We start from the raw sequence: 71,383 nt of genomic DNA on the forward strand, positions 1-71,383 counted from the left end.
CACGGACTCCCCTGAATAGTGAGTTTAGTCAGTGAAACTACTACAAAATAAACAATCTTGAAAAATAGATATTGTTTTCCCCCTTCAATCAATAATAGCACTCTTACTTGTTACTTGTAACAATAATAGGTCAAAGATTTCCAGAGGGAAGTTTTTAAGTTGACTCTGTCCCTTTAAAATAAAGTGCTACCTATATTTTAATGGCTATAAACTTTGTCTTTTGTAATCTTACAAATAAGTTTTTTTAAAGTCCTAAGTTCACTTTTAAGTTTGGTTTTAGTTAAACAAACAGAACTTCCACTAAAATGTTTACCAAATGTGCAAAATATATATTACCTTAAACTGTTAACAAATCAGGGTTCTCAACTGACTAAAACAGAGATGTTATTTTGTGGGGATTTTTTTTTAAAGGTCACTTTTGCAAAGGAAATAAATGGGCTTGGTTTTGCTTCTTTATTACATATCAAGTTGGCCTGCAAGGATCTGTTTTGTTAAATTATTTTTCTCAGCTTATTTTTCAGTTGAGAAATTCAGGTTCTGTGCATGCTGGAAAACTCTGGTGACTGGCGAACTAGTGAAGTGACTGACTCATAGGAGTCTAAAAGTAAAATCTGAGCAGCTAAGAAGTGCAGGGATTTTTAGTCAGACTGCTTAAAATTCTGGTTTGGTTTTATGGTAATATTTAACTTATGACTAATTAACATTTTTGAGAAAGGATATTTACCCCTTCAGTAAACATCTTGCTCACAAGAAACATACTTTGAGCTACCCAGAAGATCCTTCAGCAAAACCAAGGAAGAGGAGGACTTGACATTCCTGATATTTTTAAGCTAAAAGGTAAAAAACCCCCAGACTTTTATTTTTCAAATACATTACAAAGAAGCAAAAGAGGACACATGGCCAACTTTAAAAGAATCCTTACAGATCACCTTTAAGGTAGGCAGGTATGGGAAGTAGTACCCATGCTTCCCCAGTCCCCATACCCTGGTCTCAGTAAGAGACTGCAAATACTTAATCTATCAAGTGTTAAGCAGCATTTTCAACCAATCAAAACATGTTTTTTAAACAGAATATTCTTAGAAAGGTAATTATTTTTCTAATAATTTATAATTCAATGGAATGTAGCAGCCTAGTTCTAACTGTACAGTAACTATATCTTTATTGTAAGCAGCTTTATTAAACACATTTCTTAACTCTGGTTTCACAGCCCCAATATTTTATAAACGCACTATGAAATCATTTCCCTTTGTGTTCACTGAAAAAATGGCATCCACAAGCATACAGGTGTATCTACGAAACAGGAGGCCAGTGCCTTTGTTCAAAACCATTGAAAAAATTCCTCTACTAAGACTATATAGAGAATTTGACAAGTTCTTTGATGTTATTTTGATCTCCAAATTAGCATATTTATGATGCTTTTGGGATACTTTTAGAATTTAGGGAATCCACATTTGCTTGCTTGCTTTACTTCTAAGGCAAACTGAAAACATTTGGATGATTTCTAAAATAAATAGATGAATGCAATGATGCATCATCCCTCTCTTCTTGCTCCAAAACCTGATTAATGGGGACATTCAGGACAGAAACCCTGCTTCATTTCAGTTTTCAGCTCTTCGCTTTGAAGTTCACCTTTGATTTGTACTATGAAGACTACCTCTTTCAAAAGACCAAGAAAGTTTTGGTTTAGCTATTAGCTTTTTACATCACTAGCCAGCCTGTTCCATGTTACACAACCATATACAATATTGGGCATTTCCAGTGAGACACTTTAGAAAAGGTCCACACACAAGACTTAAGTGCCACTCAAATTAGCAACATTTAATGTGGCTCTAAGGACTAACTATGCTCACAAAGTACACCAGTGTAAATCTAAAGTAAGCCCAATGAAGCGAATAGGCCAGTGACTTCAGTTAAGTAGTTACACTGGTATAACCTGACAGCAGAATTTGCCTCCTCACAATTTGATAAATTATTTAAAAAGAGAAATTCTCTAAAACAATGTACTGCCCTTATTACTAAATAGCCAGCATTCGCAAATGAAAGACAAAATATTTTGCTATGTTGCATTGACAAACAGTCCAATGATGTAGAAATTTCACCTACTACACTCAAAACACTTATTTCTTTCTATAGGCACCCTGTTTCCAGCGGTTTCAAAATGTCCCTTACTTTGTGACAGCATGTGTGGATACATATAACTTACATGTTCAGTCCATGGAATTAAATTATACTTTATTCTATTTAATAGTTAAATGGTATGTTTTCTCATCTATATGAAGTCCATCCAACAAGATTGTGGACTGAAACAACTATCTTGTGACTTCCTCTTGTTCCTGTACTTGATCAAATTTGTGGGGCTCTGATCACAGCAGAATATTACAAACCAGCTAAGCATTTAATAGTTAGTTGTCAGAAGTGTTAAAAGGCACAAGGCTTGACTTGAGCAGTGATTTCCCTGTTCCACTTGTGATGAGTGAAAAGGAATTAGTTTTAGGATACTAGCTTGAAATGAGAAACTGCAAAATCACCCGAGAGGAAACATTGGTATTTTTTTTTTACTCTAATTACTATTGCAGGTTTTCCCTCTACCTTTTCAGTGAAAAATAAGGAACCTGGGGATGCATGTTCAACATGCTTATGGACTTATATACTACTGAAATACCAAAGGACAGAGTTGCTATAAATTACTACAAGTACTAAAAGCAATGTTCATAACTTCTGTACAGCACTTTACAAATATTTACTTTTAAAAGAGATTAGTGAAGCTCTTGGTTTTCTTAGTATTGGTCAGAAATTCTTAAAAACAACAGCTAACTGCTACTCTATGCTAAATCAGTTTATCCCAACATATATTTAAGAATATACACTGCTATATTTTTAAAATATCAAGTTCCTCTAAGCTGGTAAAGCCTGAAGATTGTACATAAGGTTAGAGATAAAGTGTTTAATTTTTTTGTTTAAACTACACACACTTGACATCTGAATAAGGAGTGATGTAGTCATACTATTTATTTCATCAGTGAAACAAAATATTTTATGGAGCTAAATTTCTGAGATTTTAAATAGAAAGTCATTTAACTTGTATATACACAAAAAGTGTTCTTTCCATAGATATTTACATGACAAATATGTTAGAGGAGAACCACTATGACCAAGCCTCTACAAGTGTGGCATCCTTTCTGAGCTACTCTCTGCTGAAAGAATTCACGGAAGCCTTTGAAGTAAAATCTAAACAATTAAAATATGTAAACTGACTTTGTTCTATATTTCATAGTAGGTAAAGAAGCCATTAAATGATATTTCATTATAAGGATTCTGGAAACAGCTACACAGTAGAGTTTTAAATCCACCCTCCTTTCAACTTTCAGGATGAAACTAAATCTCTTCTCACTTGACCGGAGAGATATAATGGCGTACTTAAGGATGCACAGCTAAAATTCTAGTTCATCCTCCTCGGTAGATACTGGTCAGCCTTTCTAGTTCTTTGCAGTTGTCCATTGGCAAGGAGTCTGCTTTCATTCGGAGGCGATCATCTCGGTACACTTTTGCTGCATACAGCAAATCTGTTTCTTAAAAAAGAAAAAGATTTTTAGGGTTAAAGTACTAATTGCACATGTATGTAGGACTCTCTCACTCAGAACTTCCCCAAGCATCTGACATCTAAATCCTCCCCACACCTTGCATCACTCTGTTTGCTGTTCCCAACTAATAATCATAGTGACATCAATGTGTAGTTTTATTGCAGGCTTCCCTCTGCTGGATTTCCATCAGCGTTGCTTGCCAGTTTGAAGTTCAATGCTGGTAACAGACTTTCAGTGTTCTTATATTTTAATCCATACTTACCGATTTCAAAGAGATTCCCTATCCCCCATTACTGGCTTACTTACCGTACACCAATAAAGATGTTGACCACTTCACCCCTATGGTCAATGATCTTATGTGTGATCTTAATGATACACCTCTAGTTATCCTGGCAGTGTTCAAAATCCATTCTGACAGTTAAATGCCTTTTAGACTTAGTTGCCCAGTTCACTAAATATACCAATTTCTCAGGCATAAAATAATTCCTGTGTTCTGTTTTATAGGAGTGCCTACCAGTCCTACATTGTGGAGTATCTGATTTGCACAATGTCTCTTTTTCGGTCTCAGGTTAAAATTCTAACTAATAAATCATTCATTAAAGACAAACAGCTTTGGAAAGAAGTTTTTAAAATAGCAAAGAATGACATCCAAAAACCCACCACTGAACACAGAGCAGATATTTTCATAAATAAAATACAAAGCAGGAATAACTTACTACACACACAGAAACTCTAATTTGTAGGATTTGTTATTTTTTGTTTTTAAAAGCTATTTAGGAAGTTTTAATAGGTTTACATCATCAATGCCATGTAAACAACACAAACAAAATGATTATATTACTGCATAATGAGAACTTATCATCAAATCCCTTCAATTTAACAGGGCATTACCATATTACAGAGTGAGCCTCGTTACACCATCTAGGACACATTGTTTCCGATGTCTTTATTAAATAGAGTCAAACTTCTGACTCTACTCTTGTTCAGCTTCACTTCTGCCATTGCCAGTACATACTCTAGAGTACTGTCTTTTCCTACCCTCCTTTTCCTGGTTTCAGAATCTGCCAATGTTTTTTAATCAGATCATCGTATTTTCTACCTCTGGGGTATCCTCTTGTATGTGTGAAATGTGGATTTCTATCCTAAGAAACTGGAGTGTATATTCCCCTCGTTTAAAGTCTCTAACTATATACTACTGATTTTTGAAGCTGAGAATTTAAGTGGGAATCCCCATCTTTAGCAGAGCTCTGCCATCCTGACAGCTGCTATAATCTCTCCTAGCTCTCGCCTCTTTTTTTAAAGCTTGGGCTAAAGCTGGTTGGAGAATTTTGATGGAATCATATTCCATTGGAACATGTGGTTCTGTCTAAACCGAAACCGTTTGCAAAAAATAGGTTAATTTCACTTTCATTTCCGAAGTAAACCCTGAAAAAAGTTCTAATGTTGAAACATCACATTTCAACTTTTTGGAATGAAACATTTACATTTTTCATTTTGAAATGACTATTTTGATTTTTTTTTTAATTTTTGTATTATGTGTTATACAAAACATTCAGATTGTCATAACAAAACATTTCAACCTGAAATGATTTTCTTCAGGAATTTTCCTTCACAGATCATTGTAAAGTTTTAGGCTTCCATTCTGATTCAGAATGAAGCCAAATTCCAAAACCTTGAAAGTGTTTGCAAAATGTATCTTCTGCACACAGCTCTAGTTAGGACAGAAAGGTTCTGGAAAAATTGCAGCTTATTCCCTTTGAGTACAAGCTGCAGATGCCCTCTTTTTTCCCCCATAATTAAATCTTTCTGCTGATAGTGATGAAATGTCACAATGACAAAGAGGACTGTTAAGAGGTCCAGGTGGAGAGACCAGCACCATATGTGCTCTGTGCCCGCCAGAGCTCTGATGAACTCTGTAACTGAAGTTATTGTGTAGTCCCTTTGTTAACACCATTGTTTCTATTTTACAGTGGTTTTTACATAATGCAAGATGCTGCTGCCCCTCCCCCCTCCCAAAAAAAGATGGGAAGGGATGCTGAGGGTAGGAATTCTGTAGAAGTTCTCTAAATCAAAAATTGATTTTAAAAATATCCCATCAAAGCAGGGGTGGGCTTTGGGGGTTTTATTTTCTTCCAGATTTAAACGTGTCAATTTGAATATTTAGTTCACTATAATGTAAAATCCAGGTAGGGTATCAGCAAGTGGCTGAACTAAATGGCTGCTGTATGTCTGAGTTCTGAGGAGACAGCAAAGTAATCTGCCTCTAAATTGATCCCTCATCCCCCATATCTGCTAATTCCCCCTCCCCCCCCAAGAAAGCAGACCACAGGGTTGCAGAGGAAAGACCATTCAAAAACATTCCCAACTTAAAAAAAAAAAAAAAAAAAATCTCACTAAGAAGTGTTTCAGGCTCGCAGTATGGGGAAGCCTCTCTGACTTCATTTTGAAGACATAGAACCCAAAACAGGGTGGGCTGAAGAAAATAAGTGGGCTGAAGAAAATCAACCACCAACCAGGGTGGACATTAGGGAGTAGATCTTTGAGTTTGACTACAAGACATGATCAGACATCCAAGATTGGAGCAGTAAAGAAGGAAGTTACTGATGTGGAATATTGAGTCACTGTGCTAGAAACTTCTGGCCCAGGAGAAATAAGTGAGTGAGAGAGAGAGAAATATATATAGCATAAATTGGATGGTATGAAAAAACAGATCAAGAAGAAACAGTGAACTTAATGGACTGCCTAAGAATTCTGAAGCAGGAATCCCAATTTGGTGTGTAAAAATATGGTATTACTTCACACAAAGATTGTGTTGCATCTATTGAGATGGTACCTATGCACTCTTATTATCTTAGTACCCGATAGGGTTACCATACGTCCGGATTTTCCCGGACATGTCCGGCTTTTGGGGGCTCAAATCCCCGTCCGGGGGGAAATCCCCCAAAAGCCGGGCATGTCCGGGAAAATCGGGAGGGAGGGCTGGGCCGGGGTCGCGGTGCCGGGCGCGCGGTGCCGGGCCGGGAGCCGGGCCGCCGGGGGGGGGGGGGGTCCACGGGGCCGGGGGGGTCCACGGGGCCGGGAGCCGGGGGGTCGGGCCGGGAGCCGGGCCGCGGGGCCGGGAGCCGGGGGGTCGGGCCGGGAGCCGGGCCGCCGGGGGGGTGCGTTGGGCCGCGGGGCCGGGCCGGGAGCCGGGCCGCCGGGGGGGGGTGCGCTGGGCCGCGGGGCCGGGCCACCGGGGGGGGTGTGTGTGTGTGTGCGTTGGGCCGCGGGGCCGGGAGCCGGGGGGTCGGGCCGGGAGCCCGGCCGCTGGGGGGGTGCGCTGGGCTGCGGGGTCGGGCCGCCGGGGGGGGGTGCGCTGGGCCGCCGGGGCGGGTGCGCTGGGCCGCCGGGGGCCGGCCGGCAGTGCTGGGCGGGCCGGGGGTGGTCGGCCGGGGGCCCGAGCCGACCCAGGCTGGAGTCGCCGGGGGCCAGCCTGGGCCGCACCTCCTCCCCCCACACCCCCCCTTACCTGCCCAGGCTTCCTGCGAATTAAATGTTCGCAGGAAGCAGGGGAGGGGGCGGAGACTTTGGGGAGGGGGCGGAGTTGGGGAGGGGGCGGGGCTGGGGGCGGGGCCAGGGCCCCGTGGAGTGTCCTCCTTTTGGTAACCCTAGTACCCGAGCATGTCTCATTTTTTAGCAATATTTTAAAGAGAAGTCACATCAACATTTAAGCTCAAATCTACAAATAAATCTATATGTTTCCTATTCTAAATAGCAAACATATCCTGTAGAAAAATAGGATTTAGTTGAAGAAAAAAAAAAAAAAAAAAAAAAAAAAAAAAAAGGTTAAGCAGGAAAATGTTATTGACCACATTTTATGACAGGAAATTTCAAAATGAAAGTTTTCATTTCCAACTACTTCTCCTTTCAGTTTAGGTTTCAAAACTGAACTATTTTGATTTTTACTTTTGGAATCTCCACCCACCCTTTTTCACCCTTGTTTACTCCCCCCACCTTTTACGACTGGAAAAAAGAAAGCATAAGGCCAGTAGAGATTAACAAACCTCAGAAAGTAGGAAAACCTATTTTAATATGTTTTTTTTTTGTACTTTCCCCCTCAGGATGATGTTGGATAGAAGTGTGGGGTTTTTTAGTGAGAGAAGGTAGAGGATATGCTCTTTTAAAAAAAATCTGAATTTAAAAAAGTAAAAACTAATTAGAGAAAGTACTGTGTGCGCTTACTTTCCATTTTTCCATGTTTAAGCAAGTGAGGACGTGTACCCCATCCTATTTTCACACACTTAAAAAAAATCTCTATTGCATCAGTGTTTCCAATTGGGGAAAAGGGGGGGGATGTGAAGAGGGGGAGAGAGGAGAAAATATCAGAATTCAAAACTCTATTTTAAATTAAAATGTTTTAATTTCATTTCAAAATTTCTCAAAAAGCGTGAATGAAAAATGTTTGTTCAAAATCTTCCATGGGAAAAAATTATTTTGGCCAACTCTAGTATTAATGTGGATGAGCTCTAAGTTTTACTCTAAAGGATGTTAATTTATGTTGGAGGGACAAAAAATAGGGATCTAATTTTTGTTTATGTCTGTTGATTGGTTCATGACCAGTGAGTAGAAGACTTTATAGTCTTGTAAACTTTGTACTGGTCCAAAGAATATCTAGCCCTGGTAGGTTGAGAGATATTGGATGTTAAAAAATAGGTCATTTTGCTTTCTGACTTCAGTTTTGAGGTGATTTTTCAGCCCTACTTTCAGAATCTGACAATGTTTTATATCACTCACATGTATTAAAGGATTGGATTTGAGCCCTATCCCTTTTAAAAAGTAGCTGGTTAAATTATATCTGAATTAAAGTGGTAAGAAAAAAAAATTCATAGTCTAAACAACCTTATTTTTAAGATCTGGTATTGCACAAGTTGCTAGTTCTTGGGGAGGGAGATAAAATGATAGAATGTGAAACATTTATTTTGGGCCCCAACGATATATATGATATTTAAATTTCAATGTGCCATTTTTAGTCTGGTCCAGGACTTAATAAAGAAAGTTCCAGACCTCAGGTCAGAGTAAGTTTTCCTTCTTGTTTCCTTCATTGGGTGTTTATTACAAAAAATAATAATAATAAAGGCAAAGCATTCTTGCCCCCAGGTATGGAGATACATTTTGGATTGAGGAACAAACGCTAAGCTACATGGCTAATAAGGAAGTGGATGTGTGGGAATAAAAGTGATTCTGCCATAACATGGATGACATAAAACAGATTAAGAACTGCTCTGTGAGCTTTTTCAGGGTAGGGGTAATGAAGAATATTGATTTTCCATTACTAATGTAGTCAAATTAGTAAGTCTGTCATTCAATGCCAAAACAATTACAGTAGTTCACTTTAAGAAATGATCACAGGTAACAGAACAAAGAATCGATCGTTTTGTAGGTGGCAGTTGTTTCCCTCAGTCATCAAGTGAAAACCCTGGGAATTAATACAGACTACTTGGTGTATTTTTAAAATGCAACAAACGTGAAAGACTGGCCTTTGTATTGGTTCTTTCATACAAATCACATGTAAACGCTTTTTAGTAAAAATAATCAGTTCATTCTATTCTAATGCAGAAATAAGCTTTTCATGGTAATACTTGTTTTTGAGAAGTGTCAAACATTACTCATTGGGTAAACTTACTTTGCTGCCTCTCCTTCCAACAGTTATTTCGAATGTTAGACACGTAGTCCTCTTCCACACTCTTTTCCACCTTCTGTAATGACACTCCTTTGTATTCATTTCTGAAATCCTTGTTGACATAATAAATGACACCCAGGTTTTCTGTTTTCATTTTGATGGTCTGCCCTGTACCACTGTAAGAGACGTGCTTGTTATTCTTTTTATATACACAATGTGTATGTTTCAAATGTTGCCATTAGTGAAGAGCAGCAATAAGGTTTCACTGAGTACAGATAAGTCAGAGTTGTAATGAAAAGCAGTGTGAACGTCATGTTTAACAGAAGAAAATGTTTACATTCATATGAAAATAGAACTTCTGCCTTTTACCTCTCTCCATCTTCAAAAGTCATTTTAGTAACTCATCTTTGTTTTAAAACTTTATAAATAAATAAGGTGTATATAACAGCACTGGAACCTGGCAAAATAAAAAATTAGGTCCCCACCCTGCAGCCATCAAAACCAGCAGCATCTCACTCTAAAATATTTTACTGCAGCCCTTGACAAATCCACCTGCATGATGGCATACTGTGCATTAAAAACCTCATGGTTTGTGCATGCTCTGGAGGAGTGGTGCTTGTATCACAGGAGCTTAGTCTCAAAAGGGAAGAACATCTCTCTCCTGTGGAGCTCAAACTCTGCAGGAGAAGGAGCTTTCCTTCTGTGAAGTTCAGCAGTTCTGCAAGAGAGTGAGAACCCTTCAAGCAGTGATCGCAAGTACGCTAAATCTATTCACTATTTACCTCGTGGGTGGTTTGTCAAGGGAGTTATTTCTTTCAATAAAATTTTTTTTTGAAAAAAATTACTCTGAAAGAAAAAAAAATGGCATTTTAGATATCCCTCCATCTTAAATAGATATGAGTTTCAATACCTGTACTTCCTTCCGGACAGGCAGGGTTAAAATATTGTAACAAAGTCTACTCTGGGGGAAAGGGGAGAATAGAGAATTTCTCCAGTTTCATTATAATTCAGACCTTAACAACACAGGTCAGGAGGTTGTTTTTGTCAGCTTCCTCACTTGGTGTAAGTAGAAGATGACTCCACAGTGGAGATGTTAAAAAGACATGCAAAGAAATAAAAAAGGCATTTTAAAAATGGAGTAGTATTTTTTTTTTTAACAAATTTAATCAGTGTTACTTACGATCTTGGGTATAAGGCATAAGGAGGATTAGAAACCATCAACTGGCTCAACAAAGAGACAAGGATCAATACAATAATAGGCATCAGCTGGATGAACATTGAGAAGCCTCCCTATGGAACAGAAGAGATAAGATTTGGGCATTTCATAAAATCAGGATCAAGATAGTACACAAATTTGGCAGGGTTTAATAATCTAAAAATCCAAAAGACCAACTACTTTGTAGACAACTACAAAATTTAGGCACTGTCAGATATCCCTACCCCAAAGCCACTAATAATTATTATTTGTACTGTAATAGTGCCCAGAGACCCCAAACAAAAATTAGAACCCCATTGTGCTAGACACTGCACACACACAAGGAAAAATGTTTCCCTGTCCCAAACAGCTTACAATTGAAGTATAAATGGCATTAATTAGTTAACAGGAATGCAATACATATTGCATCATACAACACTGAAGAGATTCATTTAAAACTCCAGAGATGTAATTCAACACCCATCGAAGTCAATGAGTCTTTTCATTGACAATAGACTGGACCAGGTTTATGTAGATGTCAAATAAGTAGCTAAATGCAGGTACACAGCAGGCCACATTTAGGGCTTGTCTGAAGTTAGTGCAGAACAGCTGTTCTGCACTAACTGCATGTGTGAATGCTCTTAATCTACTTTAAAAGTGGATTAAATGAAGATAAATGGGAATAAGCCACACTTACTCCAGAACAAGAGTGTCCACATATGAAGTTATTCTCAGGAGTAGCTATTGTGTTTTAAATTAACTTCCTACCTTAATATCAAGGTGGGGAAAAAAACGGACTTCTTAAATTGGATTTTTTTTTATTTTGTTATTTAAATTATAAGAAGTTTCTTTTTAAAAATAAACCTGTTTAAAAATGAAATCTCAATTTAATACAAACTATGTTAAGGCCTAAATTTACCATAATTTAGTTGTAAATGTGCAACGTTTTGATAAAAGACGTTTATATATCCAAAACATTTAGTGTTGTTTTAATAAAAATAAATACTGTAGTTGTTTTGTGGTGTTTAATTAAATTCCAGTTACCATCCTAATTCAGCTTGACACAAATCATGAGCAAAATTTACGTAGTATATAAGCGATATATCAGTCACTATTTTTAAAATACTAAAATGTAAAATTAATAACCTGAAAATGTTATGATATATAATTGCTTAAATAAATGCATATAGTTAGAGTGTATCCTCCTAGGTAGCAAAAAGATGTACCACATCTAGTGTAAAGACTATTTAGTTTTAAATCAACATATGTTAATAGTTATATCAACCAATGAGAATGCAAACTTTCTTTGGAAAATAACTGAACTACGGATAGAAAAGTTCATTAAAATTGATTATTTAAATCAAGGGTTTCCACTTGGTGATTTAAATCAATCTGCCCTGCTTAATCCAAATTAATTTTCAAGTACAGACAAGCTCTTAGTGACCAGAAACTAATTTAAGTAATTTAGGATGTTAGTTTGGGACCTTTTGTTCTGTTTACTGCACCTTATGCAAATCTTCATGTCTGTTTACCAAAAGGAGCTAGGCTGTCCCACACTAGGCCTGTAAAATATTTCACTTGCAAATTTAGGTGTTCCTAAGGAGCAAAAGATTCCCCTGCAATCATGCCAGGTATATGACTACAATAGGGTTACCATATTTCAGCAAGCAAAAAAGAGGACGGGAGGAGCCCCGCCCTAGCCCCGCCCCTGCCCCTCCCACTTCCCGCCCCCCCAGAACCCCCAACCCTCCCCCCGTTCCTTGTCCCCTGACTGCCCCCTCCTGGGACCCCTGCCCCTAACTGCCCCCCAGGACTCCACTCCCTATCTAAGCCTCCCTGCCTCTTGTCCCCTGACTGCCCCAACCCTTATCCACACCCCCACCCCCAGACAGACCCCTGGGACTCCCACGCCCCATCCAACCACTCCCCACCCCCTGACAGCCCCCCCCCAGAACTCCCAACCCATCTAAACCCCTCTGCTCCCTGTCCCCTGACTGCTCCGATCCCTCTCCGCACTCCTGCCCCCTGACAGCCCCCCCGTGAACTCCCAACCCATCTAAACCCCTCTGCTCCCTGTCCCCTGACTGCTCCGATCCCTCTCCCCACTCCTGCCCCCTGACAGCCCCCCCCCAGAACTCCCAGCTCCCCACCCCCCCGCTCCTTGTCCCCTGACTGCCCCCTCCTGGGACCCCTGCTCCTAACTGCCCTCCAGAACCCCACCCCCTACCTAAGACTCCCTGTTCCTTGTCCCCTAACTGCCCCCTCCTAAGACCCCCCCCAACTGCCCCCCAGGACCCTACCCCCTACCTGTACCCTGACTGCCCAAAACTTTCTCCACTCCCCCCAAAAAGCCCCCCCCCCGTTTCTTGACTGCCCCCTCCAGAACCTCCCTGGCCCCCTTACCCTGCTGCTCAGAACAGGGTGTTGGGCTCTGTGCGAGCGGAGCCGGACACATGGCTGCGCTCCCCAGCACAACAAAACCCGGTCCCTGGCCCTGCACAGTGCTGCTGGACCGGGCTGCAGGGGAGAGCTGCCGGCTCAGAATGCAGGGCGGATCCGGCTCCTCTACAGCTGCTCCAGAGTCCAGCCCGGGACTTTCCTGCAGCCCTCCCAGCTGCTCGCTCTGCTCTGCCAGGGGAGGGGGGGAATCCCGGACATTTTGAGTGTTTTACAAATTCCCCCCGGACGCTATTTTTAGGACAAAAAGGAGGACATGTCCGGGTAAATCCGGACGAATGGTAACCCTAACTACAATCTTCTTTCTCTAGCAGTAGATTCAGGTCAAAACCACTCAAACATACATCACCCCTCTCCTCTTCTCTCTCATGTCCACTATGACGGTGTTGATTAGGATGACTGTAGCCAGCTCGACCATTAGAAAATGAATGTACACTACCTACAAAAAGAAACATCAGTCAAGAAAACAGCAGTTATAATCACGCAAGATGAGCGAGAAACTAAAATGCCTTGACTACAGACTGGGGAATTAATATACAGAGTGTGACATTTAAAATAGCTCATATTTAAACTTCTTATATTTTGAAAGTTGCATTAAATAAAATAGGTCTTATTTTTGAAAACCTACAATATTTATGATTTCATGTGCTCCTGAGGTCACCATAGCAATCAGAAAAGGAAATTAACAACTTTAATATGTAGCAATACACAGAGGAAAACAACTTGCTTACGGTAGATTAGGAAAATAATATTTTGGATTAAATATTCTAAAAATCATATTAACTCTGTAGTACAGCTCTGATAAATACCCATGAAATATTAATGAGTAAGTACCTGATGGAAACGCTCCTCCGAAGAACATATTGAATAAATCCTCTGGAGTAATATCAGCCTCACAACCTCTGTGGAAATTAAATCTACCATTGCCAGGGTGATTGCATGCTTGCTCTTCACTGCCTGTAAGGTCATATTGCTTTCGTTTTTCTGGATTGCTCAGCACAGCATATGCGTTTCCAATCTCTGAAACAGGGAACAAAGAGTGCTCACACAAATGAACAGTAAGAGCTGTTCTGTAATTACAGTTGTAATTTCAGTCAAGAACTTGCTGAAGATTAGCATCATTCATAGGTGATACTGTACGTTACAAAATCAACTGCAGTGGAACAGGTGTCCAGAAACATCTTAGGTTTCCTACTCCTTCCAAGGCCCTGTATCATGGTAAAGTAGCTATAGAAGGCTGGACAGTTATGTCTTCATCTGCTGAAATATTTCCCCCTCGTTGCAATTTAAAAAACATAGCTTTAATGTGAACTCAAAAGTCAGGTAATTGGAAAAGTTTGGCTTGATCCAACAACAATCATAGCTCTACCATGAAGCATCTCCTGTATATTTTGTGGGTTATATTAATAGGAATAATACATTAAGATTTACATTCAATAAGACAAATAGAAAATACTACACATGCAATATGAGAGTTAATATTAGTGAATCAACCTTAACTTTTGGAATTACCTGACTTGTGTGTGCTTGATCTTGGTTACTGAGGTGCAGTTAGGGCCATATTTTTTAAACTGTCATGTGACACTGCTAGCAGTGCTGCTTTTAAATGACAGACCAAGCTACAGAGATTACACGGAGACCCTGCTATAGGAGACACACTTCAAATACAGTTATCAACGTTGCTCTGCCTCAGTGTAAAGACGGTGGTGAGAGTTTGACATCCTCAGTAGTGGAGAGAAATTAGAGAGAAGTCAGTCAGCTCGTAACATACACAGGAAGAAAACCTATTGCAAAAAATGTTTTACGCAAGATTTTTTAAAGTAACTTTTTTTTGCTTATGTTGTGCCATGAAAGATCACAAAGTACTAACTGATCATAGCAATTCAAAAAGGTTTTTTTGTTTTGTTTTTAAAAACAGAATTTAGAGGAAATAAAAAGACAGACTGATCAATGTTCTTAAAATAAAAAGAATAGACTCTTGGACAACTTAGTAAAATATGTTCCAAGAGATTTGAAAAGTGAGTTTAATCTTCATCTGGTTTTTGTATTGAGAAAATAGACTTACATTCTTATTTCATACCATGTGATCTACTAGTCTCAGGCACTACACTAAGTAGGTTTTCTTAAACAAAAAAACCAACAACCCTCTTGATTAGTAAATTATAAATACATGTTGTCTGGCGGTACTCTAGAGACTGATCAAATGATACTTCTGAAATGTTAAGAAAAATACACACTCCTATTAAAACAATTGGGACTCCAACATTCCCCTGCATCATTTTCAACCCATACACTGAAGTAATGTGCATTTGCTGAAGAACCAGAAAACGAGTAATTTAGTTTAAAATGTCCAACCTGAATGAAGAGTGAAATAGTGAAAGTTTGATTCTGGAAATCTCAAAGTTAATATTTGAAAGTATTAGTCACAAGGTGAAAAAATTTACAACTTTTTTAAATTTGGCAGTGACCTTTTAAAACAAATTATATAATATATAAAGTAAAGTTTAGCTATCAAGAACATGTTTAACTATATTAAGACAATTATTAGCATTAACTTGATTGCTATGAGTAATCTATTTCCCATCTTAAACCCTTAATGTGTCATAATTAGTACTTTTGGCAAGGTCTCCACAGAAAGTTTTATTCAAGGTTTAAACTAGAAATAAGAGACTCGATAGTATTTTGATTTGTTCCATCACCAAACAAAAGACCGTGTAAAATGAAAGAATGAAAAGATACCATAATTAGATTGCACTTGAGAAAAACAATTATTTCTGAATAATTCACATTTTCCTTCAAGTATGCATGCAATATTAAAGGATGTTTTTTCACCAAAAGCTTTCCCATCAGCAATTTAGCCTGCTCCAGGAGAAATCTTGGCAGTCCTAGCTGTCTGGATATTAAAATCGAGCTAGGGATTGGTCAAAAGGCAGTTGGAATTTGGTTCCTTTTGAACAAACCTGTTTTTGTCTGAAAAAAGTTACACACGCAAAACTAAGAAAAAGGTAACATAGCATATCATGTGACTGAGTGAAAACTGCACTTTGATGCAAACTGCTTGTTTTTTTTTTTTTAAAACCTCCAATAGCAAAAGCACAATCAAATTTATCTCTCATGCAACTGCACTGGTATTAAACCAAGCATGAATTTTCTTGATGTGATTTTGCATAGTCAGTCTAGATGCTTAGAATGGCAAATGTCAATGTTTACATTGGAAAACAAATTACTTGTCTTCATTAATTAATATAATTAATTTATCTTATACGTTAACATTATAAAACTTTTGTTGCCAGTATAGATATACTAAGTAATGCAAATCAGTTTCTCATTTTGCGTTCTTTTAGCTAGGATGCTACAAGATAGAAATATCTGAAAACATGGTTTTGTAACAGCTACCACCAGTAAGTACTGTTCTTCAGCTATGAAGCCCTTCTTATTACAAATGCCTCACAGACCAAAAGCAATGGTAAATATGTAAATGTTGTGATGGCATAGTATGCATAATCATATAAAATGTCTTCATATTAAATTAACCATTTTGCCTTATTTACATGCATACATTGAGATGTCCCTTAATTTATACATACAACCAATCATTTTTTGAAAAAGTAATTATTTAAGGGCCCTTTTTGACCTACACAACAAACTGTTGCTTGATCCATTCTATGCAGATAGGATTAATCAGTACTAAACCACTATGTTTTAACACAGCTAGTTCTGTTCAGTAGATGGGCCCCTTATATTCTAAAAGGCTTTCTCCATGTACAAAGTTTAATTGTAGATTTTTTTTACTTTTAAAAGCATCTGTTGCTCCAGGTGCATGGTTTTTGTCTGGATGAAATTTCAAAGCAAGCTTTCGGTAAGCCTTCTTCAAGTCTTCTTCACCAGCATCTTTTGACACTCCAAGTACTTCATAATAATTTTTACTTGTCTTTATGCTGCAGAAAAGAATAAGCAAAAAGATTTCAAGCAAAGATCTAAATATAATACAGTTGAATGTAACTACAAACAGAGAAGTCACTGCAGATATCAAAATTAGCATATTTATATAACTATAGATATTCTGGAAATTAATTTATAAAAATTGCACCTTCTCGCAAAGATTATTTTACTGTGTACACTTTAAAAAGTGTAATCTCCAAGTACACAAAATAATTCTTTTTATGCCAGAAAGCTAATACAACTGTAAGGGAGGGAACTGGATTCTGTTCTGCCTTGTACAACTTCCACAGAGTCAGAGAATCTTTTTTGCTAATGCTGCCATGAATCAGAAATAACCCAATTTGATTTGGCAGGATGGGTAGTCAGAAAAATATGTTTTTATATATAAATCGAAGATTTGATTTGCATTTCCATTGATAGAAAATAATAAATGCCACCTCACAATGCCATTCCGAAAATCACTTTTCAGAGAAGAAATGCACTTAAGCAACAAAATGAGAGATGTTTATAGACAGGAATACACGTGGATCCCAGAAACCTATTTTACTTCTATAAACTGCTTGCATAAATTCAAAGAAATAATAAATAAAATAGCACTAATCCTATATTCTGATGACCTAGAATGCTTAACATAGCATTAACTCTAACAAAGCCTTAACAACTTTGATACTTAAAACTCTGTTTTATCCCGACCAGAACAGTAATATCAGGACAATGATGTAATAATTTGCTGCATTTTAAAAACACCCAGAAATGAGGTGGAGACAGAACCCACAGGGGACAGAGAACACCCTAAATTCATGGGAACAGGAAGGTTTGATCAAAAGCAGGACATTAATTTTAAATCCAAACTGAATTATGGGGTAGTGGGTTCAAAAACATAAGTAAAGCATTTAGGAACTGCAGGATTCTCCTGTATAACTAAACTAGCAGGGTTTGCCAATGTTACAGTACGCTGACATTTGTTGAAAACTGGAAGAAAATATTTGGTGCAAGCAAAAAATAGAAAAGTTAATGCCCAGAAATTAAATAATAAAGCACCCAAGTAGGGGGCCTCCTGACTAGTAGGCAGCAAGATGGCTAACACTACCATTACAGACTAAAGGCTCGCCTTTAGGGGTTTCATACTACTACAAATGTACAGGAGTAAGAGAAGCACCTTCACACTGGTCTGTATGAAGTTTGTATTGCTTTAAATATGACAGTTTCTAAAGTGATACTGCCATAGTGCTCCAAAAACTGTGTGAAGACCAGCCCTAATAATCACCAAAGCTGAATAGGTAAAAAGGTAAGCAGGTCTTTGGCTCGCTCATGAAATGAAGAAATTTTATACAGGAATGGGAATTCTACAATTAAAAGTATGCTAGCCTAAGAAGTCAGGCCAGACCATTTTACAAGGTATTGTTGAGATCACTGATTGATCAAGTGGTGTCTCATTCGAGGGATCACTTTTCCTGTGTTTAAGTAACTAAGTCCGTGCTTAGGCATGATGACCACAAGAGCATTTGTCTTAATTTCTGAATTCATTGTTTCCTTTAAAGTCTTCAGTATCTGGACTACTTTTATTATGAACACAACTTGAAAAAACATGTATTGCTACACTACAAGGTAATGAATGACCACTAATTAACAGTGTTTGTTAGTGTTAAAGTTATTAAAAACATTTGAACACTCCAATGCCATCCAACTAATATCACTCACCCCCAAAAATCTTTACAGCCTGCAAAAAATTCTCATAGAATTAAGACAAAAAACACAGGTTAAATTGTTTAATAATATTTAGCTTCAATTCACACCAGTTGTCTATGTGGTGAACAGAGAAATGAAAAACTGTACATTACCAACTGCAAAACACTTGTCCAAAACCAAAGATGTCTGTACTAGCACATCAATTGTTTCACAAGTTAACTCTAAGTAACTTACTATTAACCTTAACAAGAAAGACTATCTAAATAACACTTCACATCAGTAAAAAAACAACAGCTGTACAATTCATGTTCCTCAGAAGTCTGGCTATCATGCCCAGAAAGAGGGTGGTGAGGTGAAAGGTGGGATTGCTTTTCTGAGAGATTTCATGGAGTTCTTCGATGGAGTTTGAGGATATCACAGCTGACACTTCCTCACAGGACAGTTTTAAATCAGGTGGACTTTGATCCAATTTATAATTGCTGCAGGAACTTTTCCATAAAGCCTAGGAGGGTTTTCCTCTGTCACTTTTATCTTGAAAGCCAAATATTGCAGCTTTTAGGCTTGCACTGTTCAGAATAGTAGTTCTCAATTAGGGGTATGCGTACCCCTGAGAGTATACAGTGGTCTTCCAGGGGGAACATCAACTCATCTAGATATTTGCCTAGTTTTACAACAGGTTACATAAAAAGCATTAGCCAAGGCAGTACAAACCTAAAATTTCATACAGACTGTTTATACTGCTCTATATACTATACACTGAAATTTAAGTACAATATTTATATTCCAGTTGATTTATTTTATAATTATATGGTAAAAATAAAAAAGTAAGCAATCTTTCAGTAACAGCGTGCTGTTACTTTTATATCTTATTTTGTAAACAAATAGTTTTTAAACGAGGTGCAACTTGGGGGTATGCAAGACAAATCAGACTCCTGAAGGAGTACAGCAGTCTGGAAAGGTTGAGAGCCACTGGTTTAGAAGTCAACATGATTGCTGAAAACTTCACATTTCTAACAACCTAATTAAATAAATGTTCCAATTTCTTTGCTTGTTTTTTGGTTTTAATCCATGATGAACGCTCATACTTCCATTTTCAGTTTGTTTTTTGACGTAAGCAGTGACACTAGTTTGTGACATTATCTGTTTAAACCCTTTCATCCATGTTCTGGATCATCCTCTACACTAAGACTGCAAAATTATCTCTCTCCTTTTGCTGAGTTTGCAGAAGCAGACGAAGAAAGATTGGACTGGACTTCAATAAGGCCACATGACTTGCAGTCTTTGTGGTATAGCTTTGGATCAATAGAAAGTAAGCCAAAAAATTGCCTGAACACATTTCTAAATTCAAGTAAACTGCAATTACAGTAAATTTTAATCTTGTTTGGTAAAATTCTTGTTGCTATTATCTCATCACTCTCAGAGACTGGCACAGTTCCAATTCAGATTAAGGACTCTTCCTCCAAGCCTTCCTCTTGTATGAATAAAAGAACACAAGACACGGCAAGAGATGCAATACTTCAACTAATTCTTCACAAGAATGCATCTCAACCGTAGCAACATTTCTAATCACAGCAGGAAATTGTAGGTATTAAGCAACCTATTTGTGCTAAGGCTTTTTATATTATTTTTTAAGAATATAAAACCTGGAAAACTTTACGCATTTTAAATTGCTTTATTAAAAAAAGATGTAAAATATAATATTTCTGTGTTTCTTAGACTCCTCTTCTGGGGCTGCCAGAGACAGTTACATATCCACACTTGACAGCACTGAAAGGAACAGGAAGGATTCGCACGTTTCACAACTAATTCCTCGTTAAAGGGGTTTTTAAAAAAAAAAAAATCTATAAAAACAGTTTAGAATAAATGTGTTCTGTGGATCTCTGGTAGTCCACAGATCCATTCCAGGTGTTCTGCAGTGCTGCTTATAGCGCAGAAGTGGGCAAACTATGGCCCACGGGACCGCCCTGCCCGGCTCAGGAGGGTAGCCCCCGGCCCCTCCTGGGGGGGGCCTGTCAGGGGGTTGGGATGTGGATAGGGGTCAGGGGACGGGGAGGGTTGGATAGGCATGGGATGCCGGGGGGCCTGTCAAGGGGCGGGGGGTGTGGATAGGGGTCAGAGCAGTCAGGGGACTGGGAGCAGGAGGGTTGGATAGGGAGTGTGGTCCCAGGAGCGATTAGGGGCAGGGGGTCCCGGGAGGGGGCAGTTATGGAACAAGGAGCAAGGGGGTTGGATGGGTTGGAGATTCTGAGGGGGGCAGGAAGTGGGATGGGTAAGACTGTTTGGGGAGGCACAGCCTTCCCTACCCGGCCCTCCATATAATTTTGCAACCCCAATGTAGCCCTCGGGCCAAAAAGTTTGCCCACCCCTGTTCTAGTAGAATGGCAAAGAATGTACCCACCTGTGATACTGGCAAACCAGCTAACTTGTGTATAACCCATAACAACTTAAGAGGCATTACAATTGGATCAGGACAATTCACTTGCATGTGAATATCAAACAGATGTACTAGCCCAGCAATCACTAACCCATTCATTTGTAGTAACAGAAATCAAGGGTAGATGCTAAATGTGTTTGCCTGTATATCTTTATCCTGTTAGAAGTTTACCAATGTAATCAAATTAGCTTTTAGATACTAAATATTTTCATGTCTTAATTGCCTTACATTCTGTATACTAATGTGTTCAGTTAACCTTAAGATCAAAGATGTGAGATACTGCAGAAACTAATATCATCTACATTGTCTTCATCTTATCTATCCCTGTTATGATGAATGACCAGATGCTGTCTTCTAGTGTAACGGTGTATACACAGGGAACTGAATGTTAACTTCAAAGTGGTGAATCAGTGCATGCTCAACAAAGACGACTCCTCAGTCATATGCTGTGCTCAAAGCACTTGACAGCCTTCTTCATCTATAAAAGTGAAACCTCAGGTCTGATCCTGCATCTCTTGTCTGCTGAACTTGAAACAGGGAAAGTTTAAGCCATGGGACTGAGATCTTCCAAGTAGTTACTTGGAATACCCTGGAAAATGCAAGGAATGACTAACAGACTCTACATAAGATGCATTTGGATTATAACCTTTTGGAATGATTCCAGAGAGACTTTTGCAAGCCAGCAGACTCATCCATCACTGCTACAAATCTAATATAAGGACCCTGCAAGCATTTGTAATGTATATAATCTTTTATCAATTCAATAACTTTCTTCTCGTCTTTTATTAATAAATCTTTAGTTAGTTTACTAAGGATTGGCTGACATGACATTTGGGTAAGATTTGACACTCATATTGACCTGAGGGTAAATGTCTGATCATTTGGGATTAGTAGAACCTCTTATATGGTGAATTGGTTTTTCGGTAACTTCTCACTATATTATACCAGTTTGCCTAGATGGGAGCCAAAGGCTTCATTGCCTAAAGGGGACTGTGTCTGGCTTCTTGTTAACCAGTGTGGTGCTGCAGAAGCTCTTTGATACTGGTTTGGTGACTCTAATTGCAGAACAAACCACCAGTTTGGGGGTATTGTATGCCCTGTTTCTTGCAGTCTGCCCTGAGCGTAGCATTCTCAGTGTGGCCCTTCCCAGGCACTCGGTCACACCACCTTCAAGCAATTCTCGTTCCTATAAGTCGTAACCCTGTCCAGTACCCTATTATAGTTTTTGTGGGATTGGGAGGATGGTGTGTGTGTCTGTATTAAATGAACTAAAACAAGGGTGGTGGTGGGGGGGGCAAATCAAGCTTCTCCCACTGCTATATGGCTGCTTCTTGTCTTTATTACGTTTGTTTACTGTAAATTCAGCTGTGATCAAGCAGCAAACTCTTTGCTTCTGTAGTAAAGTAGAGGTTTTGAGGTGGAGATGGTATTAAAACAGGAGGGAGCTAGTTTGATCTGTCCTGCATTTGGTTCTTATACTACTGCCACTATGTACATTTTGAACAAGATGCTCACTATTAGCAGGAAAGAATTACACATTTTAAAAAAATAACTTATTTTCAAATACATTTCAGCTCACAAGAGAAGTGCTTCTCAGTATGTGAGTTTTCAAACTTCTGTGCTGAACGAGTAGCTTTCCTTTCAACATTTCTTACTATTCATAGCATATCGCTCAGTACTTATGCAATCAAAGGCAAGGTATTGCATCTTACACTTCTCCCCATTGAGCAACTTGTTTGCACTATCATGCAATGCTTTATAGCTATGGTGTTATGGTAGCTTGTTGGTGAGCCACGTCCCTTGTGTATATGGAAGAAATTTAAAAAAAACAGCACCTCAGTGCTTGTTTATATTTGTATCTACCAACAATACTAGCGCAACACCAATGAAAACCAATGCAGTAAACCCATTTGTTGCAGATGCAGAGAAGCACTACCTAGGAAGATCGGGGAATAGAGGGCCTATCTTATGAGAGGAGATTGTAAAAGAGCTTGCTTTGTTTACTAGCAAAAAGAAGGCTAAGAGAGGATATGAATGATTGCTCTCTCTAAATAAATCCGTGGGGTGGGGGAAGAGTAAACAGCTATTTAAGCTAAAGGACAATGCTGATACAACTACAAATGGGTATAAACTGGCCATGAACAAATGCAAGCAAGAAAGTAGAAGGCTTCTAACCAACAGAGGAACGAGGTTCTGGAACATCCTTCCAATAGGAGCTGTGGGCACTAACAAATTAATTAGTTTTAAGGGAGAACTGGACACATTTATGAGTGGGATTGTATGATGCGGATACTTGTGATGATACTTGGCAGCCCTGGGGTCCCTTCTGATTTGTGCCTTATGTTCTTAAAAGTCATGCTTCAAGTGCCTGCACAGAGCATGATGCCAGAATTACTAATGGGTGACTCAAAGCGACATGCTGTGGCCATTGAACACTGGCAGCACCCATATACTGTGAGTTCAAGTCTTGCCCTTGGCAGCTTTCTTCATGCAGTAGAACCTCAGAATTACGAACACCTCAGGAATGAAGGTTGTTCATAACTCTGAAATGTTCGTAACCCTGAATAAAATGTTATGGTTGTTTTTTCAAAAGTTTACAACTGAACATTGACTTGATACAACTTTGAAACTTTACTATGCAGAAGAAAAATGCTGCTTTTAACCATCTTAATTTAAATGAAACAAGAACAGAAAGTTTCCTTACCTCAATCTTTTTTTGTAAATGTTCCTTTTATTATTTTAGTAGTTTACATTTAACAGTACTATACTATACTTTTCTGATTGCGTACTTCCGGTTCCAAATGAAGTGTGTGGTTGATTGGACAGTTCGTAACTCTGGTGTTCTACTGTATGTGTTGCTTGCTGCCTGCATTCTGTAGGGGCTCCTTCTGGAAGTTTTAAACTGGAAGCTTTGCTTTCAAGGTAAGAGCTGATATTTCAAAGTGCTCTAAAATCCTCATGCACACTCACATTTTATGTTACAAGTATTGTCAAAGAAAATGACATTAAATAGAAAGATGATGAAACACTCTAGTAAGCAGCAGCACTAGGGCAATCTAATCATGATGCATGCTCCACGCTAATTTCCTGAACAATGGGACTGGGTGTAACCAAAAAGCAACTTTTATCAATGTTGGTATGAACAAAGGGGTTACTGAGCTTCAGGAAACAAATCCTTAACAGCGAGCCCAATTCTAAACACTGGCATACAGTTGATACTGACTCATGTACAGGATACTGCCATCAGTCAAAACAGTAACTTATGTTTTATGTTAAAAACAATGTTTTTACTTTCTAAGAGAATTTATCCAATCTACACAAACCAAAAAGGACAACTATTGTTTTCAACCCTCAAAGTGCTGTCCTTGGGGAAAAAAGGTTCAAAAGTCATGTGGCCCTTTCAAAACTCTTATAGCAGGTCTCAATGATAATTTCTCCCCCACAAATTGCCATAAGGGTGAAAAAAAAAATCAAGAAAGCATTGCTCAAGCTACAAGGAAAATTTTAAAATGATACTCACAAAATTCTGTCTTTTAGATTAATCTCAACAGAATGAAAATCAAGGTGCAGCCTTAACTGTGGTAGCTCTACTCTTTCACTATAAAATTGCTGTGCTACATTAGGCCCAGGGGTAGAATTAGTAGTCCAAGCTGAGGTCATTTAGTCAAGGGGTTCCTCGGACACAAGTCCCTCCAATAAGGAGCTGATTTAATATTCAAATTAATCTAAAACCCATGTGCATAGTGTGATTGTCTTGAAAACTTTAATGTTAGCTGTGAATGTATTAATACTTTTCCTCACAGTTCTAACCCCTGGATTTTTAGTCTCACTCTGAAGAAGTATATTTTAGACACCTTATAAATATTTAAGTTAGAAACACTGCCTTGTAGGTTTTACATCAGGACTTCCACAGTCACTGTCATTTTGCCATGACAGTTCCTCAATAACTATCTTGGATTTTGTAACAGATAGGGATATTTGCAATGTAGATTGGTATGATACTCTAACAAAGAATGAATGTACATCACAATTTGTGTTATTAAAAAAAAAGTCTCCATTCAGTACAAGCATCTCTACTCTAAAGATGAGCTAGATCTAGGAGATGCTTCTTTAGATTCTTTACCTGGAAGCTTAAGTGAATAATATCCACATGCATATGATACAAGAGGTGATGTGTTTATGTAAGTCAATACCTGAGTACTCCTTCCACTTGATCTTTGGTGTAGCCTTTTCCACTTTCACCTGCAGCAGACGCATTGCTGTCCTTTGTACTACTGGGCTTACTTTGATCATTGCCATTTGCTGGCTTTTGGCAGTATGGAGCACTCCCAGCAGCACTTCCATTCTTCATAATTGCTTCCAACAAAACTGTAAAGAGACAGTAAAACCATAATATCATAATACACATTGCAGCTGGAAGAGACCTATTAGGGTAGGGAGCTCTGAAACTTTTCCATTATGTGGACCACATCTTAAGAGATTGTCTTATGGATTTCCCCCTCAGCTGGTCCACAACCCCTTCTATTCACAAACACAAAATTCTTGAAGCAACTATAGCAAGCAATTGCTTACAAGGGAAAGCATTTAGAAATCGGTAACTGGTCGACTCGTGCCCCCCAGTCTCCCCTCCTTCTTCTCTTCTAATGTAGCAACATAGAGTAGTGTAAAAAGATGGGCTGGTTCCTCACTTTCCAGCTGCTTTTACAGGCATCCATCCCTCTCTTTGCAATGAAAGCCCTAAATGCCTGAATAAGTACAGGCAGTCCTCGACTTTACGACGTTCAACTTATGACAAACTGCACTTCTGAACTGACACCCTGATTCAACTTATGACAACTGGTTTTGACTTTATGATGCTCAGTCCCACTACGGAGTGGATTGCGATTCTGAGTTATGACGTTTCGACTTATGATGCAATTTTCAGGAACCAATTGTGTCTTAAGTCTGAGGACTGCCTGTATCTGAAAATAGAAAGGAGGAATCAGCTTTCCACAGACCATCAGCGGTACACAGAGTCTGAGAACTACTAAAATAGTTTCTTTAGTGTTTAGTTCATCTCCTAGGGACCACTGCAGGACTGGCCCAAAAACAGATTTGAAGGTACTTATACAGAAATCTTGGGCTTAATTCTTTGCCCTTTTTCCTGAACCAAGGGCTGGAAGTGCTATACAAGGCAAAGTGCTTAGACTCAAGGAGCAGAAGTGTGTCATGTCACAACAGAAGATTAAGGAATGGTTCTTGGAAGAAAAAAAGTGAGTCTCAGCCAATCTTCTTTATCTAGAAGTACACTAATCTTAAGAAAAGCAATATGACAAGAAGGGTACACTCTGGATGGTGAGGACATGTGAAGGTAGTATATATAACCCCAGAGCTCTGAAAAGAATGCAAAAAACACCCTTCATTTCCAATAAAGAGGAGGCAATTCACAGAAACAGAAGTCATCAGGTACTGACATTTCTATGGTCCATTACAAAGATATGTATATGGAGGGCTTGAAAAATAAAAAATCCATTCCCTTATTTGCTCGTTCTGTAATGAGTAGGAAGCTTTCCCTGGCTACTGTGGGGTTTAAGTCATCAATTTCTGTAGAAGACTACATGTGTTTCTTTATAACAATACTAAGTTTCTAACACTTATGGCTGGGATACCCTGCCAAATGTGAACTGAACACAAACCAATGGACTGTTGTCTTCCTGAGTCTGCAAACAGTTCCTATGTTTCTGCTGCTGATTAGAAATGACAAGCAGGAGCAGACTGAAATTAACAAGATTGTAAGAAGAGAAATTGATCAGAGACAAGGTGGGTGAGGTAAATCTTTTATTGGACCAACTTCTGTTGGTGAGAGAGATGAGCTTTTGAGCTTATACAAAGCTCTTCAGCTCATCTCTCTCACCAACAGAAATTGGTCCAATAAAATATATTACCTCACCCACCTTGTCTCTCTCATATCCTGGGACTGATACAGCTACAGCAACGCTGCATACAATTTCTCAGCTGTAATTCAGAACCCTTTGGGCAGGAGTGAAATTCCATTATCATGTGATCTATTATGACCAGTAGCTGTCTCTGTGCCATGGAAGGATCATTTATACCAGGGGTTCTCAAACTGGGGGTCGGGATCCCTCAGGGGGTGGCAAGCTGTCAACCTCCACCCCAAACCCCGCTTTATCTCCAGCGTTTATAATGGTGTTAAATATATAAAAAAGTGTTTTTAATTTATAAGGGGCGAGGGGCCGCACTCAGAGGCTTGCTATGTGAAAGGGGTCACCAGTACAAAAGTTTGAGAGCCACTGACTTATACCTTGGACTTTGGAAATGCTTTGTGCTGGCAGGGTGGCATAAAGCAGACACAAAGCAAGGCAGAATCTGGGCCTATGTCTTTTGTAGAAGCCAAGATGCCTGACTGTATCTATAGATACTGCTTGTACTTTTTACTGAAGGAAACAAACCTTTCCTGATCTACATCTAATTTCTCGATTAACTTACTTTCCAAACAGTGACACCTCTTCTACTGGGAAATTTTAAGAATGTCTGCAGAAATGAAGATGGCAATCTGGAAGAAGTTTGCTAAGATATGGTTTAGCATGATCTTCAACATTTAATTCCACTGTATCTTTATATGCCGCAAAGGAAACACACTAATATTGAAGATTCTAATAATTATATTTAATTATAAAGAGGCATACATCACAAAAAAAAAAGTGTTAAATAATAAAGAATTAACAAACTGCTGTCCTGAATGGTTGTGTTGCTGACTGCTGTTAAGTAGTTGTGACTAATCACTCCACAAGATGTGCATTTCAGTGGAGGATAAGAAAATCTCTGTGAATACAAAAGAAACCTGCTAGCTCACTCTGATGACTACAAGATCCATTGCAGGTTACTTCATTTTGCAAATTAGCAAATAAATGAACCCATGTGATAAAAAATACTAATGCACTTCACTTATTCTGAAGGGTGTTGTTTAGATTTAATTATAACCATATTGGACAGTATACCAGAAGTCAGAAATATGAGATTTCATTACAATACCACTTGCCATTAAATCAATGAGAAGTAGGATGATACACAGGGATTTTTTTAAGAATTATCAAAGTGAGATAAGAGAGGTTCTACTGCAATTGATAAATCTGTATGTTTGTTTTAGAATCCTTTGGGAATAGTTCCTAAATAAATAAAATATCATTAAATCTACATAAATTAAATACCGTTAATGATTGAAAACTGCTCAGATACTACAGTGACAAGAGACAAGTAAAGACAGAAATGGACCACATCGTATTCTTATGCCTTTGTCACTACCAGGCTGGAAGGCTGTAATGCCCTCTATTTAGGGGTATCCTTGAATGCCACTCTGACTCTTCAGCTACCAAGAACATGGCTGTTCATGTCTAACCTGGGCTGGGCCAACATCAATACAGTTTTGTGCTCCACGCTCTGCACTAGCTCCCAATCCATTCACAAGTGAAATTCAAAGTATTGATTATTGTCTGAAGACCTACACTACAGCTGTCCCCAAGGTTGAACTCATGGCACTAGTGGTAGAGCATATTCACACTGGGCCCTTAAATATTCTTCCCTCCTTTTTAAATTCCAACAGAGCTCAAATCTGCCAATTTTTAAGGTGCAATGAAAGATGCACTGTGACTTGTTCAAATTTTGGTTTCATGTAGTCAGTGGATATTTATCCCATCAATAGATGGGGAGCAACTTTATCCTAACTTATGGGGCTAATTTAGAGGCCAGAGCTATTGAAAAGTCACTTTATAGAACAAGATGGCAGACTACATAGTTTTGTAAACTATCAACACCACAATGCTTTATAAATTCCTGAAGAAAAAGTTTCCACTCACTTTTTAAGCTTGTTGGAGTTTTACGTTGTTAAATAACTCTGTTCTCTCCAAGAGGCTGGGAAAAGAGAACTAGAACCCCCTAGGGTTCAAAAAAGAACTAGATAAGTTCATAGTCGAGAAATAGCTATTAGCCAGGATGGGCAGGGATGTAAAACCATGCTCTGAAGCGTCCCTAGCCTCTGTTTGCCAGAAGCTGGGAATGGGCGATAGGGGATGGATCACTTGGTGATTATCTGTTCTGTTCATTCCCTCTGAAGCACCTGGCATTGGCCATGTCTGAAGACAGGATACTGGGCTAGATGGATCATTGGTCTGACCCAGTATGGCCATCCTTATGTTCTTAAAATCTTCTCTACATCCTTCCTGTAAAGTCTGCCACAACACACAGTGGTGGCTTGGATGACCTAGTAGCAAAAAACATCTAAGACCTGTCTACACTAGCATTTTCATCATTACCACCACAGAGGGAGTTGCACTAGTGGGACAGTGGGAAATCTCCTAAAAAATAGCAATGTAGACATACTAAAAAGCCCCAAACACTTCTCAATAGTTTCCAGATCTTCTAAGATTCTAGAGCATCCACTTGATGGTCCAAATATAATTATGAATATAAATAGTATATTCCATACCAAAAAAAAAAACCCAACCTTCAAAACAACATTATTAAGGTTTCAAATCAATCACTTGAGTTAGGAAGAGCCAGAACTAATGTTGCCCATGAAACCTTAATTTTGCCTGTTTGTGTATGTGTTCATTATCTTTAAATTACGTGATAACATACTATTTTTCCCACAGGACCCCTGTTTCATTCACTGCAAAGAAGGGATGGTACTCTGATAATGAGGCAGCTATTCCATATTTCATTTTATCCTCATCATTCAATATGTGATTCCATTTCTTATCTACTGCACTTCATCCAAATCCTGACCTGAATATAGATTTTTTTTAAATTTTACTCAAAGGCTTTTCTAATGCACTCATCACTGTAATAGCACCTCACAATTTTTTTTCAACACCTTGGTGAGATAGAGATCTATTATCCCTATTTTTGGAAGAGCCCACTAATTTTTGAGTACCCAGTTTAAGACACTTAGGGTATGTCTACACTGCAATCTAAGCCTGTGCATGAGCCCCCCTTGTGTCTGCACTGCAACTGTGCTAACCCAGGACTCGGTCCCAGGACCTTACAGGGCTGGAGGGTCTGAGCTTCTGTCAAGCCAGGGCTGGAGGGTCTGAGCCCTAAGACTTTGCAGTGTAGATGCAGCCCAGCTTGACAGAGGTCCCAGGAGTCATCTGGAAGAATCACACAATTCCTTGGGACAACTTCCTTAATCCTTTCCATCCCAACATTCTGCAATCCACTCTATTGAAAATGGAAGCCACACCCCCTTTGCAAAGTAGCAGTTCAGGTCAGCATTAACCAATTTTCTTCTGATTAGCGATCTGCAAAAACATTATCAGAGAGCCTTCTGGGTTTTCAATGGAGAGTGAACCAATCAAGCCTTTTGTAAAGTGACCTGCTTCCTAATAATCTACAGGGCAGCAGTAAAGTCTTCCCAAAGTGCACCACAGTCCTAGGGCTAGAGTGGCCACATTTTCAGGGGTGGAGGAGAGTGCGCTTGGGACTCTGGGATATGGTTACTTTGACTCAGGTCTATGCTCTGCAGTGTGGACAACAGAGCCCTAGGGTTGAGCATGGGTCAGAAAATTCTTAACCTAGCTAAAATACAATATAGATGCTCAAGCCCAAGGTTCCCTAACATAGGTCAACTACTCAAGTCCTATTAACCCTGGGTTCACACCGCACTGTAGACATACTCTTAGGGCCTGATATTTCATAGATACTGGGCATTTGCAACTCTTATTGGCTTCAGATAGAACTGTAGGTGCTCAAACAAATCAGGCACTAGGTGTCTCAAGCTGGATACCTGAAAAATTCCCCGTTTCATTCATGATACATGTATCAGTTTCCACAATGAATAAAATAAGAGTCCTATACATTCGAGCCTCAACATGCATTCACTCTGTGCAGTGAAACAAACACTTTGCAAAGAAAGGTATGTAGCAAAAGTTCATTTTACAGACATCATAGTCAAGCACATTTTTGGCATCTTCATTCTGAGAGGCAGTGTGGCAAAGTGGGTGAAATTTAGGTCTGCCATTTTAGTCTTAGGTTGTATTTCCTAAAGTGGCCTTGCATGAGTCCCAGAAACCTCACCTATAAAAAAAAAAATGGAAATTGTTGCCTGCCTCCTAAAGTAGGGGCATAAGACCATAGGGCAGTGGTCGCCAACGTTTTTACATCCAAGATCACTATTTGAGTTTAAGGGCAACCCAGAATCTACCCTGCCCCTTCCCCGAAGCCCCGCCCTGCTCACTCCATCCCCCCCCTCTTCCGTCACTCGCTCTCTACCACCCTCACTCACTTTCACTGGTCTGGGGCAGGGAGCTGGGTTCGGGAGGGGTGCACGCTCTGGGTTGGGGCTGAGGGGTTCACAGTGGGGGAGGGGGCTCCGAGCTGAGCCTGAGGCAAAGGGTTGGGGTGCAGGAAGGGGTAAGTGGTGCAAGCTTTGGGAGGGAGTTTGGGTGCAGGAGGGGGCTGGCTCTGGGAGGCTTCTTGGCCTGCTGTATTCATGCTACTCCTGGTCTTCATGCTGCAGAGCCATTCACAACCTGCCTATTGAAGGGAGCAGCACCTATCTTGGGTGGCTCTGGTCCCACGCTGCTCCTGGAAGCGGCCAATGCGGCCCGGGGGGGAAGAGGGGTCTCTGCGCACTACCCCCTCTGTAGGCACTGCCCCCGCAGTTCCCATTGGCTAGGTACGGATCTGTGGCCAATATGTTGTGGGGGTGGTGCTTGCAGGCAGGAGTGGCGTGCAGAGACCCCCTTCCCTCCCGCCCCCCAGGACCGCATTGGCAACTTCTGGGAGCAGCGTGGGGCCAGGGTAGGCAAAGAGCCTGCCTTAGCCGCAGCCCCACTACACCACCGGAGATCACAATCGAACAGGAGTCTCCAGGATCGACCAGTCGATCATGATACAACGGTTGGTGACCACTGCTATACGGACTGTGAAATGTACAAAATTATTAACTCTAGTCAGCGTAAGAGGGGAGACTGAAACTCATTGTCTCCTGGCTTCCAGCCCAATATTCCTTTTCATAGGCAAAGGGAATTTTCATGAAGGCCATCCAACTAAGCCATGGCAAGTGTTTTGGATTATCACAGGCTTGTGGTAGTACTTAAGACATACAGGCAAAGTGGAAGAGGTGCAAAGTATGTGACCTATCAATTCTGCAGAGGGCTCTGCTCAGAGATAAGGATGCAATGGATTTCCCTTGTCCTAATGATCCCTAATATATCTATCTTTGATCCCTTATATATCTATCTTTTATTTCAGAAAAAGCAATCTACGGTAATTAAAAAAAACAAATAGATGTTGTAAGCCCTTACTTTTTGCTTGCTCACAAAATTTAACAGATAAGCACAGGAGGAGGGAAAGTGTTTGGTAAATATATACCTGATATTACAGTAGGAACCTGCAGCACCTAGAGTTGATATTTTCAGAGCATCACCCTAGAGTGCAATTTTAATTTGAAATATTCTATGCTGCAGTATTTAATTGTGTGTGGAAATCTTCATTTCAGTAAAAAGAATAAAAGGAAACTTACTTATCCTTTGAAGAAAATAAAGGGAACTTAAGTGGAGACTGGAAACTCAACAAGTCATTGCATGCACTAACATCTAGAATAAACTTCTGACATAGCATGACTAGAAGACCCCAAGGCCTCGTCTACACTCCCACTTTACAACGCTGAAACTTTCTCACTCGGGGTGTGAAAAAACACCCCCGAGCGATGCAAGTTTCATCGCTGTGAAGTGGCAGTGTAGACAGTGCTCCCAGCCGCACTCCCAGCACTGGAAGCTACTCCCCTCATGGGGGTGGGTTTTTTTACAGTGCTGGGAGAGCTCTCTCCCACTGCTGGTGCTGCGGCAGCGCTTTAACATTGGTAGTGAAGACATACCCTTAGATAGGCAATGACCCTGTTGATAATGAAATCTGAAACCATGCTATTGTTTCCTCTAAAGAACCGTCTTTTAAACAACTGCTAGAAAGATGCTAATGTTTTTTCAAATTTCAGGGTGTAACTGGCCAAAGACTAGTATAGACCTAGTTCACAATGGAGTAGAGCAACTTGTACTAGTGCAGTGAATCCTGGTGTAGTAATGGTTTGCCCCAATTCAGCCATGTTGGTGGCTAAAACTGCAAACAATAATCCACAATAAATTCTTTCAACAAGAGAACTAGGGATGTAAGTACTGTTTAAAAAGTTAACCATTTAAATGACTAAAAATATGTCATTTAAACAGGAGTTCTTTTTCCTTCTGAACCCCCCCCCCCCCCCCCCCGCCAACATGCTATTAAAACTCCATGGCCCACCTGTGCCACAACAACTGTTTTTCTACATATAAAAGCCAGGGCTGGCATTAGGGGGAAGCAAGCAGGACAACTGCCTGGGGCTCTACACCACGGGGGGCCCCCGTAAAGCTAAGCTGCTCAGGCTTTGGCTTCAGCCCCGGGTGGTGGAGTCAGGACAGCATGGGCTTCCTGCTCCAATTAGTCTAATGCCAGCCTGGTTTGGCGGACCCCCTGAAACCTGCTCGCATATCCCCAGGGGGCCTCTGACCCCGATTAAGAACTGCTGATTTAAATGGTTAACCGATTAAGCCGCTGGGGCAGATCCCACTGGTCGGCGTGGCTGGGCCCATTCCAACCAGCGCAGGGACACTGGGGCCGGCCAGCCAGCCTGGGGTTAACAGTTAAGGCGGGTTAACCGGTAAGACTGCTACTTACCGGTTAACTTTTTACATCCCGAAAGAGAACATGGTAAATCAAAGTCATATTCCTTCCAATTGTTTTAGCTAAGTACTACGTGTTTTAATGAAGTGCTTCTCTGAATTTCAACTAGCTCAGGGTTTCTCAAACTGGGGGTCAGGACCCCTCCAGGGGTCGCACGGTTATTACATGGGGGGTCATGAGCTGTCAGCCTCCGCCCCAAACCCCACTTTGCCTCCAGCATTTATAATAGTGTTAAATATATTAAAAATTGTTTTTAATTTATAAAGGGGGGGGTCCACACTTATAGGCTTGCTATGTGAAAGGGGTCACCAGTACAAAGGTTTGAGAACCACTGAACTAGGTCTTCAAGCCTTTTAGGATATGTCTACACAGCAACTAGACACCGGCAGTTGGCACAGGCCGTGTCTAGCTGTTGAGCAGAAATACTCTTTGGCAACTTGTACAAAATAGGAGTCTATGACCCAGTGTAGTAGAACAAAGCTGAACTTGTGCTTATCTAGGGCTGACTTCAATTCCTGATTCCAGCCAAAGGATTCTCTTCCCAACTCCACTTTCTCCTTTTAAATACCCGAACAGCCTATCTCCCAACAGTTAAACCTCTTACTGTTCGGTTTCCCTGTTACATGTCTACAGCCAGACCAGTCTGAATACAACTGAACAAGCTAATCATTCACTTCTAGGGCCTTCGCCTTGGCCTGCATCTGTATACACACACACGTGTCTAGTCACACACGTGAAATTTTCTGTGCACATCACTTGAAGTCCAAGGTGAGCAATTTCACAGGCACAAAGTCCACTGACATGTTCTGCTCACCAGGGTGCACCCGGGCTCATGGGCAAAGCCACAAAGAGGGCACACTGGGTGAAGGTGGCCCAGAGGTCACTAGTATCTCCCCTCCGGTGGTCAGGCCCTACCCAAGGTGTTATGTTTGGCAAACCCAGAGGAGGGGAAGCAGCAAGCAGGCGAGATGGAGCCTCAGAAACCACCTAGGTCGAGGAGAACTAGCCTAGGGTTTGCCCAAGGGCTGGGGCCCCGGCCAGCGGGAAGGTGGCGGGGAGTGGGGGCTCAGCTCGGGCAGGACTCCGGCCCCACTGGCCCCTCCCTCGGAGGTGGCAACCAGGCGGCGGTGGGTCGCGGCCCAAGGAAGGAGTGTGGCGGGGCGGCCAGCCGGGCCTCACCTCGGGCGGTCTCGGTCGGGTAAAGCTTCTGGGCCTTGTGGAGGAAGCGCTGCGCCCGGTCGCGGTTGGCGGCCTCCAGCGCCTCCCGGGCGATCTCGATGCATTTCTCCGCCTCGTCCCGGTTCCCCTCCATGGGCTTCTCCTTGCGCCGCCTCCGCCCGCCGCAGCGCAGAGAGAAGGGGCCTGAAGCCAGAGCGGAGCCGGGGGGGGGAGTTCGGGCTCTTCCTCACTCCGTACGAGCCATCTCAGCGCGCCGCATCCTCCCCGCCGCTACAGCGACACCAGCGCGCGGCTCCGACCGGCCGGGCCGCCGGCTGCTTCCGGGCCAAACTGCGCGACGGCGGCGCGCGTGCGCACTACGCCGCCGGCGCAGCCCGCGGCTGGGGGCGAGAACGTGGCCCATTACTGGGGAAGGTTCGTGTCCTCCGGCGCACGGGCTTCTGCCCGCCTCCCTGCCTGCTCCAGCCGCGCTGCGGGGCTACTAGAGAAATCACGCAGGGACACTCCCCCGGCGGTAGCGTGTGAGCAATGGACAGATGGCCGTTATGAGGGGCACCTGGTGGCAGGAGTGCAGAGGCGGGGGCTAAGTGTCTCTAACCAGCATGGCACGCTCTTACAGCGCCCCATGAACTAGCAGTGCGCTGGATCAGAGACAGAGCTTGCCTTTGCAACAGCTTGTACCTACTCCATGGCAAATACCTCCTAAACAAACCAAAACGAGAGGTAGGGACAATGGCAAGCTGCAGTCGTAGGGTGTTGTGAAACCCGCGCGGAGATCAATCGCTGGATCTCATTTAAGCGTTTAGTGACTGCAGTCTAGCCCAGCGAGTTCCACCGTTTAGAGGAAACTATGACCAACCGGCATACAAAGGCTAATAGTAATTATGGAAACCTTTCAGATTCCGTGGGCTGTTTTCCAAACACCAGACACTTAATAGCAGCAGAGTTATTTTCTAGCTCGAGTACTCCATTTTCCCCTGTTCTTTAGATTGGGGGGGGAGGGGGGGGGGGGAAAGCAGTTCTTTAAAATAGTCATCTTTTACCCTGAAACTGTTCTTTCCTTCTTCCACCCCTGAAATCATTTTGTTGACACTACATGCTGGTCATGTAGAAGAGATTAACTCACAAGAGCAATACACCTCATTTTAAAAGTAAAGAATGAAGTACTTGGTTGGCCTTTAGGATGTATCTAGTCAAATTCAAGAATTGGGTCAAACTATTTTACAGTGTAGCAGTAGAATATGGTATAGGATTTAGAAATTACTATGAGGTTATAGTGAGATTATCCTCACAAAGCAGAATCAGCTCTTTATCCTGTAGGCTCAAGTGACCCGCTCAATCCCAGGAAACTGATCCTCTGCTGAGCGCTACTTATGTCCTAGTAGAGAGAATAGAGTACGTTGCAGCAGCCCTAAAAGTGCTGTAAAATTTGCTCTCCAGAATGCATCTTCACTTCCAGGCTGCAGTTGCAAGGATTCATAGTACAAACATGGTGCAATTCCACTTACGGTGGCAATACAGACCCTACTTAGAAAAAGGTTCCTGTACTCAATCATTTTCACCTGTATGAGCAAGCTCAGATGACACTTTAGAGCTAGTGAGCACTGGAGCTTAGCCTAATGTACAGCTGCCACCCCCTGTGGAAGCTTGCCCCAAAATAAACCCCTACTAAGCTTAGAAAGGACTTGAAAAAGTTCAGCTGTAGGTCATTTTCCTAATTTGACCACAGCTTTAATGACACCTTCAACAGTTATAACTATGAGGCTTTAGGACACATAAGCAGGACAAAAATGCTTCAGTAGTTTAAGATTTCCCCAACAGCCAAGGGAGGCTGTTTACTCTAGCTAAAGCAAGTGTTGAAGATTAAATAATGGATGTATTACTTTGCTTGATACTGTTCTTATTTTACACCTCATGTAGTATACTTTAGGATGCCTCTACTACAAAGAGTTCATAAAAATCATATTGTTGTAGCCAGGCACTGTGGCTCTAGCTTAGCACTATTCCCACTAAGTAGTGTATAGTTAAACAAGCTCAAAGGCCATTAAGGTTAGTGCAGAATTGTATCATAACAATCCAGAATAGTGCATCACTAGTAAAGGGCAATATTAAAAAGGCACCATTTGTTAGTTATGCCAGCTACTGCATATTTTTGCAGAGGTTAACATGAGTTCATAAAAAAGTGAGAACAAGTGTTAGAAATCTTTACCCAACTGTGGCAGTCTAGGGTAGTTAAAAAAAAAAAAAAGCTGTATTTATACAGGACTATACTAAAGACAGTAAGCAGAGGGAGCTCCCTCTAATACAGATGACTTCCCTCCCCTCCCCCCGTGCAATCAAGCTCGATGTCCCATACTGATATGTCCTATAGACAGCTTTAAGCTTACAATCCATATTGCTTGATTACTGTTACAGATTGTAAGGGGTCACTAAGTCTGCTTCAACTCTTATTATAATGATAATTTGATTCAAGGAAGCTCTGTTGGCAAACTAAGGCATTTTACCATTTATAGCAGCAGGATAACATTTCCTTGGTCAAGAACTGTATCTGATGCGTCTTAAGAGTTGCTATCAAAGTTTAGCAATAGCTAATGCATACAGAGACTAGTATTGATATAACATTTATTGAATACTTCCACTCTAGTGGATGAAGTGTCTGTACAAAACCAAACATTTCTTTTTATTTCTGCTTCACATTAAAATCAAACAGATCTAAAACAGTCACCGCAATCAAAAACCCCTACAGATACAACAGCTTCTTTGAAGCTATGGTAACACTTAAATATGGTTAAGACGTCAATGCAGAAATTTGGTTTGTTAGAATGCTCAGTGAGCTTTAGCTTCGCAAAGTTATAAAAGGCAAAATTGTGTTTCACAGATACAGTCCACTGGAATCACCAACACTGGACAACTGTTAAGTAGTAAGAGTCCTGAGATAACAAGGAATACTGGTATCCTTTAGACAGTTTTCTGTTGTCCTTTCTTTCCAATAAGAGATTTGTGGATATGTGGTATTACACCTAAGATTAAAAAAACAAGGATTAAGGCAAGGTTGAAGTAGATTTTCCTCATATCATTTGAAACAGACAGTATTGTATTTGCTTTACAAACATCATAATACACAATCAGTGGTGAGAAACCTATTTGACTTTAAGTTTAGTTTGAATAGTAATGAGTTGGAGTTACATACCACCACCAGCAATTGTTGCCTTAATGAGAGAGTCCAATTCTTCATCTCCTCTTATTGCAAGCTGCAAGTGACGGGGAGTGATACGCTTCACTTTTAAGTCTTTGGATGCATTTCCTGCCAGCTCAAGAACCTGCAAACAAAAGCACTTTCAGTCCCTACCCATCAAGCATAGATTGCATGAGTTAAATGACATTTCCGAAACAATATCTGGCAGGCACTGTAGGCTAGGCTACATAGAGTGTTATCAGGGCTTTGTGTAACTAAGTTCTGCAGCATGCACCATTAAGTTCTGTAACTGACTACATTACAAGATACTCTTCATTCTCATCCCTTCCACAAGAGAGCTTATAGTTGAAGATACTCATTCTACAACAAAAATGCAGAGTTCTGTGGCATCTTGGGAAAAAATGCCAAGTCCCACAACTGCAGTCAGGGAGTCCATGCCCCTCCATATGACATAACTGGGGTAGCTCACATCTTAAAGCCAGTTTCAGGTCTGCTGATGAGGCCTTGACTACATTTTAAATGCTACAGCAGCACAGCTACAGTGCTGTCATTGCAGCATTTCAAGTGTAGACATTACCTACACTGACAGGAGGGGTTCTCCTATCAGCATAGGTAATCCACCTCCCTGAGAAGCAGCAGCAGCTAGATCAACAGGAGACCTCTTTCATTGACCTAGCATTATGTACACAACAGACAAGATTGGCTTAGCTACACTGCTCAGGGGTGTGGATTCATCACACCCTTGAGCAATGTAGCCATCTCAACCTAACTTTTTAGTGGAGACCAGGCCCTTAGGGACATCAGTTTACATTTTTTACTAACTAAAGTGAGTTTGTAGAACAAAAAAAAAAAAAAATTGAAGCAGAGGTTCTAGAGCACAACTCTACAGCAAATTCCATGATCACGGAATTGCAGAATACAAGCAGCCCTGGTCATTATGCAGCTCCAGCAGTGTCAGCTGTCTTCCACATATCATCAACTTCACCTCAGCTGTCAGGTACTCCAGGATGGCAGCACTGTATACAGCAGCTGTGGCTCCCACACGTCCATGGCTGGTAGTCCTAGATTTCAAGTGTCGGTGGATGCGGCCAACAGGGAACTGCAAGAGATCAGACTGGATAAGACTATGTTGCAGACATCACTGGGGTAAGAGTGCCTGTAAAGCTGCCATCTTTACACCTCTTGCTTGTGTATAGCACCAAGGTAGCAAAAAAGAACAGACCAAGCTGATGTTGGCTCTATGGTACAAGTATGTCTGCATTTACGGTAGCAGTTTGAGTGTGCTTCTAGCAGGATTTCCAATAGGACAATATACTGATCTTATCACCCAGGTATAATGAGGTCAGTGGCTGCTGCTGCTACTACTACTACTATTAATAGCATAGTTTCAGCCCCTCCCTCCAGCAAAACTTGCTGGGGGCCTGTCTCAGCCAAACCCAGCCATCTGAGGGTAAAGAGTCAACCTCTCACAAAACAGAGACATTAGTTTACATAATTGTAACAAGGACACTAGAAATTCTGCCCAGAAAGCATTAAAAAAACCAAACAAACCAAACTTGGCATTCTTGTCTCAAGAGGAGGAAATGAGCTGAAGTTAAGAAAATGAGATCATGTAATCACATGAGAAGCCAGGGCTTTTAAAATGAGCCATCAAATATTACAAGATCTGCAATAAAAGGAATGTTCCCCTGTAACTTGGGAGGGCCCTCAGGCAAACCCCCTCCCAGTTCGGGGCGGGTGGGTTGTAAGCAGACAGTTCGCCCAGTCCTCACCTGCAGACCGGCTCTCTGTGAGCGGGACACTGCCTTCGTCTTGGTCTTTCCGGAGTCTTTCCCAGCTTTACCGCCAGCCTAATGCAAAAAGAGACTGTGAGCAGCAGCACCTGCCACAAGCGTGGCGTGTCTATCCTGCCCCGTACGGAACTTAAGTGGCGAAGGCAGTCGGCGCCCTAGACGCGAGCAGTAGACGCGCCATGCGCCCGCCGCGCGCATGCGCCTCCAACCTCAAGACACGCTCATCCCGCGCATGCGCCTCCAACCTCTAGCCAGCACTGATGCGCGCGCCTCTTATTCCTACACGCTTGGTGGCACTAACTGAGCGCATGCGCCACAATCACTCTCCCCCCCCCGGCGGCACTAGTGCGCGTGCACCACCCTCTCTCCCCCCCCCCCGACAGGTTTAGCACTAGCTAGCGCCTCCCATTCGTACAACCGCAATCACTCACTCGTTAACCTCTTTCCCTCGCGTGCTTCTACTCTCCCCCCCCGCCAACAGCTGCGGCTCGTTCACCTCAGCTTCTACCATTGCCGCAGTAAGGCGACGCAGCCGCACGCCCTACCGAGGCCGTTCCCGCGGCTCCCTTACCATTATGAGCTTTGCTGCAACGCCACGCGGGGGTAGAAGAAAGCGAGCCTCCCACACACACCGAGCGTACCCAACTACACCACCTCTGCCGCACCCGCCGCGATTCAAACTGCGCCCGCTCCCGCCTTCCGCGAGCGCTTTATAACCGCCGAACGTGCCCGCATCCGGGAACCCGGATCCCACTACTAGCCAATCACCGCAGAGTGGAGACGGGCCTTAGCTGAGGCGCCGGAACCAATCATATGCCAACGACGGGGAGGGGCTGGCAGTGTTGATTGACTGACAGGAGCGGGCAACCCGTTTACTCCAGTCCTCAATGGAAACTCCGCCCATATTTAAAGTGACGTTACCCACACCCCTCTGGGCTCTCGGGTGTGGTGAGTGCGAGGTTCCTGTCGTTCCATCAACACCAGTTCCTGGGGGAAACTGGGGTCTCTGCCCTGTGCCTGCCTCTAGCTATCCCGCATCCCCCACGGGCTTATCTCAGCACAGGGGGTGCCTGCTGGTGCAGCTAGCAGCGTTGCCAAACTCTGGCGTTCAGAAAGCATGAGTCACGCTCCCTCCCCCCCACATGGGGCAGGCTTTAAAGATCAGGAGCATCAAACGCTTGGGGGGGAGGGAGGAGAATGTCATTTTCCCTGGAGCTTGAGCCTGTAGAGTGCTCACAGGTCACGTTTTAGATTTCTGCCCCTGAACGGGGCAGTTAGAAACAGGTTTTAATGAAAGCCAATGAGATTCTCATGTAATCACATAATTCTAAGGGCCAGGACTTTAAAGAAGATACCAGCTATTGCAAGAATTGGCCAGGTTGCATTTCTTCACTGCCACAACAGTGTTTGTTGCAGCAACTGCCCACCTGATGCCTGCTTACCCCAGACTCAGACCTGAGGGTGGATTTCTTTAGGACCTTCCCCTTTCTTCCAAAGAGGCTCAGGACAGTTATATGGCCATGGTACCCTGTGGCTACAATAAGGGCTCCAGTTATGTGTTGAGGGGCAAGGAAGATGTTTCCAATTGAATTAGCTTAACATCATTAATAAGGGTTCTCACTGCTCACCCTTCTCAAGCTCAAACCTTTGAAGGCATATTGCAGCCCGTGTGTATGTCTACATAAGAAGTCCCCAAAACCTTCAGTTAAAATTAATTGGCAATCTAAACTCAGTAAACTCAGCTAAAACCTCGTGTAGACATTTTGCCAGGAGCTGGGGTGGGGGGGGGAATAAAATACAATAGATCCTTCCTGGACAGATTTTTCTATAACTCCATTAGGCATCTTGCGATATTCTTCGAATGACCTGGTATGAACCACTGTCAGGATAGGAGATCAAAGACATTACTGTTTGATGCAGTATGGCAATTCCTATGTACCTAAATCAGCGGTCATAAAATTGGAGCATGTAGTGGCAGGATATTCTCAGTGAAGCATCCTTGATTTATGAATTCATTTCCCATCCTACTAGATTATCATAGCTATGCTGAGAAACTGAAATCCTCAGACAGGATTATTTACCTCAAAGTTTGATTTTGTTCAGAATTAAAACAGCTTAAATTTTGTAGTTCTCCATGAAAAGGAAAACCATCAAGTCCCTGTCTCGGGGGTAGTCACCATGGCTGGGTATTCTGGATACTGGAAGCTCAGGCTGTCAAGGAACCATGAGCTTGGGAGCCAGCTCTCCCAGGCTCCTCATCAGTCCACCAGGCAGCAAGCAGAAAACCTGGCAAGATTCCATTAGAACCCTGCCTGCTTTCCATCTGGCATTCATCAAAGTGGTACCATCTCTGCAGAATGGTTAAAATTTTGACAAATCAGTATTCTGACAGGAAAAGTCAACCAGTTCTAGTTATCAGTGCAAGATAAGGTAATTTTCAGACTTTTGCTTGAGAGAGGAGAAGGACTGCATTTTCAGACTTTTGCTTGAGAGAGGAGAAGGACTGCATTTTCAGACTTTTGCCTGAGAGAGGGGAAAGGCAGGGCTCACTAATATTTTTATGTACATACACCCCAAAGAATTAGTGATGGGTGGGTTTTATAAGTTACAATAAGAAGCAGCCCTGGTATTTATATTGTAACAAGTTACTCTATGTGGATCCTGAGCATACCTTGCTCAATGAAAGTTGCAATTATCTGACAATCTAAACACAGGTGGCATTTCTAGGTATTACATCATTTGCATCTTGAGTGTGCCATTAGCACTTTATAATAAATCCTATTGTAGGCTGAGAAGACTATTTGATGGTTGTATTAAGTGTCTCTGGTGACAAGGGGGCACATTTTTAAAGGTATTTGGAGGTCTAAAGAGGAGCACTCACTTTCAACTGAAGTCAATGGGAGTTGGGCACCTTTGAGAATCCCTCTAGGCCCATCTGCTTCTTTAGATACCTAGGGTTAGATCCACAGATAAACACTTATGTATGCCCTGCCATACAGTGGAATTCTCAGCCACTAGTGAGGCATCTAGGGGATGGGAAGAATTAAGTATCTATGAATGGGATTCTCAAAAAAAGCCAGCAATCTGAGCAGGAGTTGCTTAAACTCTCCAGTAGGAAATGTCAAGGGGCAGAGCCTAAATTCTTCAAAGGAATTAAATACCTGTCTCAGCTCAGGATTCATAGCCACAAATCCTCTTCTGGAGTGAGGTGCCTAAGGCAGGTCAGCCTTTTCTTGTGTCAGCAACCACATCCATTAGAGCTAATCACTCAGTGGTTAGGGCACTTGCCTGGGATAAGAGAGACCTGTTTTCAAATCCCTGTGCTGCCTGATTTGGAGCAGAGACTTGAACTTCATCTCCTATATAATGGATGAGTGCCCTAATCACTAGGATATTGGGCAGAGAGAGTCCAAGTATGAGAATGTCTCTGTAGCCAGCCTGGTGGTTGGCTCCAACTGGATGTTGGAGGTGTCACCTCCAACATCCAGTCCTCTTGCTCTAGTGATTTGTTTTTAAAAAGGTTGTCTATCCACATTGGACAGCTTTAATGGGAGAGATGGAGGGAGCCCCATATCAGAATACCCCATTGCCCAGCAGTTAGCGCAATTCAAATCCCTTCTCACCTTGCAGTGAGTGTGTGTGGGGACTTGGACTGCAAGTCTTCTACATCCTGGGTGGGAAACCTAGCTACTGGACTAAAAGTTATGAAGGAGGTCAGGTCCCTCACAGCCTCTTGCTAGAGCACCAAAAGAAGGTTTGCAGAAGAGAATCCCACACAAGGAGAAGGCAGCACCTCCCTGCAGCCTGGGTTTTAGCATCTAGCTCCAAGAGAGGTGTGGGGTTTAGCACACCCTCCCTCTCAGCTTGGCATCTCCCCATGGCTATTGTAGCAGCAGAGCTGCCTAGCATGTTCGCTCTTCTCCCCATCCATCCCACAGGGAGACTAAGCACCTAACTCAGGCTTTGTGAATGTCAGTTATTTTTTCATCACCTAGAAGTGTTGTGAAGCTGAATATCACTATGCCAAAGTTTCTTTGTAAATTTAGTCCATAGTGCAATGAGCCTGGCTGATGATGTTCCAAAATATGGATAGATAAGGTCACACTGACACTGCAAGAATAATCCATGCTTAAGTAAACTATTTAACTATTTAGTAACCAGTTCCTTACCCAGTCATTGCATATAGATGGGCTATGTTATAGCAGGAGCCCCACAGTTGTAATTTTACTATAGACAGAACCAAAAAACAAAAATGTAAGATGTAGCTGCCATGTTGCAGAAGTGTGTGTCAAAGTAGACTGTATCAGCACGTGTGAGCCCCACCTCAGTAAGGTGCGTGTTTCAAAGCCCAATTGCAAGAGTTATTTGCAAATTTGTTGGTTTTTTTGGAAAGGAAAACAACAAAACAAAAAACTCCACCAAGTGCAGATTTTCATGCAATGTTGATGTTGTACAGTTAGGTACTTAAAACCCAACATGCATTTCCTGACAACTCAAACCTTAATCCTGCCTTTTTATATTATAATGTTAGTTTTAATGGGATCCACATCCTATTTCTCAGACGCAAAGTAGTGTTAGAAATAATTCTATTGTATTTACATTGATCTCTGGATAAAAAGCTGTCTGACAGTCTGGACAGACAGAACACACCTGTGAGATAGGCTAGTATCACCATTTTAAACAGGTAAGTGACAAATACATTTGTGGCCTGATTTTTAAGAGTGACACTAAACACCGTTGTCTAAGGGCTTGTCTACACATGGAGATATTCAGAAACTGGTTAAAATAAATGTTAACAAGGCATTCTTGTTCCCAAATAAGAGTGTACACCTACAGGGCTAGTCCTGAATAGTTATTTGCCAAAAACAAACAAACCCCCCCCACAAAGTCTGTGTGAGGGCTTATGAATAGAATCTAAGGCTACATCTTCACTAAAGGGCGGGGGGGTCAATTTAAGATACGCAAATTCAGCTACGCGAATAGCATAGCTGAATTTGACGTATCGCAGCCGACTTACCCCGCTGTAGGGACGGTGGCAAAAATCGACCTCTGCGGCTTCCTGTTGACGGCGCTTACTCCCACCTCCGCTGGTGGAGTAAGAGCATCGATTCGGAGAACGATTGTTGCGTCCCGACGGGACGCGATAAATCGATCCCCGAGAGGTCGATTTCTACCCGCCGATTCAGGCGGGTAGCGTAGACCCAGCCTAAGTGTGACTCAGACGCCTCTGCTTTAATAAACGGAAGACCTTCCTTCTACAGAGGGGAGTACATATATTTATTAAATTTGTATTGCATTAATGCCCAGAGCCCCAATCAAAATTAGTGCTGCCATCATGCTAGGAAAGGCAGAAACTCATAGGGAAACGTGTAGGAGATACCGAGACGAGAGTACCAGGCTTTTGTGGTGCTGATTTTCTTCAACTTCAGAGAAAAGATATAGGGCTTTCTGCAGCCAGAGCCCTTCCCCATTTCTCCAAGTGCAGCAACAAGCAGGGCAGGTTGTTCAGATATTGTAGCTCTTCTGAGCTGGAGTGTTGTGTGTATGTGGGGACAGGTGTATGTCCTATACTTTGGGTTTGGAGTGGGGGAGATTCTGAATGGTGGAGAGATTAGGTATGAGGAGCGGTTTCCAACCAGAAAGCATAGGTATGCCGAGCAAATTGGAGATTGGTTGGAAGAGGCTTGGGGTGGGAACAAATTAGTTTGCTGCGTGCAATGGGAATGGGATCAGCTTGTGAAGATTTGGGTGGATTGGTGGTGATAGCAGCAAGGAAGCAGTCAGGGGACAGCATGGGACTATGAAAGAACATTAACAGGAGAAGTACTGTTTGCCCTCAGTCTATGCTTTACATTAGAAATAATCCCCATTCCAAAAGGGGAGGAGATAAGAGAGAGTATTCTTTTACTTTTCAATTGTCCACCATCCTTCCTTGTCCCCCACCGTAAGTCTTCCCTGTAATTCCCCCCCCACCCCACTCACTATATCTCCCAGTTTTTTCCTTCCTCTGCCACTTTTGAGATATATTCAGCCTGCTGGGGAGGGTAGAAGGTGAGACAAGGGGCGCCTTGCTAACTGAAGCCCAATTATTTTGGACACCAGTCACTATTCATCACGAATATAATCCTGGGAGGTCACACTTCATGCTGTGTCAGCATGGTAGTCCACACTGTGCATGGGATCATATTCTAGGCTTTTGTGCTAGAGCTAGATTTATCCAATCTTACTGTATCAGAATGAGAGACCTGGTGTGAAACATGAATACAATAGCAGGATCCAATGAAAAATTGGAAACAGCAACACGCTCTTCCAAACACCATTTTGGAAATTCACTTCTACATCAATGCTTACTAGTCCTCTAAGTATTACTAATTATTGCATCTCTGTAGAAAGCTAAAGCTACAGATATAAGCGTGTTTTTTGCAATATGTTGGCAAGGATTAGTATATTTTAGATTTGTTTAGCCAAGTGATTTGGATATGGAATTACACATATGGGGTGCCTCAAAGGATTAGTTCCTCCCTTTTCCCTACAGAGTGATTGGGAACTGGGCTCCATAGGACATTCTAAAAATAGTACAGCTGGCATAGTAAAAGGTAACTTGTTTTCTTCCTACAAGTCTAGGCTAGGAAGTATAGGAGAGAGCTCTGTAAGAACAGAGCTGAAAAAACAAAAATAGTTCTACCATAGACAGGCTGTCTTCTCTGCCCCCCACTCCTTTGGTGGTTTACATAGCTACTTCAGCCACAAACTTTTCACTTTCACGTGATCAAGATAATACCTTTCGTTACATCAGAACAGATTTAGTTAATTGTGTGTTATCACTCAACTCCATGTAAGCTTAACATACCATTTTTTCTTACCGTTAGAAGACATGTTTAAACCAAAAAGAAGTATCCACACAAAAATTTGTACCTAAAAAAGTGTAATGCTGTTTAGACAAAGCCTAAGCTACCCAACAAGTCTCTTTTTGAGTATGCCTATAGAAGCCTAGTGCATTATTCAAAAAAGTACTGTTAGTGCTAACATAATACAAAAAGCTATGATACATTGAAAAAGGAACTAGCAATATCCTAATGGTGAAGGGCCAAACTAATTAGATAAACAAAGAGTAAGAGACAGTTTGTAAACAAAAATGTTGCACAAGAAGTCTAAGCACTATATATTGTATGATATGATATAAGAGTACCTTACCACATCCATGTTCTTACAGAAATGCACTCCTAAAACCTCTCTCATTACACAACACTAGAACAATTGGCTTGATTCCCTTTTTATAATGAGTATACACTACCTCATGGAGTGGAGTTATTCAGCAGTTTGAAGGGGATGGCTGAATGATGGGTGTTGATTGGTCACATAATAATTAGAAGAGACCCTTTAAGGAGACAAAATATCCCTTAAAAATTAAAGGTTCATGGGGAAAGAGGTAAAGTACTCAACTGAATGTTGAGTCTAAGGGCTTGTTTATATGAAAACAAATTGTGGCAAGATGGGGTTTAAATCTACCCGGCACTACCCTGTAATGCACTGTGTCTGTGTCAACCCTGCTGCTGCACACAGAAGGATTTTTAGTGTACTTTAACTTATTTCTGTTTCAGAGCGGGTAGATTAAAGCACACTAGGGAACTTTTAGTACACAGCAGTAAGGTCCACACAGACATTTAGTGCATGCCAGGCTAGGGCAAGGCAGATTTACACCCCACTTGCCATGAACTAAGTATTTGTATAGACAAGCTCCAAGAGATGCTAGCAGCTGTAAAGAAAAGGGATTAGGGCTAATAACTGGGGTTGTGTAATGGTATTGATACTATCAATGACAATGGGGCAGCCTGCCTATAGGCACCTGTGTCCAGGCTGGGAAGCCAGTGATGGTAGAGTTTTTATTGCTTGCTTTTCTTAGGACCGGGCTGGGATCATTGCCTATGATTAAGGTTGCCTGATGCTTCCCATTGTGAGGCCCTGTTTCCATATTAGCTAAGCTGCTTTGTGCATTAACATGTGTTGTTGTGATTAGCACATTATTATTATTTATATCTTTGGAGCACCTAGAAACCCCAACTGAGAAGAGGGCCAGCTGTATTTTACTAGGTGTTATACAAACACCTAGTGAGAGACAGGCCCTGTCCCAAAATCTTAGTGTAAATAGACAAGGGTCAGAGAAATAATTGTTGTTATTTCCACTTTATGGCTGGGGAACTAAAGCACAGAGAGATTGATTGACATGGCTAATGTCTCAGAGAAAGGCTGAACACAGATCTCTTAACTGCTAGTGCAGGGCCTCAACCAGAAGAATATCCTTCCTCTCTAAGGAGGAAACTCATATTATCTTGTTTCTGTACATTTCTGACCTAAACTCATATCTTTTCTGAAGACGTATGGTTTCTAGCCATCAGACATATTATGTTCATGCTACAGTAAGTCCCTTTATTAAGGAAGCATTATTTCATTCTTCATTATTTAATTTGTGGCTTCTGTTTGCATATCACTTAGGCCCATATTCTCAAAGGTATTGAGGTTCCTAATGCCCACTGATTTCAATACTTTTGAAGTACTTTTGGCCTACCCCCCCTCTACACAGTAAGATCAAGCAGGCAGGGAGTAGGGAGCAATCTGGTCTCCCATCCTCCTCTCACTGAAAACAGATAAAACATGTTGGTCTTGTAGTAGAGAGGGAACCAAACTGTATTTTAACTGTGTTCCTGATTTGTGCTTCTACCTTGCAAAGTTCAAAACTGTAGCATGGTTTGATCTTGCCTGGACTGCCAGCCTGAAGCATATTTTAAACTTGTTGAGGGACTATGCTGTTGTAACAGTTCCCCTGACATGGTTGATTATGCAGTATAGACAGAATCTTTGTCAAATGATAGGGCTTTGCATTAGTTAACATTCCCTGCTGACTCATACAGCTGAGTTCAGGAAGATCATATGTCCTCTGCTGGCACTCTTGTATCATGTGTGATGATGAATGGAAAAAATAGTTGATTTTAACTGATACATTTATTAGTTTGGCATCAACAAACAGTTCTTTAAGAATCTGCAGTAAATCTGACTATGGCATTTACGCCACATGTTATTTGTCAGAGAGGCATAAACTCCCCTTTTGACCATAGTCACGTTGATTGTATTCCCTTATAGCTCCTATTAATAGTGTCGTAAAGGCTGGTCGGCACAGATTTTTATTTTCTCCTTGCTCAGTGCAGCTGAGGAAAGAAACTACTTTTAGCATAGGAGAGGATTGGATCTATAAGACTAAATGGGAGCTGTATTTGCTACAGACGCTATCAAATTGTAAGTCTTCCGTACAATCCTACCCTCATCAGGCACAGAGGCTCTTCCTCCTCACTCTCCTTCCCTTAGTGAATGCCTCAATTTCCCTCTTAATATTTACCCATGGCTTCATTTTTGCAACCCAGTTATCAGTTGTGCTTGAGTTCCAAAGCAGTAGGGAGAATCAAACCTGGTTTCTCACAGACATTCCAGAGTCTCTTGGACCACTAGGCCTGAATAACAGGGATCCTGTCTTAGTTACCCCTATTTACAGAGGTACAATCTATTTTTAGTATATTGGCTAAACCCACAGTGAGGCAAAAACTGAATATGATTTTGTCAAGTATTAATGGCTGCCATTAAGTGTGTCTTTGATCAATAGATCAATCACATTCTTGGTTAAAAGAATGAGGAGTACTTGTGGCACCTTAGAGACTAACAAGTTTATTTGGGCATAAGCTTTCATGAGCTAAAACCCACTTCATCAAATGCATGGAGTGGAAAATACATATACACAGTACATGAAAAGATGGGAGTTGCCTTACCGAGTGGGGAGTCAGTTCTAATGAGACAATTCAATTAAAGTGGGCTATTATCAACAGGAGGAAAAAATCACTTTTGTAGTGGTAATCCGGGTGGCCCATTTCAAACAGTTGACAAGAAGGTAAAGACTGGGAGTGGATGGGTCACTACAAAACTAAAAACCAATTTCTCCCCCCCCCATTACTCACACCTTCTTGTCAACTGTTTGAAATGGGCCACCCTGATTACCACTACAAAAGTGATTTTTCCTCCTGTTCATAATAGCCCACTTCAATTGAATTGTCTCGTTAGAACTGACTCCTAACTTCGTAAGGCAACTCCCATCTTTTCATGTACTGTGTATATGTATTTTCCACTCCATGCATCTGATGAAGTGGGTTTTAGCCCATGAAAGCTTATGCCCAAATAAATTTGTTAGCCTCTAAGGTGCCATGAGTACTCCTAGTTGTTTTGGCTGATACAGACTAACAGGGCTACCACTCTGATATTTGGTTAAAGTTGATGTGTGCACTAACCACCCTTCATTCAGGCTAAATAGACAGAGCAATTAAATGCTTCTATGTGTAGTGATAGATAGTTGACATGGTAGGAAGCCATCATCCAAGGCCCTGAGCTGTATGGCTAGGCCAATCACAAACTAAGCCATATGGGTTTAAGGGTTTCTCTGAGGACTGACTGCAAATGCAGAGGCAGTGGAGAGGATTGACTATGTGTGAGACAGGCAGAAAACAACCAGATAGTCAAGAGTAAGTGAGAGAGGAAATAGTGGGTATGAGCTTGGGACAAACTGGAGAGACAGAGCTTCTTATAGATACAGTATTCAGTGGAAATGCAGACCTGGATTTCTGAAGAAGGAAACTGTCTCCTGCTGTTTGTTTCTACTGGGTTCAGGGAAATAGAGTTTTGTGTATGTTCTTTGTAAATAAACAGGGTTGCACCAAAGAAATACCTCACTCATATACTCAATTTTTCCTCCTACCAAAGACAATGCCCCAAATATTGTCTAAGTACTTGAGTGAAACAGAGGCAATGCCCTCTTATGCAGAAATCATTGGTGCTTATGGGCTAAGCAAATTCAGTCATGGTGTATACTTGAACTAACAAAATAATTACATTTGGATTGTATAGTGGCTTTCAGTTTACTCTGAATTCATTTTTTTTATGACCTCACTAATTTGGTGTAGTAGAGATTGAAAACACAAGGATCAATTCTTTCACTAGTCAGTTATAATAATCCTCCTTCAATCAATCTATTTACCACACAATTAATTTGGAATAAAGGCAAGCAAAGATTAAACAAAAGAAAGAAATTACGAACATGTTGATGAGTTCCATTTCTGGTTTTCAGTCAAGCTACTTTGTTCTCGAGGTCTTTCTCTCCAGCTCTCCCAGATGTTGACAGCTGGCAGATTCCTATTATTTCCTCAGGTTCACAGGCATCCTTTCCTTTTTCAGCAACAATGCCAGGCAGCTATAGACAAAATTGGGAAGTACCTCTAGTTCATAAGTCATTTCAGAAATATTTAAGTATTGTCTTTCAGTTTAAGTTGAATAAATTCTCCAACTCTACTTCCTTTATTCAAAGGTAAAAAGGAGAAAAAAAAAATAGAGACCGTAGGACAAGTTAGGCCCTTTCTGTGGGAAAAAAAATGGGACTGGACAGAAAGAGGGAAATCCTGTGGTGTCCACCTGACTGTGACTGTACTTGACTCTTCATCAAGCTGCTCCTTCATGGAAGCAGGGAATGGGTTCCATCATGGCTCATTTGTGGGGATGCAAGGGCGAATGTCAAGAGAATCTCACCCCACCCCTGGAACAATTGGGAGAGAAAATCCAGGAGGGATTTTCCCTTCCATTAATACCTCCTGCTAGTTTTATTGCAGAAGGGGGATGATCCAGTTTCTAGTTACTAGGAGGCTGCTCAAGAGTTGTTTGAATATGTAAGTCTGTTACACCTGCCATTTGTTTCTAGTGTCAATATCCTGAGTTACTTAATACTTGTTTTCCCCTCCACGTAGGTGACATTTACAAAATCAAGAACACAGCTGGACAGAGAAAAGTGGAGAACTGGTACCAACATAAATTACACATCAGATATTAAAACATTAAATATTATGTACACTTAATTTAGCCACCTATAACAAAGGACTACAAACACAAAGGCATGTTCTATATATCAATGAGAATATTTATTTCACTAACATAGGCTAAGCATCAGAATGAATATAAATATTTTGTATGTCTCGACTAGTGGCTGTAATAACATTATTCAGATTTTGTAGGAGATGGGTGTGACGGATTGGATCACAGAAACCCCCTTGGGAGCTGCCACCCGATGTGCAAAGACTACCCCTGCTTCTGTTTTCCCTGCCAGCTCAGGACTCCAGCACCCTGTCTTGCTGAGCCAGACACTCCCGTCTGGCTCCAGACACAGACCCAGGGTCTGAATCACTTGTCCCAAAGCTGCAAGTTTACCTGAAAACAGCTCACAATAGTGTGCTTGTCTTTAGCACTCAGATGCCCAAGTCCCAATGGGGTCTAAACCCAGAGAAATCCGTTTTACCCTGCATAAAGCTTATAAATTGTTCGCCCTCTATAACACTGATAGAGAGATATGCACAGTTGTTTGCTCCCTCAGGTATTAATACATACTCTGAGTAAATTACTAAATAAAAAGAGATTTTATTAAATACAGACAGTAGGATTTAAGTGGTTCCAAGTAGTAACAGACAGAACAAAGTCAGTCACCAAGCAAAATAAAATAAAATGAGCAAATCTATTTCTAATCAAACTAAATACAGATAATCTCACCCTCAGAGATGCTTCAGTAAGTTTTGCTCAGACTGGACACCTTCCAGGCCTGGGCACAATTCTTTCCCCTGGTACAGCTCTTGTTCCAGCTCAGGTGATAGCTAGGGGATTCTTCATGATGGCTCCTCTCTCCCTTTGTTCTCTTCCACCCCTTTATATATCTTTTGCATAAGGCGGGAACCCTTTGTCCCTCTGGGTTTCCACCCCCCCTCACTGGAAAAGCACCAGCTTAAAGATGGAATCCAGTTCAGGTGACATGATCACATGTCACTGCAAGACTTCATTGCCCACTTGCCAACCCACACATATACAGGAAGACTAACAGGTAAACACAGCCATCTGCAGACAATGGTCCTTGTTAATGGGAGTCATCAAGATTCCAAACCATCATTAATGGCCCACACTTTACATAATTACAACAGGCCCTCAGAGTTATATTTCATATTTCTAGTTTTAGTTACAAGAGTGGTACATTTATACAAATGGGATGATCACACTCAGTAGATTATAAGCTTTGTAATGATACCTTACAAGAGACCTTTTGCATGAAGCAAATTCCAGTTACATTATATTCACTTCTTATTATGTTTTTATAAAACCATATAGACTGCACAACGTCACATGTACACTTAATTTAGCCACCTATAACAAAGGACTACAAACACCAAGGCATGTTCTATACATCAATGAGAATATTAATTTCACTAACATAGGCTAAGCATCAGAATGAATATAAATATTTTGTATGTCTCTACAAGTGGCTGTAATAACATTATTCAGATTTTGTAGGAGATGGGATACAATTTTGTTGTTAAATCCTTAAAATAGCGTAATCAGTTTCAAACACTAGTTACTGGTATCACCATCTTTACACACTTTGAGAGGCAAGAACCAATTTTGTCAAAAAGTGTGGGAAAAGCTCCTGAAATGCGTTACTTTAAATGAACAAATGAATTGGCCACTTGGTGGCAGCATAATTTAAGAAATGAAAATTGGTACCTGAAATGTAAAATATGCAACCCTTATTTCTGTAGGAGTTTTAGGCTATGTCTTCAGGCCAAAAAGTGTCTTTTTTCCTTTTACAGTGAGGTAACTAATCCTTGATCGTTATCTCACTGTAAAATCCCAGTGGAGACAAAGTGACTGTAGTTTTCACTGCAAAGTAGCTAGGTGAGGTCAGTATTATAGCCCCTGCCTGTGGTTGGCCTCACCTAGTTTACCTCACACTAAAACTACAGTGCCAATCGATCCCTGAATCGACGCTTCTACTCCACCAGCGGAGGTAGGAGTAAGCGCCGTCGACGGGAGAGCTGCGGAAGTCGATTTGCCGCCGTCCTCACAGCGGGGTAAGTCGGCTCCAATACGTCGCGTAGCTGAATTTGCGTATCTTAAATCGACCCGCCCCCCCCGTAGTGAGGACATAGCCTTAGTTATTCCATAGTAAAACATAACTTCTGTTAGAAATGAAGAGAGAGCCTTACCACTATTGCAAATCCCCAGATGGTGTTAAGAATGTTATGCTTCTGTTTATCCATTATGTAAAAACAGTTAGTTCTTGAAGAATTGGTCATTGATTTTGGCTTCTGGCTTCCAACTCCCTCACTCATTAAAAAATTCTACCCCTTAGCCTGCTATGTTTTCATATGCCCTATAACTGTCTCTGATTTTTCTCATCTGACTACCTGTATGACATATGGATCCTTGGAATAGGGACAGTGTCTTTATATGTTTTTGTATTGCACTCAGCCCAACAGGTTCCTAATCCTGATTAGGGCCTCTAGATCCTATGCAATATAAATATTAAATAATAATGATACTAAACATTTGTATGTGCATGTTGCAATGTCATCCGTTGTGAATCATTTCATATGTCCTTGCACAATAAGTACTGGACAAAACCAAATTGTGATGATGTGTTGTATTTTTTAAGGTTTTCTTTTCTTCATCAAATTTGCCAGATACTAAGACTTACCTGTTCTGATTGACAGGCTTGTACTAGCAGGGAAAATTCTGAGGGAAGCTGGGGACCTTTGGCACTGATATGGTTAAATGCACACTGTTCCGTCTGTTTTTTCTTTGTATCATTGGTGAGAGATATATATCCATTCTCCTTATCACCGTGAGGCAGCTGGATGATCTGTACCATAAATCAGGAGAGAGAACAATAGAGTATAACCAGCAATAGGGGAGAGTTGGGATTGGGTAGGGACTGAGGATAGGAGCAGATCATGCTCAATTAAAGCAAGATTGTTCAAAGCAGGTATGAGAGAGAGACGTGGAGGAACATGAAACCCATGGTACAGCGGAAACAGAAAGGAAGGAGCCAGGCAGGTGGTGCTGAGACGGGGGGGACAAACCTTTCCCAGAGGAGTAAGAAACCAACTCATTCCAAGTGGAGTAAATGGGAGGTGAGTGTGCAGCCCCAGAACGTGGGATGGGTGGTAGGATTGTCATCATCTGGGAATCAAATTATGTACTATATTCCAGTCAGATAAATTCTCAACAGGTTTGAGTCTGTGCAAATGCTGTTGAAATGGCAGTTTACAAAATGCTCCCATTTGTTTCCATTATATTGTACTGTATCTGCATTTGTATCAGCAAACTCTCTTCATTGCAGTTGTGCATGAACAGTAAAATCCCTTATAGTCAGATTTGATATGAGGTCAAATCCTACAATGAGTGGAGCAACCTGAGAGGTGGGAAGTGAGGGCACTGTGGATATCACATGAGGCACTTAGCACCTCCTAGGATCAGGACCTTAAAGAGCTTCTAATGCAATCTGTCAAATTTGAATCCTATCTTTTTTCCTGTACATCCTTTCTCAGCATTATGACATCACAGATACTAGATTGTGACATCCCTGAAGGCATCTATAAAGTGCCTTAGGCCGCTTATGTTTGTGTAAACAGTGTACTGGAGCTGTCAGTGATAGTTAATACAAATAAAGTAGCAAATAAAGCCAGCTAACACACAACAGTCTTTTTTAAGAATTTACTTGCAAAGGCTGTTAATGCACCCTTTGAACTTTGGCTCTGGGTGCAGCTTAGTTGAAATAACCTTATGCTATGACAGAGTTGATGATGCAGAGAGATGGCTGAAGCACTCCTACAATGACTGAAAAAGTTCTGTAGAGGTGGCCAGAAATGATAGAGTTCATGATTCTAAGGAATGGTAGGAGGGAGAACAGCAAAATAAGGACAATGGATTTCAAGAAGGCAGACTTCAGCAAACTCAGAGAGTTGGTAGGTAAGATCCCATGGGAAGTAAGTCTAAGGGGAAAAACAATTGAAGACAGTTGGCAGTTTTTCAAAGAGTCATTATGGAAATATAGGAAGTATGGCAAGAGACCACGCTGGCTTAACCAGGAGACCTTTAATGACCTTTAAAAAAAAAAAAAAAGAGTCCTACAAAAAGTGGAAACTAGGTCAAATTACAAAGGATGAATATAAACAATTAACACAAGGATGTAAGGACAAAATTAGAAAGGCCAATGCACAAAATTAGATCAAATTAGCTCACGACATAAAGGGTAACAAGTACATTAGGAGCAAGAGGAAGACCAAGGACGGAGTAGGCCTGTTACTCAATGGGAGGGAAGGAGAGGAAGAGAGGGAAATAACAGAAAGTGTGAAAATGGCAGTACTTAATAACTTCTTTGTTTTGGTTTTCACCAATAAGGTTGGTGGTGATTGGATGTCTAACATAGTGAATGCTAGTGAAAATGAGGTAGGATCAGAGGCTATAATAGGAAAAGAACAAGTTAAAAATTACTTAGACAAATTAGATGTCTTCAAGTCACCAGGGCCTGATGAAATGCATCCTAGAATACTCAAGGAGCTGACTGATGAGATATCTGAGCCATTAGCAATTATCTTTGAAAAGTCATGGAAGACGGGAGAGATTCCAGAAGACTGGAAAAGGGCAAATATAGTGCCAATCTATAAAAAGGGAAATAAGGACAACCTGGGGAATTACAGACCAGTCAGCTTAACTTCTGGAAAGAGAATTGAGCAAATATTTAAACAATCAGTTTTCATAAATCTGGAAGCTAATAAGATAAGTAACAGTTAGCATGGATTTGTCAAGAACAAATCATGTCAAACCAACCTGATAGCTTTCTTTGACAGGGTAACAAGCCTTGTGGATATGTGGGAAGTGGTAAACATGGTATATCTTGACTTTAGTAAAGCTTTTGATGCTGTCTCGCATGACCTTCTCATAAACAAACGAGGGAAATGCAACCTAGATGGAGCTATTATAAGTTGGGTGCAAAACTGTTTGGAAAACCATTCCCAGAGAGTAGTTATCAGTGGTTCACAGTCATGCTGGAAGGGCATATCAAGTGGGGTCCCACAGGGATCAGTTCTGAGTCCGGTTCTGTTCAATATCTTCATCAATGATTTAGATAATGGCATAGAGAGTACACTTATAAAGTTTGTGGACAATACCAAGCTGGGAGGGGTTGCAAATGCTTTGGAGGATAGGGTTAAAATTCAAAATGATCTGGACAAACTGGAGAAACGGTCTGAAATAAACAGGATGAAATTCAATAAAGGACAAATGCAAAGTACTCCATTTAGAAAGGAACAATCAGTTGCACACATACAAAATGGGAAATCACTGCCTAGGAAGGAGTACTGCGGAAAGGGATCAGGGGGTCATAGTGGACCACAAGCTAAATATGAGTCAACAGTGTAACACTGTTGCCAAAAAAAAAGGCCAACATCATTCTGGGATGTATTGGCAGGAGGGTTGTAAGCAAGACACGAGAAGTAATTCTTCTACTCTACTCCACGCTGATTAGGCTTCAACTGGAGTATTGTGTCCAGGGCTGGCTCCAGGCACCAGCCCGCCAAGCTTGTGCTTGGGGCAGCACCTGGAGGGGGGCGGCGCGGTGCTCCGGCTCCAGCCGCCGGGGAGAGCGGGGCACGGCCGGGGCTCGCCGCCCTCCCCCTGGCGCTCTGGCCGCCGGGGAGAGCGGAGCCGCGGCGGGCTCGCCGCCTTCCCCCCGGCGCTCTGGCCGCCGGGGAGAGCGGAGCCGCAGCGGGCTCGCCGCACTCCCCCCGGCGCTCTGGCTGCCGGGGACAGCGGAGCCCCGGGTGGGCTCGCCACCCTCCCCGCAGCGCTCTGGCCGCCGGGGAGAGCGGAGCCGCGGCGGGCTCACCGCCTTCCCCCAGGCGTTCTGGCCGCCGGGGACAGCAGAGCCCCGGGCGGACTCACCGCCCTCCCCCCGGTGCTCTGGCTGCCGGGGAGAGCGGAGCCCCGACTGGGACTCGCAGCCCTCCCCCCGGCGCTCTGGCCACCGGGGAGAGCGGAGCCCCGGCCGGGGCTCGCCGCCCTCCCCCCGGGGCTCCGGCAGCCCTCCCCTGCCGCACTGGGGTCGGGGGGGGGTGTGTGCGGCCGGAGGCTTTTTTGCCTGCAGCGGCAAAAAAGCCAGAGCTGGCCCTGATTGTGTCCTGTTCTGGGTGCTATATTTCAAGAAAGATGTGGACAAAGTAGAGAAAGTCCAGAGAAGAGCAACAAACATGATTAAAGGTCTAGAAAACATGACCTATGAGTAAAGATTGAAAAAAATGGGTTTGTTTAGTCTGGAAAAGAGAAGACAGAGAGGACATGATAACAGTTTCCAAGTACATAAAAGGTTGTTACAAGAAGGAGGGATAAGAATTGTTCTTGTTAACCTCTGGGGATAGGACAAGAAGCAATGGGCTTAAATTGCAGCAAGGGAGGTTTAGGTTTGACACTAGGAAAAACTTCCTAACTGTCAGGGTGGTTAAGCACTGGAATAAATTGGCTAGGGAGGTTGTGGAATCTCCATCATTGGAGATTTTTAAGAGCAGGTTAGACAAACACCTGTCAGGGATGGCCTAGATAATACTTAGTCCTACCATGAGTGCAGGGACTGGACTACATGACCTCTCGAGGTCCCTTCCAGTCCTATGTTTCTATGATTGTGGTTCTTTCTGTTTCAGTGCTGAACAAATTAGTTGGTTCTGAGTTTCCTCTTAATTTAATAGTTATGTTTTGGTAAAAAAAGATTGTTTAGTTGCATGTGACACACCTGTAGCCAGTTTCTGCTCACAGGCTGCATGGATCTGAATCAGGAGTAAACTCTCAATGGAGTTACTGTGAATTTAGAGTGGTGTAAAGAAGAGCAGAATCTGGTACCTAGACACATCTGGAAATAAATGTAAATAAAATAAAAATACCAGAGAAAAAATACAGGGAAATGAGCAACAGATTGTTCAGCAGAAAGACTAGGAAGTATTTTGGAGCCACTGATCCTTGTTCCTCTTGTATTTAGGAGTGTACAAATAGGCCTTTCACATTTCTTGACTCTGGGACCAATTTAATTGTAGTCCCTTGCATTCTCCCATGGGAAGTTCTTAGTATCAGTTGCAACCGGCATTAATTGAGTTTTTATTTTCTTCACCTCTTTCATCTTAGTGTTATCTGAGTCCCAAAATCTGAATGCACAACATTGGAATATGCTTCACAAATACATGCTTCACCAGGGCCAAGGGTTTGTGCCAGTTGTGGGTATTATCAGCCGAGTCTGAGGGGAGATCAGGGGATCTCATCCCACTCCCTTGTTACTGTTAAAAGCAAGGTTCCATTTTATAACTGCTCCTCCTCAGTGCCAACTGCTTCTTGGGACATGAATCTCCCCTGTTAGTGGTTATCTTTAACAACTGTGTGCAGCACAATGAACTATCATGGCTTTGTTTAAAAGATTGAATTGGCCCTTTCTAAGGTGAGACAGCCTGCTAGATGTTTGAATTCTCTGTAAAATATAGAGCTTTCTTCCTGTTTGCTTTATATGAATTAGCAGGAGCCACCTGCAAACCTGCTGATAAGCTGGCTCATTGGTGACCCACACAAAAGGTGTGATGAAAAGGTCTGAGCTAGCCTGTCATTTCCCATCTGCAAAAGAACAAAAAAACAGCTACCCATCTACTTCAACATAGAGAAATCTATCTATCCATGCCTGTGGAGTACAAATAAGCAGCGTCATTGGAAAGTGGTGAAAAACTTGGTGATGTCTCCCAATATCTCACTCTTATGCTGTCAGATGAGTTGCACACATCTGGATTTGGAGTTTTGCAGGACCACTCAACTGAGGTCACTTGTGGGACATTCCTTCAGACTTTCTTCTTGAGTCCCTCCCAAGTGTCTTATGCAAGTAAGCTTACAAGCTTGCTTTACCATCAATTGCTGGCCTTATCTGAGCATTTGCTATGGTGATTATTTGTGTGTAAGTTGCTGTGTTCCTCCAGAGTTTGAAGGAGGAGGTTTTCAAGTGACTGTTTCCTCCTACAAGTCTCAAGATGCATTCTTTATTATGTAATGAATGCAAGAAAAGTCTGTAATAGTAAAACATTAATTATTGCCCCCTTCTTTCAGTGACTTTTCTGGAGCACAGACCTAAAATCATCAAAGAAGACTTGATTTTAGAAAGAATGATTACTTGCCCTCAGGCCTGCAATCTGCAGAATGATTTTATTCTTCATGATCTTTCCCAAGGAGTGGTCCATCATCTCTTCCCCTTGGGAAGAAGTTCAGCAATAAACAGGATCAATCTAGGATGTCATCTTAAAAAAATTGCCATGGTATCACCACAGACTTACCCATGCATTATTTGTGCCACTGCAATCAGCTGGAATGTCTAGGTATGTTACAAGGTTCTTGGAGAATTTTTCTCTGAAGCATTGGTCACTGCCTGAAGAGGATACCACACTAGTTGGACTGGTGGTCTAATCCAGGGCAGCAAATCCTATGTTCCTAAATTTGTCAGCCAGATATCTGAATACCGGGAGATGTTTGCTCCATTATCACTTGCCTGTGGCTAATTTAATTCTCAGCTTTGATATGATCCAGGTAGAGATGGACCTGAATCAGGAGTCACATTTTGGGAGATGCTGATACTGAGCATCAGCTGGCTTTAATAAGAACTATGGCTGCTCAGCATCTAGGATTTAACCCAAGAACTCTGGGTCCAAAGCTTCCTCACCATGAATCTTTCAGGACAGTTAAGATGCAGATCATGATCTGAATGTCACAGGATAGATCTGTGTCTACAATGGGCTAAATCTGAACAATGAGTCCAAGTGCTCTTGAATTTTGAGGAGGTTTGGATTTAGACCTAATCTTTGCAATGCTGTAAAGTGCCACTGCAACCTGGTCTCTTGCCTAGTGAATATGGCACAGATGATCCTGGTTGCTTCTCCCATTCTCTTTCTATCCAATCTCTATCTTTTAAATTTTCCTTTCACTGTTGGATCGAAACACAATTCTAAGTACTAGTTAAGAGGTTTCTTCTGTAAGTTAAAGAAGGGGCTGTCAATCTTCCCTACCAGTGTCTCCAAAACTGGATGCAATGACTAGCTGAGATCCCAATCCAATAATCCCTTGCATCGACATCCCACAATCCTTTGAGAATAATACATTACAAACACCAATGTATTTTATAGCAAATACTTAGTAACATATCATTTGTAAAATACAAACAAGAAAAAAATAATTATTTTAGGAATCCTGTGGATAGGCCCCTAGACTAAGAGACAGGATATCTAAATTCTATTCCTGGCTGTGCTGCATGACTTTGGCCAAGTTACTTCATCTCTCCAGGGCTCTGTTTCCCCATGTGTAAAATGGGATAATGATTACCCTCTTTGCAAAGTGCTTTGTCTTGTGGATGAAAAATGCCATGTAGAGAGCTAAGCGTTAATTACAGTGAAGCACTGATCTTATATGACTTTATCTTCAATTCATCGCTAATTCTGTTGGTAGTCAAAAGTATCAATATTGCAGAAATTGAAATATTCTTCTTTTGAAAATATTCATATAAAAGAACAAAGTTATGCACAAGGTGTCTGTGATGCATGGCCAGAAATGGTTAAACATCCTGCAGGATGAATGATTCAAATTCAGCCCTCTAAGACGTGAGGAGTTGTTGTTTGTGTTTTTGCGTATTTACATGCATAGGGGTAATGGTCAACAATTTAATCAACAGTCCCTATCTATGCTGTATTCTGATAATTCAGAGATCCAGAGAACATCATAGCATTTAGATGAATTGTAAACACAGGGTTTCTCTGTATTCATTTCTCTTTGAAATGTATAGAAAATCATCTGTGAATGGTGGAGGAACAAGCCAATTGCCTTATGTTAATTCGTATAGCTAAGTACCAATGATGGACCTCCTTCAAAGTCAACCTAATTCCCTTTAGTTCCCCAAGGGACTCCAGCTTGTCAAAGAAGACATGAAATTGTATAAAAGATCCTTGGGTCCTGATCCTGTTCATCTTAGATCTGCTTAAGCTTCACCAGAGGAAGTTTGAGTCGCAAGATGAGATTCCAGTTATACTGGTATGCACTGAATACGATATTGGACATTGGACTATAACCTATTAACTAAATTCTAAAAACTCTTTGCAACTACAAAGCTCACCATCTCTGCTATGTATCTGAACCTCAAGAATTGATCTCATGTCTGTATGTATATTGATCTTTTAATCATACTCTCTCTCTTTTCTTTTTTAATACATTTTAATACATTTTAGTTTAGATAATAAGAATTGGCTGTAGCGTGGAATATTCATTAACCTGAGAGGTACTGTGTTTGATCCTTTGGAATTGGTAGAACCCTTTCTTTTATATGATGAAATAAGATTTTCAGAAATCTTCATCATATTTGACTTGGGTACCTGGATGGAGGTCTGAGGCTGGGTACTTTAAGGGACCAGTGTTATTTACTTCCGAAAAACCAGTGTGGTAATTAAGAAGCTATTTTATGCTGGCTTGGTAATTCTATGTATTGAATTATCTACCAGCTTTGGGGTTTGTCTGCCCCATTCTTTGCAGTTCACCCTAATTGAGTGACCACAGCTGGCCCCCATAGAGAGCCCGGTCACAGTGTCAACTACGGCTCAGCTACAAACATTGTTTGTATCAACCTAGTGCAAACATATTTAGCAATTTGTTAAATATTTGCAGCTATCACTCTTCTAAAAGAAAGAGGTCTTCTGCATGGTACAATTCATGACAGTGATTAGCACCTATGTCATCACATACCATTGAAAGCATGCTAAAAATCAACAGAGCTCAGGTTTCAGAGTAGCAGCCGTGTTAGTCTGTATCCACAAAAAGAACAGGAGTACTTGTGGCACCTTAGAGACTAACAAATTTATTAGAGCATAAGCTTTCGTGGACTACAGCCCACTTCTTCGGATGCATATAGAATGGAACATATATTGAGGAGATATATATACACACATACAGAGAGCATGAACAGGTGGGAGTTGTCTTACCAACTCTGAGAGGCCAATTAAGTAAGAGAAAACGCTGTTAATTAAATTTACAGCCCTGGCTGCTTTATCATGTCTAAGTGGTGACTGTGTAGGGCAAATGCCTCTCAATGGATATGTACTGTGCCCCATACCTCTTTGGGGCCACAGTCTGCTTACAAACCCCATTCCTCTTTTTTTTTTTTGGCCATGGTTCTTGCACTATCAGTGTAAACTTGAGTTTTCAATCTGTAAATCCCTATTATCACAAACTACTGGTGAGCCTGTTTTTGAAGCTTTTTATTTGGCACTGAAAAATAACAGGCCTGATTCTGATTTTATATATGTTTTACACTGGTGTAACTCCACTAGTATAAGCGAAGTTACTCCTGATTTACAGGAGTGTAGCTGAAAAGAGACTCGACCCATTTTTACTCCACTGCCAAATTAAAGAGTTTCGAAAGTTTGCCCACTGTTGTATGTGAAACTATAAATCCTTTCATCACAAAGTTTATAAAGAGAGCTGTCAGACCCATACAGAGTAACTACAGTTACCTGTGAAGCAGATGACATGGATGTGAACCCATCCACCTGGAGAGAAATACTCAGTCTCACAAACCTTCTTAACAAATTGCTCATCCCGATCTGCTGCCAGCTAATGAATTCATCTCACAAAAGAACCATTAGACAAAATGGAATTATTTTAATTTGCTACAGCAGAGCCAAAAGTTACTTGTCTATACATAGGGTTGCCAACTCTGACTGAAGCTATTCTGGGAGATTCCTTGCCCCCCCCCCCCCCCCCCAACATGATGTAATGTCATTTTCTTAAAATATCCGATTAAAATCTCCCAGATTGTTTTCAATAGTCACCCGGAGATCTATGCAGATTCCTGGAGACTCCAGGCCAATTCTGGAGGGTTGGCAATGCTATCTATACATCATGGCAAAGCGCACTAGAGAGGTGTGATTTCTAAAGTGCACCTGTATGTTGTCCAGTAACTGGCATGCGCTAAACATTCTTTAGTGCACAAAGCACTATGTTAACATTCACTAGGGCACTTCTAGTGCCCACCATCGGCGTCTACCTGGGTCACTTAGTGGGCAATGCTTTGGTGCACTTTAGAAATCACACCCCTCTAGTGCACATTGCCACACTGTATAGACAAGGTAGGGGCCTGGTCCAATATCTCTTGTAGTCTATGGAGTCATTCTATAGGCTCTAATGGATGTTGGATCAGGTTCTGTATCCATTGCACAAGGCTAAATTACATTTTTGGCTATTGCGAGAAGTTTCCCTAGCTTTGCTATTTGGAAAGCAGCACACTAAGATGCTTTCAGTGCTTTCACTGAAATATTAGCTGTATTTGGTCCCGTTTTAATGTCTCCCTCTATCATGACTCTTTCCTTATCCTTTACAGTTGCTGGCTATGATTGTCCCCGTCCTCCTTCTGCTTTACATCTTGCTGTGCTATGAGAACTTCCATTTCCACGTGGCTCATATGTATGCTCACCTGGGGTACCCCAATGCCCAACACATTGTGGGGCAGAGATATCTGCAAGGTAACATTTCTCCAAGTCAGAGGGTAACTCGGCTTCAGAATATATGTGTGTGCAAATAGAGAACTTGTGAACATGTTACACAATACGTTACCTTGTGGGTAATTTTGGCCCCCATATTGTACATTTTAACTGAAATTCTCTTCATTTCTTTGCCGTGTCTTTGTCTCACATCCAGGAACTGGTGTGGAAAAGAATGAGGAGATGGCCATGCATTGGTTCAGGTGAGGTGGAGTAAAAGATTACTGAAGTGGCAACCTTCCACAGTGGTCCCCAGGGTAAAGGTCCCCAGGTGTCTTTAGAAGATTTCCTGCAGGAGTGGATTAGGGAAGAAAAGCAAACTTTTTTTCTGGTACTGTAATTTGCTTCCAAATTGCTCTAATATGAGAGATCAATATGGTCTAACTTGGACACTGACTCCCTCTGTGGCTTTGGGCAAGATGCTTCACCTCTCTGTCTGATTTTTCCCCATCGGTTATTTCTATTTTTAAAAAACATAGCAGGTGCTCAAATACTAAGGTGAGGGGGCCACACAAGTACCTACAAAGAGAGATTCTAGAGGCCTCTGGGTGCTGCTCCTGCTGTGATGGACACAGGGCCGGCTCTAGGATTTTTGCCGCCCAAAGCAAAAACAATTTTGGCCGCCCCCCGCCCCGTTCTTTAATTACCCCAACCCCGGCCCTGCCTCAACTCCGCCCCTTCCCCAAATCCCCAGCCCTGCCTCCTCCCCACAGGCTCTCAAGCCTAGGAGGGAGGGAGGGGGAGAAGCGGCGCCCGCGCCACGGCCACTCGGAGTCTCCCCCTCCCTCCCAGGTTTGAGAGCCTGGGAGGGAGGGGGAGACCCCGAGCCGCCGCGGCGCGCAAATCAGCTGTTTCGTGCGCCCTGACAGCAGCAGCGGAGGTAAGCTAGGGTGGCCGGGGCACATTTTTAGGGGTGGCATTCTGGCGCCGGCCATGCCGCCCCTAAAAATGTGCTGCCCCAAGCACCAGCTTGTTTTGCTGGTGCCTAGAGCCGGCCCTGGATGGACAAGAACAAAGCCTTCTGACGACACTAGAACAGCAGGCAGGCAGTGGAGGAAAAAAAATGTACAGGCTAAGGTGCATTTAGGGACATCAGCAGCATATGATTTTTTTTTCTCCACTGTTAATTTATTGCTCATGAAAGCTTTCTGCTGTGAGAGTGAGGTAACTGTCCCTCTACAAAAGATGTTTATGCCATGATCAGACAGTATTAAAATGGTTCAGAGGAGATTTTGATTAAAGCCATCTCAAACACAGGTTTTTAAACATTTTACTTTTAGCTCAGTTGTTCTGCTAGCACAGATAGGGCCATGGGAATTGTAGAATGGATGGAAGAGTAGCTCAGTTAATGGAAAGTGAAACAGTAACTTTGGGAGACAGTTTTCAGACCACAGACTGCAGTACAGTAACTCCTCGCTTAACCTTGTAGTTATGTTCCTGAAAAATGTGACTTTAAGCGAAATGATGCTATGCTAATCCAATTTCCCCATAAGAATTAATGTAAATAGTGGGGGGTTAGGGTCCAGGGAAACTCTTTTAACCAGACAAAAAACTATTATATATATATACACATACTCACACACACTGTATAAGTTTTAAACAAACAATTTAATACTGTTCACAGCAATGATGATTGTGAAGCTTGGTTGAGGTGGTAAAGTCAGAGGGTGGAAGAGGGTGGGATATTTCCCCGGGAATGCCTTGCTGCTAAATGATGAACTAGCACTCGGCTGAGCCCTCAAGGGTTAACCCATTGTTGTTAATGTAGCGTCACACTCTACAAGGCAGCACGAATGGAAGGAGGGGAGACAGCATGGCAGACAGAGACAGGAGAGAGATGTGCATTGCCCCTTTAAGTACGCTGACCGCACTCTAAGTACGCTGCCTTTTTAAGTATATCAGGAAGTTGAGACAGCAACTGTGGACAGCAAACTCCCTCCATCCTGAGTTCTGTCCTGTCCCAACCCTGCTCTATATGGAGAAGGGGTAAGCAGGGGGCTGTGGCAGGAGCAGGGGCTAACAGCAGGCTAACATTAGCCCCCCTTCCTTCCCCCCCCCCACAGCAAGCAGGAGGTTCCCACGAGCAGCTCCAAGGCAGAGGGCAGGAGCAGCATATGGCAGTGGGGGGAGGGACAGCTGAACTGCTGGCAATTGATAGCCTGCTGGGCGGCTGCCACACAGGGAACTTAGGAAGCGGGGAGCTGGTGGTGGGCTGCCGGTCCACCCTGGTTCCAAGCCCCCACCAGCTAGATCCAATGGGCTGCTCTTCCTGCAAGCAGTGGACAAAGCAGGTGGCTGCCAAACAACGTTATAAGGGAGCATAGCACAACTTTAAATGTGCATGTTCCCTAATTGATCAGCAACGTAACAACATTAACTGGGATGACTTTAAGTAAGGAGTTACTGTATCTGCTTGTTGAATCTTCAGATTGGATCAGACTTTATATATACCTACAGGGCCGGCTCTAGGCACCAGCAAAACAAGCTGGTGCTTGGGGTGGTACATTTTTAGGGGCGGCATGGCCAGCGCCAGAATGCCGCCCCTAAAAATGTGCCCTGGCCGCCCTAGCTCACCTCTGCTGCTGCTGCCACAGCACGCAAAACAGCTGATTCGCGCGCCGCTACTCGCCCTCCCTCCCAGGCTCTCAAACCTGGGAGGGAGGGGGAGCAGCGGCGCGCGTATCAGCTGTTTCGCGTGCCGCGGCAGCTCGGGGTCTCCCCCTCCCTCCCAGACTTGAGAGCCTGGGAGAGAGGGGGAGAAGCGGTGCCCGCGCCGCGGCCACTCGGAGTCTCCCCCTCCCTCCCAAGCTCTCAAACCTGGGAAGGAGGGGAGACTCCGAGTGGCCGCGGCGCGGTGCCGCTTCTCCCCCTCCCTCCCTCCTTCCTAGGCTTGAGAACCTGGGGGGAGGAGGCAGGGCTGGGGATTTGGGGAAGGGGCAGAGTTGAGGCGGGGCCAGGGGTGGGGTAATTAAATAAGGGGGGGGGGGGGCGGCCAAAATTGTTTTTGCTTTGGGCGGCAAAAATCCTAGAGCCGGCCCTGTATACCTAAGTCCATTGTAGCACGACCATCAGTGGTCTTTGAATCAGATCCATAGTTCCCTACCTACTTCTGAAGATGTTTATGTAGGCAGCAAACCTGTAGTGAACAGATACACACACACACACAGGAATTATAAGTAGTCTGTGGTGTGTCTGCACTTCCAGGAGCAATTTCATGTATTTTCATTAGAGTAACACCAGAACTAATCCAAAAAAAGTAAATAGTGGGTACCATCAAAATATCAACATATACCCTGCTGCAGCAGCTGCCTTTACTATGGCATTTGAAGCATTAACTCTATGCTTAAGACCGAATTCTGCCCTCAAAGCTATATGTACTACTCCCTTTGAAGTTAACAGGAGTGGAGCACACAGCTGAAGGAAGAATTTGGTCCTTAGTGTGGAACTTGCCACAGCAAGTGAAACTACAGCTGGTGGTAAATGTTAATTTTTACCACTGTAACTTCACCAATGAACTGAGACACCAAATTTTGATTCCTGCCACAAACACTCACTCACTTTTGGACACAGAAGAAGGTGAAAACAGATTGTCAGCTGCAGTGCTTTCTTTAAGGGGTGAAAAATACTATTTCAAACAACAGAGGGCCTAATCTGGGAAAGCACTTAAATGTGTGCATAAGGTCATCCCTAACGAGCAAAAACACAAGCTTAAGTGCTTTCCTGAATTGGGGTCTCACACTTTAAATACAAACCCCACTTAAGAATGTAAATTCACTCATACCTTCTCATTGTTTGCTCTTTTCCTGGGTTAGTTCATTCACATGGAGGATCCTCTTAGGGTTTCCTTCTTTTCCCTTTCCTTTTACATTCCTTTTTCTTGTCTTTCAGGGAAGCTGCAGAGCAGGGCCACCCCCACTCCTCCTTTAACCTGGCTGTGGGAAAGCTGAAAAACATGACCATGTCACTTGACAAAGGGTAACATTTTCCTTTTGCTGAATCCTAGTTCCTTCCTCAGATGATGTCCCAATATCACTATCAATAGGAGAGTCTACACTAGCATTTTTGTTGAAACTACCCACCATTGCACTGCAGCGCCTCCAGTAATAGAAAAGTTGGAAGAGTTAGTGAAGACCTGCTACTTTTTTAAAACCAGGATTAGATGATATGGCAGTTAAAATGCCCGTAGCCTGTCTACATTAATACTGCTGCCAGTAGAACTGGCACCGGTACTATAGTGAGGAAAAGTTAAGAAAAATACTAGGGTAGACAAGGCCAATGAGGGGGAAAAATAATGAAAGTCAAATTTTCAGATAGACAGAATTGTCCTTCTAGTGTCAAAGCACTCTCTTTGGGCCTGATCCAAAAGCCACTGAAAGTCAATAGAAAGACTCTCATTGACATGAACTAGTTTTGGATGAAGCCCTTTGAGAAAATGTCCTGCTTTTCTCTCTCTCTCTCTCTCTCTCTCTCTCTCTGTGAAGTGTTGTTTTCTTTATGTTGTGCTTGGGAGTACTTAAGCTGCATGAAATGTTCAGAATGAAATCAGTAACCCAGAGAAAACTTGCCTGGCATGGTGTTTTGTATATTCACTGTGTATGAACATGAATCCAGTTTTGATTGACTCTAGATTAACTGAAGGTTTCAGATCTAAGTCAACTAATGAGTTTCACAGCAGATTTGACTGAATTTTTGTTTCTTGTTTTTGGTTCATTCAAACCTGAAACTCAAAATAAAGGTTGGGGAGTGCAAAATCAAATGACCTGAAACTGGAAAAAAAATTGATTTGAACAAAGCCATATGATCTGAAACTACTATGTGTCATATATCTCTTCCCCGTGTTTCTCTTTCAACAACACTGCATTGGATTAGGTGGAGTTATGTACTCAGTTGTATGAAAAGTGTATTTAGAGTGATCAGTAATACAAATTCGGCCCAGCTATAACTCCACTGAGTTAGAAAGCACAACAAAGCATAGCCCCAAAGACCTTGGGAGAAGTAGGGAGGAAATTAGGGCATTGTGATGTTGAGAATTAACTCTTAGGAAGTTCTTCGGTGTTACAGTGATGGGTGCTGTTATAAAAGCCTGAATATAGAGAAAGACAGCGGAGCTAATTCATTCCTATCTGTGTACTTTTGTTCCTAAAATTTTTTCTCTTCATAATGATTATGTATTCTTTAGGGAAGTGGAAAATCTCCTCAGTGTGGCTGCAGGTCATGGGCTCCAAGAAGCTCAGGAACTTTTAGACATCATCATCAGGAACAGAAATCTTCCTTGATGGACCCCAAAAGAGATGGCAGCACTCTCACCTTTCTACTCTTTTTATTTGGCTACTGTAGCACATCTTTTCTTCTTTGTCTTTGATCAATTTCTGGTCATTTACTTTTAGAAACCTTAGATGAGACACTGCATTTGTCTTGCACTGGATCACTGTACTTAGAATGAATGGCATTTTGTATTGTATGATGCAGGAAGAAATACCATTATATTCAGCCATCTTGATTTAACATGACAGAACTTTGTCTTGAATCCAACTTGATCACCACTCAGCACAAATTTGCTCATACCTCAGTCTTACAACAAGCTGCTATTCAATTTTATCATAGTACAAAGAGTGCTCTGGGGATGGGGAAAGGTAATAGAAGTGATCAGCATATAAATAGCTTTCCTTTTGTTTGTAGCTCACTACATTTGTACAGTGCTAGTGTCATTCGCTTGCAAGTAGCTAGGAGCAGCTTACATGCCATGTGCGTGAACAGCCCAGGAGTGCGGGTTCTCACAGCAGAGCAGGGTAAGGCTGGCTCCCAGAGTCAAAGATTGGAGAGGCCTAGCAGATCACTGGTCCAGATAACACCAGAAGGAAATGTTACACCTCCATGTTTCTTGTCTCAAACATTTATACCATCCTCAGGCCTAGTTCTGGGCCCAAGTAAAATGTTTTGCCTGTAAAAATAAGGAAGTTGAAGGTATGTGTACTGCAGTGTCCGTGTTTCTATATATAAAACCATCTTTGTCATGTTTATGACTAAAATCACCCCCCCCCCCAAATTGAAAACATACGCATAGTCCTACTGGGGACTAGAGCTCAACAAAGTGGTTGGTTGTAAACAATTCATTTTCCCCTTCCCCCACTACATTTGGAAGCTGATTTTTCTCCGTACAGTGTCTGCCACTACTTGCAGAGTGTAACAAAACCTGAGCCTCTTCTCCCTTCCCCTTAACATCAACATAAAAAGCAAAAGCAAAGGCAGAAGCAAAAAAAGTTCTCTGGCCCTAGAATCTGAATGGATCTTGTTTCCATTGCATATGACAATTACCAACCACAGGCCTGAGCCTTTGAAGGCAAGGGAAATCTTTCTATTGACGTTAGTGGGTTTTGTATCATGCCCCATGTCAACTGTTTTTAACTCCCTCCCCCACCCCCCCCCACACACCTGCTTTAGCTCCAGCACTGCCGTCCTTTCCTTTTATTTGAAAACTAGATCTGTGCTATATGTAAACAGCATGTTGTCAAACAGTGATCTACCAATAAAGTACAATAAACACCATCTTTTCCAGTCATACAGTGTTCCCCAGGAGATTGTTCTTTTTCTATAGCTGTGAGCATAGAAAGCAGAAAACAGAGAGATAAGGAAGGGTAGGAATGGCTCAGAAATTGTATTCATCCTCTATGCTGCCTTGACTTATAGATGTCAGAGCAAAAGTAAAACTGCCTCACTCCTGGGTGAGCTCAAATCTGTCCTGATTTTAATGGTCCTCTTAGGTTAAATATCTCCTGCAGTGTTACAACTGATGCTTAATGGAAAAATCTATCATAGCTGTGACACTCCTCCTAGGTTCCCTCTCATGCTGTGAGACCGCCTGGCGCTACAGTAGCTAATATGAAGCTGCAAAAAGACAGTTAAAAAAAAAAAATCACCCCAGCTAAGACTCTAAGATGCTGTAGTGTAGCAACATCAAAAGGTGCTTCTTACATTGAGTGTGTATGTGTGTAGGTGGAATGGGTCATCTGCAGAGCCGGTGCAAGGATGTTTCACGCTCTAGGAGAAACTTCCACC

The 71,383-nt window shown here is 41.9% G+C and overlaps 3 protein-coding genes and 1 long non-coding RNA gene across 5 annotated transcripts; 2 read left to right on the forward strand and 2 right to left on the reverse strand.

Annotated features, from left to right (window-relative positions):
* Positions 1-820: 820 nt before the first annotated feature.
* On the reverse strand, positions 821-35,164 carry DNAJB14 (DnaJ heat shock protein family (Hsp40) member B14). 2 transcript variants are annotated; one of them, XM_054029157.1, is made up of 8 exons: positions 34,848-35,164; positions 25,151-25,325; positions 16,685-16,830; positions 13,727-13,912; positions 13,237-13,331; positions 10,421-10,530; positions 9,244-9,416; positions 821-3,569 (listed from the first exon to the last, which is right to left on the reverse strand). In XM_054029157.1, exons 1-8 carry the CDS (start codon positions 34,978-34,980, stop codon positions 3,445-3,447), a joined length of 1,143 nt encoding a protein of 380 aa, XP_053885132.1. In that variant the 5' UTR covers positions 34,981-35,164; the 3' UTR covers positions 821-3,444. The 2 variants fall into 2 exon arrangements, with proteins under 2 accessions (XP_053885132.1, XP_053885133.1); XM_054029158.1 differs by lacking the exon at positions 25,151-25,325 and having other exon boundaries at positions 34,848-34,951.
* LOC128837745 (uncharacterized) lies at positions 19,706-20,450 on the forward strand. The gene is made up of 3 exons (XR_008445027.1): positions 19,706-19,832; positions 19,944-20,104; positions 20,240-20,450. It is a non-coding gene; the product is annotated as an uncharacterized LOC128837745 (long non-coding RNA).
* Positions 35,165-37,452: 2,288 nt separating the features above from the next.
* On the reverse strand, positions 37,453-40,584 carry LOC128838013 (histone H2A.Z). The gene is made up of 5 exons (XM_054029744.1): positions 40,408-40,584; positions 39,816-39,893; positions 39,029-39,142; positions 38,038-38,167; positions 37,453-37,867 (listed from the first exon to the last, which is right to left on the reverse strand). Exons 1-5 carry the CDS (start codon positions 40,408-40,410, stop codon positions 37,806-37,808), a joined length of 387 nt encoding a protein of 128 aa, XP_053885719.1. The 5' UTR covers positions 40,411-40,584; the 3' UTR covers positions 37,453-37,805.
* Positions 40,585-54,684: 14,100 nt separating this feature from the next.
* Positions 54,685-70,098, forward strand: LOC128838418 (secretory immunoglobulin A-binding protein EsiB-like). The gene is made up of 5 exons (XM_054030593.1): positions 54,685-54,868; positions 64,168-64,309; positions 64,485-64,530; positions 68,216-68,302; positions 69,507-70,098. Exons 1-5 carry the CDS (start codon positions 54,746-54,748, stop codon positions 69,601-69,603), a joined length of 495 nt encoding a protein of 164 aa, XP_053886568.1. The 5' UTR covers positions 54,685-54,745; the 3' UTR covers positions 69,604-70,098.
* Positions 70,099-71,383: the final 1,285 nt, after the last annotated feature.

The sequence above is a fragment of the Malaclemys terrapin genome, chromosome 5 (genome assembly GCF_027887155.1).
Source record: "Malaclemys terrapin pileata isolate rMalTer1 chromosome 5, rMalTer1.hap1, whole genome shotgun sequence".
Taxonomy (NCBI): domain Eukaryota; kingdom Metazoa; phylum Chordata; order Testudines; family Emydidae; genus Malaclemys; species Malaclemys terrapin.

Excerpts from the sequence above, each read along its gene's own strand:
- LOC128838418 (XM_054030593.1), top strand. The coding sequence starts at position 54,746 with ATGAAACCCATGGTACAGCGGAAACAGAAAGGAAGGAGCCAGGCAGGT. Across the intron at positions 54,869-64,167 it reads CCAAGTGGAGTAAATGGGAG|TTGCTGGCTATGATTGTCCC; the intron begins GTGAGTGTGCAG and ends TATCCTTTACAG. Across the intron at positions 68,303-69,506 it reads ACCATGTCACTTGACAAAGG|GGAAGTGGAAAATCTCCTCA; the intron begins GTAACATTTTCC and ends TGTATTCTTTAG.
- DNAJB14 (XM_054029157.1), bottom strand. The coding sequence starts at position 34,980 with ATGGAGGGGAACCGGGACGAGGCGGAGAAATGCATCGAGATCGCCCGG. Across the intron at positions 16,831-25,150 it reads CAAGTGGAAGGAGTACTCAG|CATAAAGACAAGTAAAAATT; the intron begins GTATTGACTTAC and ends TCTTTTCTGCAG. Across the intron at positions 3,570-9,243 it reads TTGGAAGGAGAGGCAGCAAA|AAACAGATTTGCTGTATGCA; the intron begins GTAAGTTTACCC and ends TTCTTTTTTAAG.
- LOC128838013 (XM_054029744.1), bottom strand. Across the intron at positions 38,168-39,028 it reads TGGAGTACCTGACAGCTGAG|GTTCTTGAGCTGGCAGGAAA; the intron begins GTGAAGTTGATG and ends TTTTGTTTGCAG. Across the intron at positions 37,868-38,037 it reads GGCAACAATTGCTGGTGGTG|GTGTAATACCACATATCCAC; the intron begins GTATGTAACTCC and ends TTTTAATCTTAG.